The sequence below is a fragment of the Coffea arabica genome, chromosome 5e, assembly GCF_036785885.1.
Source record: "Coffea arabica cultivar ET-39 chromosome 5e, Coffea Arabica ET-39 HiFi, whole genome shotgun sequence".
In the NCBI taxonomy this organism is placed as follows: Eukaryota; Viridiplantae; Streptophyta; class Magnoliopsida; order Gentianales; family Rubiaceae; genus Coffea; species Coffea arabica.
The window spans coordinates 48,090,915-48,151,862 of NC_092318.1; the positions used below are offsets into that span (position 1 = coordinate 48,090,915).

Here is a 60,948-nt window from a genome sequence, read left to right on the forward strand (position 1 = left end):
AGGTGTGGAGATTACTCACAGAACCAAATCTGCTTGTTAGTAAGGTGCTTAAGGCTAGGTACTATTCAAAGGATTAGATCTTCAAGTGTAAGGTACCAACAAATGCTTCGTAGATCTGGAAAGAATTGATAGGGGCGAGGAAGCCAGTGGAAAAAGAACTTAGAAGGAGGATAGGGAATAGGAAGAGCACCAATATATGGGAGAATTGTTGGATTCCAGATGATCATCAAGGTAAAGTGGCTTCAAAAAAACCTCAAGGATGCACTCTACAAAAGGTTGAGGAACTGATACATCAAAGAAGATGGAGGAGACAACTAATATTCAGGATCTTCAACAGTAAGGAGACGGAAAGAATTTTGAGCATCCCCATCAGTTTAGCTAATAGAGAGGATAGCAAATATTGGATCCATGGAACAAATGGTAGTTACTCAGTTGGTTCAGCATACAGGAAATTAACTCAAGAAAAGCTGGAACAGAAGAGGAAAGGAAAGGAGGATGCTAGCACAAGCTGGAGCAATCAAATTCAAAGAAATTGGAAACACTTGTGGAAGCTCAACGTCAAACATAAAGTGAAGATCTTCTTGTGGAAATGTTTGAACCAAGCCCTCCCAATAAGACAACTAATTACCAGCAGGACAAAGCAAAGTGATCCAATATGTAGAGTGTGTGGAGAGGATAGTGAGACAATAGAACATGTATTGCTTAACTGCAGCTACGCCAAACAAGTGTGGAGGTTAGCACCAATCCAGTGGGATGGAATTTTGAACCAACAAGGATGCTTCAGGAGGTGGTGGACCAATGTTGCAGAAGCAAAATCTAGAAGAGAAGGAAATGAACACCTGTCCTTAACTGCCAACATTCTCTGGCAAATCTGGAAAAGCAAAAATGACAGAGAATTCAATGGGAAACAACAACACTCAATGAAAACTATTAAGAAAGCTCAGGAGGGAGTGGTTGGAATTCAAGGATGCTACTGAAAAGTCATCAAGAATGAGTACAGAAGAAACAGGAACTCAGCAGACAATCGCACAGCTATATGAACAAAGTGAGATCTCAATGAGACTGAGGCTAGCAACAAAGACGAAGAAGGACAGTCCCCACCTAGGAATAGGGATCACAGGCTCTGGGGTCAGACAAGAACAAGTTCGTAGTTGGGCATTGCATGACAGAAGCTTAGGAAATCAGCTCAATGATGAACTAGCAGCTGTCAAAATCTTACTAAGTCAAGCTGTTGCACAGGAGTTGGAAAATATTGAGGTGCAGCTGGATAACAAACAAGTTTTTCATCTCATTCGGCATAGCAAAACTCAGGACATGCGATTAATAACGCTGCTGGAGGATATTTATAGTTTGAAATCCTTGTTTCGCATGTGCTCCTTTTGTTTAGTTAGTAAAGATTGTAATCATGTTAGCAATAGGATTAGCACTTATGTGCTAAACATCATTCAAGACGAGGAATTTTGGATTCCTCAATGCCACTGTGCAGTGGTTGTATAGTGTTTATCGAGCTTTTGCTAGATCTTGTAAAGCTTAAGTTAATTTATAAAATCACTTATCGTTTCGGAAAAAAAAGAATAATAAAATGAATTGGTTAACGGGTGCTTGATGGTTACCTAGTTAAAAGAGTTTTAAATGTTAATTTTTTTTAAAAAAGGATTATCAACTCAGCAAACTGTTGAAATGCAGTGGATGCATTAATTGTGACTATGTGTATTATTATAGTAAGATAGATATGATTTAGGTATGTTAACAGTACTGAATGAGTATTCGTTAAAAAAAATTCATAATACAATTGACTACAATTAAGATGATATGGTTGATATTGTTCTATGGAAAGAGGACAGGAGTGTTTACAAAGGAAATTAATATGATATGATTGCTAATTTTTTAGAGGAAGAGGATATAACTATTTGTAAAAGGGATTAATGCTTACTAACTGTTTTACATTCTTCCAAGGCTATGTTTGTAAGACCAAGCAGGATTTGCAATGCATTTTTGTGGGATCAGAATATTGATAATAAGTGGTTTTATTGGACATCATGGGATAATCTTCGTTTTCCTTTGGAAGAGGAAGGTCTAGGATTCCATTCTTTTGAAGATACTTGTCAGGCTTTTTCTTGGAAACTTTGGTGCTAGCTCTGTTTGAATAACTCAGTTTGGTCCGTCTTCATGCATCAAAAATATATCAAGAGGGTGTATCCGTCTCTAGTCAGAGTTCATCGTCCTTCTGCAGCTTGGAGAAGACTAGACGAGATCTATTTATTTGTTGAGGATACTATCAGATGGTGCTTAGGTAAGGGGATTGTGGATTTTTGGCATGATTGTTGGCTACTTTCGGCTCCAATAACTGAAGAGGTAGCAGTGCAGAATCCCCCTCATATGCTGGTTGTGGAATTTTATACGTTGGGTGGATGGATCATATCGAAATTGCAGCAATGGCTTCCAGCCCATTTGGTTCAATATGTCTATCAGCTTTCTCTTTATCCTGACCTAGATGACATGATGGTATGGTTGCCATCGGCTGCAGGGTGTTTCTCGATCAAGTTAGCGTAGGAAGGATTGCGTTCCAGCAGGAATACAACGTTAGTTAACAGGTTACTGTGGTGTAACATTCTGCCTTTAAAGGTCTCCTTTTTTACTTGGCATGTTTTGAGGAACTTATTGCCTCTAGATCTGACTTTGAGAAAGTACGGCATCTCCTTAGTGTCTAGATTTTATTCATCTTTAGAAACTTTGAAGGATCATATTCGTAGCGCCATGCCCTCTATTATTATTTGGTTTCTATAAAAAAAAAATGTGCAATCGGGTGAGATTTGGGGAAGCTAGGTTTAATGTTCAAGTGGTGATTGTTAGTGTTAATCATTTTATTGAACAATTGGGGGCTGTCAGGATTTTCTCTGCAAGTCATTTTACATGGATGATCCATGGGCCGGCTTTGGCTCCTCTCGACATCGTCATCTCTCAGTTATGGTGATGAAATGGTTTCGTCCCCCTTAATTTCACGTCAAACTGAACACAGATGCCATTGTAGCAGTTGGAAGAGGAGCGGGGGGCAGAATTCTACGGGATTATAATGCCGAGCTCATCTTTGCTTTCTATAAAGAATTTGGAGATGTTGATGTATTGACAGCTGAAAGTCTCTCGCTGACATATGGTCTATTGCTTTGCCAGGAAAGGGATTGTGATCATCTATTGGTAGAGATGGACTTTCAAGTCCTGGTTCGCATGGTTTGTTTAGGAGCACTAGCCGAATGGCCATTATGTAATATTCTGTGAAGGATTAGAGGGCTCTTGCAAGAGTTGGTTGCCTCAGTTGTTTATGATTATTGAGAGGCAAATGCTACTGCGGATAAGCTAGCAAGCTTGCAACTCAATGAGGATGTTTTTTACAATTCCCCTCACCAGTTGCTACTTTCAGTTAGGACATCTTTAGTTTTAGATAGGGGTGAATTCCCTTGTATTCGTCGTCAGATTGTAAGGGAATAGGTCTTTTAGTTTCTTTTATGCAAGTTGTTTTGGTGATACTATTATTTTGTTTTTTTTCTCCAATAAAATAGGGATTCACACCCCCTCCCTGGGTTTGGGCATTTTTGCCAAAAAAAAAAGAAGGTTCAAATATGATTTCCCTTTCTTAACACAAAGGGGATTGTTGCTATTGATGACAACCGAGTTCATCTGTTTTACAAGTACGTCTTTCCTCCACAACTTGCTCCAACTCTTTCTTTTATTGGAATACCAAATCGGGTTAGTCTTAATATTGATCTTGTAATTAAGAGAGAAAATGTTGTTACTTAATTAATACTCTAGAGTCAATTTTGATCAGCTAATTTCGAACCGAATATCTCATATTTGAGCTTTGCTCGTTAAGCGATTCGAACAAAGCTCTTGTTCATTCGTTAACTTTCGAACTCCAAACCTGTGTTCGCGTTCCACTCATTAAGCAAAGTTCATGTTCGAGTTCGTGCTCGACTGGTTTAACATAACCGAGCCGTTCGCGAACACACTTGAAAAGCTCGAATTCAGATTATTTTAAGTTTTAAATATGCCATACAAATCATTAATCATCCTAAAAAATAATTAAAGTATTAAGTGACTAAATTCTATAATTCATTAACTACATAACCAACATTAACATAAAAATAATAAATAAAACAAAGCAATTTATCCTCCAAATATAAAAGTCTAGCCATAAAATTAATCCTAAAATTTTTCAAATGACAATTATATTCGTGTTTGCGAACGCTCGTCAAAACTCACGAACTTTCTCTGTTCGTTCAACTATTAATCGAACAAAAAAATTTGTTCGAACTCGATTTATTTAAAATTTGAAACGAGCCTTTCACGAACATGAATAAACTGAAAGGAACCGAGCTACCGAACAGTTCGTTTTGTTTAACAGCTCTAATGACAACTGAGTTCATCCGTTTTAGAAGCACGTCCTTCCTCCACAACTTGCTCCAACTCTTTCTTTTATTGGAATACCAAATCGGGTTAGTCTTAATATTGTTGTTGTAATTAAGAGAGAAAATGTTTTTACTTAATTAATACTCTAGATTCAATTTTGATCAGCTAATTTTGACATTTTTCTTGACAAATGGACAATAAATTTTCTCATGATGGAGCAACAAGCCACGTGGGTAGCTGGCGTTTTATCTGGAAAAGTGACTTTGCCGTTACATAAATAACTAACTAAGAATTTAGGAAGAAACTTGAGTCTCGCTAGACTCTTTTAAGAAAAGTTGCACACCACACAACAAGAGAAGGAAGAACTCCTCCTCTGAAAACCAAAAACTACCTCTATCCTCCTACGGAGCTTCTTTGGAGAGAAAACTCCAAAACTAGTTTTATAGCTCCCTTTCACGTCCCATATCTTCATACATAAAAAACCAGCCAAAATGGAGACATCACCCCACGTCCTCCAAAGAGGTCATCATTTCTCTACACAATCAATTCCATTCCACTCAAAACAAAAGCAATTGTCGGTTTTCTTTTTGACCAAGTGCACACGTTCACCAACAAGAAAGCAAAACCACAAATGTGCAAAGAAAGCACACTTTAGACAATACAACTTATTTGCGGTCCCCACCAACTTTGACATGTTGTCTAGCCAAATTGAATTCCCAAATGCAATTCCATTCTTCTTCGTTGGTTTGCACCAAAATTGTGTAAAGCTTCACAATAATCTTCTCAAGAGGTTTCTGCTCCAATTTCTGAAATTATATCCAAATACCAAATATAAATATATATTGACAATTAAAGCAAATTAAAGCAATATTTGGCAAGGATAAAAAGGAAAATTAACAATAAAATTACTAACAATTAACACCCTATCACTTTAAATCACTAATTTGCAACTATTAAAAGCAAAGAGAAATTTTCTTAGCAGGTTACCTTGGAACCTCAAGAAAATGGTAGCTTAGTATCTTTCCTCCCAAATTGACTCCACTAAAACCTTTGAACTTCCTTAGTTAGCACTTTGTATGGAGAAATCTACAATTTTGATGGTTGGGAATCAAGATTGAAGCAAGGGATTGAAGTGTAAGATGAAGTATTTCCTCTCTTTTCTCCTCTCCAAGAGTCTGCCAAGCAAGGTGGAAAATGAAGAAAAATTTGGTCAAAATTGATGTTTAGTAAAGGTAAGAAAAGTTGGTCAAAGTCCAACTCCAATCGGGTCGCGACACTTGGCATTTTTCAGGGTTTAAACTTATCTTTTTTCTCCCAATGGTTAATCTACCTAGCTAACCTCTAATCATCTCCTAACACCTTATAAAATAATATTCCTTTACAAAATTTCAACTAATTGTCAAAATATTTCGCATTTACCACACTAGCGGGTCCCACGTCCATAATACGCTCCAAACTTAATATGAACTAATTTAAACTAGAAAAAATGATTTAAAAACTCTACTCACTTTTAAAATCTCTGAAAAATCAAAATAATAGGGTATAGTGAATAAAAATGCATGCGAGGAAATAAAATAAAATAATATAAAATAAGAAAAATTTACGGGTCCTCACAGCTTAGGTAAGGGGATTGTGGATTTTTGGTATGATCGTTGGCTACTTTTGGCTCCAATAACTGAAGTAGTAGCAGTGCATAATCCCCCTTATATGCTGGTTGTGGAGTTTTTATACGTCAGGTGGATGGATCATATCGAAATTGCAGCAATGGCTTTCAGCCCATTTGGTTCAACATGTTTCTTAGCTTTCTCTTTATCCTGACCTAGATGACGTGATAGGACGGTTGCCATCGGCTGCTGGGTGTTTCTTGATCAAGTCAGCGTGGGAAGGCTTGCGCTCCAGCAGGAATACAATGTTGGTTAACAGGTTACTTTGGTGTAACATTCTGCCTTTAAAGGTCTCCTTTTTTACTTGGTCTGCTTTGAGGAACTTATTGACTCTAGATCCGAATTTGAGAAAGCGCAGCATCTTCTTAGCATCTAGATGTCATTGCTGCCTGTAGGAGAAGGAGTCGGTGAGTAATTTGCTGCTTCATGGGCCAAGTGCTACAATTGTCTGGGACCATTTTACAAAATGACTTGGTATTCTTGATTTCATGAAGTCCTTACTTTCGGCAATGTGGGTTTCTTGATTTTATTCATCTTCAGAAACTTTGAAGGATCACATTTGTAGTGCCATGCCCTCTATTATTATTTGGTTTATATGAAAAACGAGCAATCGAGCGAGATTTGAGGGAGCTAGGTTTAATGTTCAGGAGGTGATTGCCAGGGTTAATCATTTTATTGAACAACTAGAGAGCTGTAGGATTTTCTTTGCAAGTCATTTTCGTGGGGACATGGATGATCTTTGGGCTGGCTTTGCCTCCTCTCGACGTCGTCATCACTCAGTTATGGTGATGAAATGGTTTCATTCCCCTCAATTTCACGTCAAACTGAACATGGACGCAACTGTAGCAGTTGGAAAAGAAACAGGGGGTGGTATTCTACGGGATTATTACGGCGAGCTCATCTTTGCTTTCTATAAAGAATTTGGAGACGTTGATGTGTTGATAGATGAAAGTCTCTCGCTGATGCATGGCCCGTTGCTTTGCCAGGAAAGGGATTGTAATCATCTATTGGTGGAGGTGGACTCTCAAGCCCAGGTTCGCATGGTTTGTTCAGGAGCGCTAGCCAAATGGCCATTATGTAATGTTTTGAGAAGGATTAGGGGGCTCTTGCAAGAGTTGGTTGCCTCAGTTGTTTATGTTTATCGAGAGGCAAATGCTACTGCGAATAAGCTAGCGGGCTTGCAACTCAATGAAGATGTTTTTTACAATTCCCCTCACCAGCTACCGTTTGGAGTCAGGGCAACTTTAGTTTTAAATAGGTACGAATTCCCTTGTATTTGTCGCCAGATTGTAAGGGAATAGATTCTTTAGTTTCTTTTACGCATGTTGTCTTGTTGACACTCTTATTTTGTTTTTTTTGCTCCAATAAAATAGGAGTTGACACCCCTTCCCGAGTTTGGGGATTTTTGCCAAAAAAAAAAAAAATTTCAAATATGATTTCCATTTCTGAAACACAAAGGGGATTGTTACTATTGATGACAACCAAGTTCATCCATTTTACAAGCACGTCTTTCCTTCACAACTTGCTCCAACTCTTTCTTGTATGGGCAAATTTCACTTTACCCCCTGTGATTTAGTATTTTTCTACATAACCCCCCTATGGTTTCAAAAACTATACATAACTCCCTCACTCTCTTTTCTCTTTTGCTCTGCCTCCCGCCTCCGCTAGTGACCACTGACCAGTCCGCTCTTCCATCTCCATTCTCCAGCTCCATCTCTCCATCTCCATTCTCCTGTGGTGGCTGAGATTTTCTCTCTTATGTCGTCATGAGTGCTGATGATTTTGTCGGCATTTGGTTGAACTTCTTGTGCAGGTTCTTGAATAAGGGTTTATCGGATTTCAATTTGGCACTGGACTTGGGATTCCTTAGAAAAGCCAGAAAATACACATTTTTCAAGCCTAAATTCATTTTCTATGCCACTTACTTGTCCAAGAAAATTGGGTACTGGAGATACATAACCAATTACAGGCATCTTAAGGCCAACCCCGAGTATCAATGTTACCCCATCTTCAAATACTTCGAGAACTGGTGCCAGGATGAGAACCGCCATGGAGATTTCTTCTCTGCATTGATGAAGGCGTAGCCTCAGTTCCTTAATGATTGGAAAGCAAAGTTGTGGGCACGCTTCTTTTGCCTTTTGGTAATAACAATACTCCACCTACTTTGTTATACGTTGATTGTTCTCCACAAAACAACAACTGGGTTCTTGCTCGTCCGGATTGTCTCCTCTCACATCGTTTGAATTACCATTTGTAATTTTCGTGTAGCAAAGTTCCTTTCTGATGATGTATCAAAATCAGGCTTTTTGACTGGTCTTATCCTGGAAGACCCGACCCGGACCCGGGTCCCGTCAGGTGCGGTTCCGGGATAAAGATTAAGAGACCCGTCGGATATTCGGTCCGAGTCCGGAATTAATACAGTATAACGGGTCCGGGTCCGGATATATTAAATCCGGCCTGTTGATAGGCCTAGTCCTAGGAGCTGTTGAGCATGTAACTTACATGTCCGCCTGACAGAATTGCCTTGCAGAAAATTCTTGGACCGCTATTTTCACCTCCCAAAAGAAAATATTGATTTATTAAAAATGAAAAGAAAATCACACAAAAGACTACAATCGAAAAAGAAGGAAAGATAAACATGTTGACTTCATACACATGTCTAACAAAAATAGTCCAAAAAAACTATCCACTACTCCTAGCTAATAATAAACCTCGATAAGGGATCTCAAGCCCGGTACTGGAGTTATCTTATAATCATTGAATCCTGCCTCAGAAAAGAGTTTTGCCCACTCTCTCTCATTTCTTTCTTTCCCTGTGACAAGGACCATCATCAGCATATCAAGGAAAAGTTGAGTTTCAATTGCCTCATGATCATCAGCTCCTTTTTGCTGGTCACTCAGTACCATGTCTATGATTATCACCTTCCCTCCATTTTCCTTGCTAGGAATTGCTTCTTTGCATTTCCTAAGTATTTGTATACATTCCTCATCATTCCAATCGTGCAATATCCACTGTTTAAATTAACATTCATATCACAAAGAATTCAAATCAGTCAGGAACACTATGTTAAAGTTATTAAAGAAAATTGAAATTGATAAGAGGTACAGAAGCCTCCCCCCACCCACAAAAAAGATTTGCTAATGCCCTATTTGTGAATAAACTTCCATGACTGATCCAATGCTTTACTGAAATATAGACATGGTTGTAATGAATCAGAAGCGTGTATAGATGTGTTCAGAATCAGTGCTAAGAATGACTTTAACAACAAAAAGGTGAATATGGATCTGTTGCATCATCTTGGAAATGTGAGCTTACCTTCATTATAACAGCATTTGCAGGAGAAATAGTGATCGACGATTTCCTGCGAGCGCACAGGGTCGATTGCAGTACTAATTAACGTGGAGTATTCTAGGGTCGAACCCACAGGAACAAATCAAATTTCTCCACTTTAATTATTTTCACAAAAGAGTGAACGAGAAGATATTTTATATTATCATGAAAGAACTAACAATTAATTTGATTAAATTGATAAGAAGCGAGGGAACAATAGTTAAGCAAGCCTAGGGTTTAGGTTTTAATCCATAGATTGAATTGATTCTCCAATTACTTTTCTTGTCAAGTTATGAACGTCTCACACAATTGTATTTTAGATTATTTTTCGATACATCTAAAATGTGTTTAATGAAATTCTACGCCTCTCTTGAGACCGTAAACATTCAATTAAGCCCCTTTGGAACCTTGGTAACATAAGTGCGTCATGCAAATCCTAACATACTTTCGTGATTAAGCTAAGCGTGTTTATCTATTTAATACACGGTTGTATATTCCTTCTCAATTCAATACAAACCCTAAGAGCATGTCTATGGTGGCCAATCACAAATACGTAATTAAACCAAGATAGATAAATCATAGCAAAACGCAAGAATTTTAATTGAAAAAATTAATTAATTCTCCTTCAAAAGTTTCAAATCATGCAAAGCAATTCCAAACAAGAGAACAAAAACCGAAAAGTTAATAAGAAAATCAGAAATTCAGTGACAAGATGGCTTTAGTTACCTTCAGCAAGATTGCATTGGCACGGGGTACACTTTGAAACATATCTCCAGCTAAAAATTCCAAGTTCACAGCTCTTTCTTGATTCGCAACGACGTGTGGGAGATCATACACTGTACATTTTATGTTAGGAAAGTTTTGGGCAATGGCCCTAGCAACTTTACCTGTGCCACCGCCAACATCAGCCAAAGTTGTCAAGCCTTCAAACACAGACTTGCATTTGGTCATCAGCACTTCAACAGACAACTGATTATCACTAGCCATGGCCTCATTAAACATTTTTCCAAATCGAACTTCTTGAGCGTTGTAATGCCAGAAATTATTCCCATACGCAGTATCAAATGGAGAGGGATCATCATTCTGGAACCACTCGGTCAAGAAATTCCAGGGCTTCAACAGGGCAGGATCACATGATAGAAAAATGTGTGCCCGTACATTGAATGGCTCATCTTTCAAAAGAAGCCGACCTGCAGAGGTGAGTGCATAGCCTTGAGGGTTTTCAACGAAGAATCCAGAGTTAGCCAAGAATCGCATTAAGCGAAAAATGTGGGCAGATTTAGAAGGATGGATTGGGAGGACAGAAATCAGGTCAGAAAGTGTGATGGGCTTCCCATGATTACTGATCACATCTGGGATTCCCAACTCAACTGCGCATTTTACACATGCAGATTTCTTGAAATGGAACATTGCATTCCACACATGAGTTTGAGCTTCAAGAAACTCACCTAAATTGTCAGCTTTTTCCATCTTTTTGGGAACTTTATTTTCAAATTGAATGGCTGTAATTCAGTTGTAAATAACAAATGGTCTGTTGACTTTTCAACGCCCACCACGGTTGAATTGGTGGCAAAATTTTGCATCCCACATCGACAAAGGCTTGAGGAAAGTCTTCTTTGGATTCCTATAAATAAGGAAGCCTATTGAAGGAATAAGCTCGCACCACTCAAGAGAGTTATATGGGCTATTAGCTTCTTGAGTCATCTACCCCATTTAGTCAAATATTTTAGGCTCTCTTGATTTGAGTTTAGGAATATTTTCTAAACTCTTTTGTAAGTGCCTATTGGCCTAGGAACCACTTTCCTACGGTCTTTTGTATTTCTTCTTCATAGTAGAAATATTGCTCCTCCCTCGCCCGTGGACGTAGGTCAATTTGACCGAACCACGTAAATCTTCTGTGTCTTTTATTTGCTTTGTTATCCGTCTTTATATGGTCGGTTTTACCGCCTAATTATTATATGGCTGGTATCTACCGCCTATCTATTATATGGTCGGTTATACCGCCTGCTTTGTCCTAACTTTAGTTTGTCTATTTCCTGGCCCGGTCCTAACAAACTGGTATCAGAGCTGGTTATTATATTTTGCAAGACAGGTTCATCTGGTGGGGTCCGTCCATCCTGTGGGGCCCACTCATCCTGTGGGGTCCGTTTATCTGTGGGGCCCGCTCATCTTGTGGGGTCCATTCATCCCTCGTGGGGCCCGCTTATCTCGTGGGGTCCGCTCACCCTGTGGGGCCCGCTCACGAGACTTGCATATTTGTTTGGCCAGTTTTTTGAGACAAACTTCACGTTACAGATTTTGTGGCAACAATGACGATAACAAAGACGGTTGTCGAGAAATTCGACAGGAATGTCAACTTCGGAATGTGGCAGCTCAAGATGGAGGCCATTCTTGTTCAAGACGGAGTTGATCTAGCGATTCACGGAATCGAGAACAAACCAGAAGATGTAAAGGATGCGGATTTCGCCGATATGGATAAGAAGGCCAGATCCAGCATAATCTTAAATCTCTCCGATGAGGTATTGCGTGAGGTAGCAACGGAGACTTCGGCCAAGGCTATGTGGGATAAATTGAAAGCCTTGTATATGAAGAAGACAGTCGAGAATCGGCTATATTTGAAGCAGAGTTTGTACATGCTTCGGATGTCTGAAGGTACATCTATACTCTCCCATCTTGATAAATTTGATTCCATTATTATGGATTTGGGGAATATAGATTCGAAAATTGATGATGAAGATCAAGCCCTATTACTTTTGTGTTCCCTTCCCCAGTCTTTTAAGTATTTTCGCGATACTATGATTTATGGAAAGGAAACAATTTCGTATCGGGAAATTAAATCTGCATTAAAATCTAAAGAGCAGATAGATAGGGACATTACTGGGGAAACTAGTGGGAGTCAAGCCGATGGCTTGTTTGTTCGGGGTAGATTTGAAAAGAGAAACACAGAAAATAGAAGTAGATCCAAGTCCAGACATAAAAATGTAGTGTGCAATTATTGTAAAAAGAAGGGCCATGTTATCTCTGATTGCTTTAAATTAAAAAATAAAGAAAAGCAAAAAGGGAAATTTGTTGAGAAAAATACTGAATCTGCTGAAGCTAGTATAGCAGCTGATGAGAATGATGGAACCATTTTCTGTGCAACGAAAAATATTTTTAGGTCTAACAATGAGTGGATTTTAGATTCGGGTTGTTCATATCATATGTGTCCCAATATGGACTGGTTTTCAACATATGAATCAACTGAAGGTGGAGTTGTCTTAATGGGCAACAACGCTGTTTGTAAAGTTGTTGGCAAAGGCACAATCCGGATTAAAATGTACGATGGTATTGTGAGGACGCTCACAGATGTTAGACATGTTCCAGATTTGAAGAAAAATCTCATCTCTTTAGGCACTCTTGAGTCTATTGGGTGCAGGTATTCAGGTGGAGATGGAGTTCTCAAAATCAGTCGAGGAGCCCTTTGTTATGAAGGCACACAGATCTGGTACTTTATATATTTTGCAGGGATCTACTGTTACAGGTGCTGCTGCTGTTTCTACATCAACTTTGTCTGATTCTGATTTTACCAAATTATGGCACATGAGATTGGGGCACATGAGCGAGAAGGGCTTATCTATTTTATGCAAACGAGGTCTTCTTGGTAGTCAAAGTATTGGAAAGATGGGACTCTGTGAACATTGCATTTTTGGAAAGCAGAAGAGAGTTAGCTTCCAGTTGCCGGCAGTTCACAGGACAAAAGGAACTTTGGACTACATTCATTCAGACCTCTGGGGGCCTTCTCGTGCTCCTTCTAAAGGTGGTGCCAGGTACATGTTGACTTTCATTGATGATTATTCAAGGAAAGTTTGGGTATATTTTCTTAAGCATAAAAATGATGTTTTCCTAACTTTCAAGCAATGGAAAGTTTTGATTGAGAAGCAAACAGGAAAACACATTAAGCGGCTCAGGACAGATAATGGCATGGAATTTTGTGGAGGTGAATTTAATGAATTCTGCAAGAATGAAGGAATTGTTCGGCATCACACCGTCAGGATGACGCCTCAACAAAATGGTGTGGCCGAACGTATGAACAGAACTCTTTTGGAGAGAGCAAGATGTATGATCTCCAATGCAGGGTTGACAAACGACTTTTGGGCAGAGGCGATCAATATGGCCTGTTATATTGTCAACCGTTCTCCTTCTGCATCTCTTGATTTCAAAACTCCTGAGGAAGTTTGGTCAGGTACTCCTGCTGATTACTCCAATTTAAAAGTTTTTGGGTGTCCAGCATACATGCACGTGAATGATGGAAAATTGGAGCCTAGGGTTAAAAAGTGCATTTTTCTTGGGTATGCTTCTGGGGTGAAAGGATACAGATTATGGTGTCCTGATCCCAAATCTCCAAAATTTGTGATCAGTAGAGATGTTACTTTTGATGAATTGTCTATGTTATCTTCTAAGAAGGAGTGTTCTAGTCCTTGTACTACTGATAGTACACAGAAGCAGGTGGAGCTTGATATTGGCAGTTCTGGTCCTTCTCAGACCAAATCTTCTATTCAACAAATGCCAGTAGATACACTTGAATCTACTGTTGAAGATAGTTCAGAAGAAGAGGAATATTCCATAGCCAGAGATAGACAAAGGAGAGACATTCGACCACCACAAAGATATGCAAATTTAGTTGCATATGCTTTGTCTATTGCAGAAGAAACTGATGCAGTTGGTGAGCCTTCCACCTATTCAGAAGCAGTTTCTTGTGATGATTCTGCAAAGTGGTTGATTGCGATGAATGAAGAAATTGAATCTCTTCATCGTAATGAAACTTGGGTTCTTGTAAAGCCGTCGTCAGCTAAGAAAATTGTTGGTTGCAAATGGGTCTTCAAGAAGAAGGAAGGTATTCCAGGGGTTGAAAATGCAAGGTATAAAGCACGATTAGTTGCAAAGGGCTATAGTCAGGTACAAGGTGTTGATTTTAATGACGTGTTTTCACCTGTTGTTAAACATAGCTCTATTCGTGTTTTACTTGCTTTAGTTGCCATGTATGATTTGGAGTTAGAGCAGCTTGATGTTAAGACAGCTTTCTTACATGGCGAACTTGAAGAACAAATTTATATGAGACAACCCCAGGGTTTTGAAATTGAAGGTAAGGAAGACCATGTTTGCTTATTGAAGAAATCCTTATATGGATTGAAGCAGTCTCCAAGACAATGGTATAAAAGGTTTGATTCCTTTATGTTGGGTCATGGTTATTTGAGGAGCATGTATGATAGTTGTGTTTACTTCCGGAAGTTAAATGATGGTTCTTTCATTTATTTACTGCTTTATGTTGATGACATGCTCATTGCTGCCAAGAATTTGTCAGAAATTCACACTTTGAAACTGCAGTTAAATAGTGAATTTGAAATGAAAGATTTGGGAGCAGCTAAGAAAATTCTTGGCATGGATATCAAAAGAGATCGAGGAGTAGGGAAGTTGTTCTTGACCCAGAAAAATTATCTTGAGAAAGTTTTGGAGCGTTTTGGCATGAAAGATGCTAAACCAGTATCTACTCCTCTTGCTAGCCATTTTCGGCTATCTGCTGCTCAATCACCAAAATCAGATGAAGAGGAAGATTATATGGCACGGGTTCCTTATTCCAGTGCAGTCGGCAGTGTTATGTATGCAATGGTTTGTACTCGTCCAGATATTGCACAAGCAGTCAGTGTTGTTAGCAAATATATGTCTTGCCCTGGTAAAGTACATTGGCAAGCTGTGAAGTGGATTCTCAGATACTTGCGAGGTACTTCAAATGCATGTTTGGAGTTTGGAAGAAATAATAACACTTTGGTTGGTTTTGTAGACTCAGACTACGCTGGGGATCTTGACAGGAGAAGATCACTTTCAGGCTATGTATTTTGCATTGGCGGTTGTGCTGTTAGTTGGAAAGCTACTTTACAACCTGTCGTAGCCTTGTCTACTACTGAAGCAGAATATATGGCTGTGACCGAGGCAATCAAAGAAGCCTTGTGGTTGAAGAATTTATTTAGCGAGCTAAGTCTATATCAAGGTGTTACTGATATTCACTGTGATAGTCAAAGTGCCATACACTTGACTAAAGATCAGATGTATCATGAGAGGACGAAACATATTGATGTGAAGTATCATTTCATTCGGGATATCATTGCTGAAGGAAAGGTCCTTATTCAGAAAATCAATACCAAGGACAATCCAGCTGACATGTTTACGAAACCTCTTCCAGTTTACAAGTTCAAGCAGTGCTTGGACTTGATTGGTGTTCGTTATTGGTGATTTAAGCCCATTGGGGCTTATGTGAAGAAGGTGGAGCAGTTTTTGGGTGGAATCCAAAATTATGCCAAGGTGGAGATTTGTTGACTTTTCAACGCCCACCACGGTTGAATTGGTGGCAAAATTTTGCATCCCACATCGACAAAGGCTTGAGGAAAGTCTTCTTTGGATTCCTATAAATAAGGAAGCCTATTGAAGGAATAAGCTCGCACCACTCAAGAGAGTTATATGGGCTATTAGCTTCTTGAGTCATCTAGCCCATTTAGTCAAATATTTTAGGCTCTCTTGATTTGAGTTTAGGAATATTTTCTAAACTCTTTTGTAAGTGCCTATTGGCCTAGGAACCACTTTCCTACGGTCTTTTGTATTTCTTCTTCATAGTAGAAATATTGCTCCTCCCTCGCCCGTGGACGTAGGTCAATTTGACCGAACCACGTAAATCTTCTGTGTCTTTTATTTGCTTTGTTATCCGTCTTTATATGGTCGGTTTTACCGCCTAATTATTATATGGCTGGTATCTACCGCCTATCTATTATATGGTCGGTTATACCGCCTACTTTGTCCTAACTTTAGTTTGTCTATTTCCTGGCCCGGTCCTAACATGGTCAAGCAGGACTCCATTTAGCAGGACTCCATTTATATGCTAGTAAGTAGATTTCTCTTGTGCCTCCAGGCTTTCAAAGTATCTATATAGGTTTGGCGGATCTAGAGGTGCCAAACTGCCAAAATTCACCAAACCAAATAAATACGCCCAAGTAATTTGATTAAAATATCTAATTGCTGACGCAATTACAATTACTAATTCGCAACTGAGAAAATTCAGAACGAATGAACCATGGGCAAGACTAAGAGTAAATTGAAGCAACCACCATTGATGGTGACATAAAATTTGAAACAAATGGTTATGGGGGCTTGACTAGCTCTTTGAGGATCGACCGGGTAGCATTTGTTTTGCAGTGTTCTTCCACGTTACAAGCATTTACCGAAAAGGTAATCCGAAAGAAAGATATCATCTTCCTTGTTAGCTACAATGGTCTGGAAATTTATTAGGAAATCTGATAGGGTATTAATTGTTAGTAATTTTATCATTAATTTTCCTCTTTATCCATGCCAAATATTGTTTTAATTGTCAATATATATTTATATTTGGTATTTGGATATAATTTCAGAAAGTGGAGCAGAAAAGTGCTAAAAGGGGACCTTCTTGAGAAGATTTCTCCACACGTGAAAGTTTCTAAAAGCTTTCCACAATCAGCCCAAATTGTGCAAACCAACGGAATTGCTGATGAAGAGTTGCCTTCCTATTATTAAGTCCTGGCAAGTCCACTAGCAATAAGAAATCAAAAGGAGAGAATTCTGCGGGGACCACGTAACATTGATTTAGAAAATGTGTTCTTATTGTGGGAGATATACTCATTAGTCAAGATGGACTTTGATGATGAATCCAATTTGATTCCTACGTCACTAGTTCTCTTAGGAAACTAGTGCTAAAGATAAAAGGAGGAAAAGGCACTAGAGGAGGGCTGGCAGAAGACATTAGATTAGTTTTCTCTCTACGGAGAGGAAGAGAGGTAGTATCAGGTTTTCAGAGGAGTTCTTCCTTTCCTTGTTTGTAGTGTGCAACTTTGGTTCAAAGAGTCTACGGAGACTCAAGTTTCTTCCTAAATTCTTAGTTAGTTATTTATGTATTTGATTCCATTTAAATTGCGTGGGAATTTTCTTATGAGGCGTGGCTAATTTTCTCCTCTAGTCAAGGATCAACGCGAAGACGCAGTCCCAAATATCTGTGAGATCTAATTAATTTTACGTGTTCCTTAATTTATTAATATTTGCATGTTTTCTATTTTAATTTCCATGGGATTATTTTGTTAATTGGATATCAAGGGCCCGATGTGCAATTTGACTTATTAATCTCTTGTCAAATTAATCAATTAAATCCGTAATTGTTTAGTTGGTTAATATTAGTGACAACTAGTATTTTCACATACTAGGAGGACATGCAATCTGATTTAAATAACCCTCGTAGCGTGTTATTAATTTGGGTTAGGTTTTTCTAGTTTTTAATGCAATTAGGAAATTAATTCCTACGGTCGTACCTAGGAGTATTTCCTGGTTATGGGTAATCAACGGTCGTACCTTGGTTATCAATAAATTAAGGAAAAGCTGGTCATTAGAGTTTATCGGTGACTATAACTAGCCTATTAATTAAATTAAGTGAACCTTCTTTGCATCAATTATCAGATGAATGGACTGTGTCTGCGTAGTTGTATCCTTGGCTAGAATTTATTTATCATTTATTTAATTGTTATTTACAATTGTATTAATTAATTATTTATTTTTGGTTAAATTATTTAATTATTTTTAGTTAAATTGTTTAATTATTTTTAGTTTATTTCTGATAAAAATCCCCCGTGTCCCGAACTTGAAAGGAATCAAATTTTTCCCAGTCCCTGTGGATTCGACCCTACTCACTACTATACACAGAAAATTTATTTTTTCTCGAGTAGGTATTTATTATTGCACAGGCTCGACACCTGTCAATTTTTGGCGCCGTTGCCGGGGACTGGCGTTAATCATTTGTTTCTTTTTAAGTTCATTTTTTTTTCTGGTATTTTTCTAATTTATGCCTCGCTCTTCTCGGACAGGCGAATTAATTTTCGACCCTGAAGTAGAGAAGACCGCGGGTAGAACGAGGAAAGAAACCAGGCGGCTCAGGGAGGAGTAATACGATATTGCACCTCAGGAACTTGATCCAGAGGTTGAGCCGACAAATTTGTCTGGTGACAATTCAAGTGATTCAGACCAAGAGGAAGTCACTATGGCAAATGCACGAACACTAAGGGAGTTGGCTGCTCCTGATTTAAATCAGCAGCCCTTGTGCATTACTTTTCCCAATTTAAATGATGACACTCCCTTTGAACTAAAATCTGGTCTAATTCATCTCTTGCCATCTTTTCATGGTCTACCAGGTGAGGAGCCCTACAAGCACTTGCAAGAGTTTGACGTCGTTTGCAACAGTATGAAACCTCCGGGAATTACTGAAGAGCAAATAAAGATGAGGGCCTTCCCCTTCTCTTTGAAGGACTCCGCGAAAGACTGGCTCTACTACCTACCGCCTGGTAGTATCACCACGTGGGACCAATTGAAGAAAAAATTCTTGGACAAGTACTTTCCGGCATCTCGAGCTGCAAGCCTAAGGAAGGAGATATGTGGCATCAAACAACACCCAGGCGAGTCACTCTATGAGTACTGGGAGAGGTTTAAAAAACTGTGCACCAAATGCCCTCAACATCAGATAAGTGAGCAACTGCTCATCCAATATTTCTATGAGGGATTACTTTTCAGGGACAGAAGCATAATCGATGCTGCAAGTGGAGGAGCGTTGGTGAACAAAACTCCTCGAGGAGCCTGGGAGTTGATTGAAGGGATGGCTGAGAACTCACAGCAGTTTGGTTCAAGAGAAGATATCCCGACGCGTAGGGTGAATGAGGTGGAAACATCCTCTATTCAACAGCAACTCTCCGAATTGACATCTTTTGTGCGACAACTAGCTGTGGGGAATACATCGCAAGCCAAAGTGTGCGGGGTATGCACTGTCGTGGGTCATCCTACGGAAATGTGTCCATTGGTTCAAGAAGAAACTGCAGAACAGGTGAACATGGCTGGCCACGCGCCCGCGCCAAGAAAGCAGTACGACCCGTACTCAAACACCTACAATCCTGGTTGGAGGGATCACCCCAACCTTAGTTATGGAGGAAATAGGCAGTCTAACTTTGTGCCAAATAGACAGCAAGGACACCAACAGCAGTACCATCCTCGCCCACCACCACCACCACCCCTTTCAAACTCAAGTCCGTCCATGGAAGAGATGATGAAGCAATTACTTGCTAATCAACAAAAGACGGATTCAGACTTGCAAAGCATGAGGAATCAACTGGGACAGGTGCAATCATTGCAAAATCAAATGAATCAAATGGCTATAACAATCAACCGGTTGGAGTCCCAAGTTCAAGGAAAGTTGCCATCTCAACCTGAGGCAAATCCAAAGAATGTAAGCGCAATGACCTTAAGGAGTGGTAAGGAAGTTCAAGGACCCGAACCGGTGATTTCTAAAGACAAGGACGAGGAACGGATTGAGAAAGAATTGGAAGAGGAGGGCACAGACAACAAAAATGCAAAGGTACTCTCGAACCCAATTCCTACAACTAAAACTAATTCACCTCCCTTTCCTAGCAGGTTAGAGAAACCAAAGAAGCAAGACAAGGAAAAAGAGGTCTTGGAGATCTTTCGCAAGGTGGAGATCAACATACCCCTGCTGGATGCGATTAAACAAGTACCCAGGTACGCAAAATTTTTGAGGGACTTGTGTGCCAACCGCAAGCGGTTGAAGGGGGATGAACGAGTTATAGTTGGGGAGAATGTTTCAGCAATTCTACAAAGGAAACTTCCACCAAAATGCGGAGATCCAGGTATGTTTACTATTCCTTGTAGGATAGGTAATACTTTGATTGGAAAGGCCATGTTAGACCTAGGAGCCTCGATTAATGTCATGCCAAAGTCCATTTATGCTTCATTGAACTTAGGCCCTTTGAAAGAGACTGGGATAATAATCCAATTAGCTGACAGGACCAATGCATACCCTGACGGGTTGATTGAAGATGTTTTGGTAAAAATTAATGAATTGATTTTTCCAGCTGATTTTTATGTGCTCGACATGGAGGATGAACACTCCCGTGATCCGTCACCTTTGTTGTTAGGTAGACCCTTTTTGAGCACAGCCCGAACCAAAATTGATGTTAATAAGGGTACTTTGTCTATGGAATTTGATGGTGAGATTGTTCACTTTAACATCTTTGAGACCATGAAATATCCATCCGATTCAAATATTGGCTCTGTTTTCTCGATAAATGTTATTGACCCTGCTATACAGGAGGTTTTTTAAATTGAAGGCAGGGATGAACTAGAGGTCGTCCTGACCAGGCACTTTGAGTCCGAAACAACCTCTAGGGTAGAATTGAGTGAAGAACTTAAATGCGTGATTGGATCGTTGCAAACGTTACCAACCACGAAGACAAGGTATGATCTTGCACCGATTTTCATACCCGAGCCTCATCAAAGGTTACTTCCATCTGTGGTGCAGGCACCTGTCTTGGAACTAAAACCACTGCCGAAACACCTAAAGTATGTATACTTAGGTGAAGGGGAGACACTTCCAGTGATCATCTCCGCGGGTTTATCAAAGGTTCAAGAAGAGAAACTACTTCGAGTTCTTAGGGAACATAAGCAGGCGATAGGATGGACCATCGCCGACATCAAGGGAATTAGCCCCGCGGTGTGTATGCACCGAATTCGACTCGAGGAGAATGCTAAACCTGTACGGCAAGCTCAACGGAGATTAAATCCTCTCATGATGGAGGTCGTAAAGAAAGAGATTTTAAAACTGCTGGACGTTGGAATTATATTTGCAATATCAGATAGCCCGTGGGTAAGTCCAGTACAGGTGGTCCCGAAGAAGGCAGGGGTGACAGTGGAATCAAACCAAGAGGGTGAGCTCGTACCAATTCGAAAGCCCACCGGATGGCGACAGTGTATCGATTACCGAAAGCTAAATGCCGTCACGAAAAAGGACCATTTCCCCCTCCCTTTCATTGACCAGATGGTGGAGCGATTAGCATGTCGAGCTTACTATTGTTTCTTGGATGGATTTTCAGGTTATTTTCAAATTGCTATCGCACCCGAGGACCAAGAGAAGACTACTTTCACCTGCCCATTTGGAACATTTGCATACCGAAGGATGCCATTTGGATTGTGTAATGCACCTGCTACCTTTCAAAGATGCATGGTAAGTATCTTTTCAGAATATGTTGAGAAAATTATTGAGGTTTTCATGGACGATTTCAGTGTATATGGTGAAAGTTTTGAAAACTGTCTAGATAATCTGAAATTGATCTTAGTAAGGTGTATAGAAACTAATCTCGTGCTTAATTGGGAAAAATGTCATTTTATGGTTGAACACGGGATACTTTTGGGTCATGTAGTATCATCTACAGGTATTGAGGTTGATAAGGCAAAAATAGATGTTATATCTACTTTACCTTACCCCGCGAGTGTGCGGGAAGTTCGTTCCTTCTTGGGTCACGCAGGTTTCTATAGAAGGTTCATCAAGGATTTCTCGAAAATTGGAGCACCCTTGTTCCAACTTTTGCAAAAAGATGTATCCTTCGAATTTGATGAAACATGTAAGGGGGCATTTAATAAGTTAAAGGAGTTATTGATCACCTCACCTATTATCCAACCCCCTGACTGGAACCTCCCATTCGAGATCATGTGCGACGCCAGTGACTATGCAGTTGGTGCGGTATTGGGTCAAAGAGTAGGAAAAGCAGCTCATGCTATTTACTATGCATCTCGAGCCTTGAACGGAGCTCAATTGAACTATTCAACCATCGAAAAGGAGCTTTTAGCAGTTGTTTTCTCCTTAGAAAAATTTCGGTCTTATTTACTTGGTGCTAAAATTATTATTTTTTCTGATCATGCAGCTTTGCGGTATCTGTTGACCAAAAAAGAGGCAAAACCGCGATTGATACGGTGGATATTGTTGCTACAAGAGTTCAACCTGGAGATCCGAGATAAGAAAGGGGCGGAGAATCTGGTAGCAGATCACTTGAGTCGAGTACAAGTCACCGAAGATGACATCCCATTGAGAGAAGCATTCCCCGAGGAGCATTTATTTTCTATTAATTCATCTTTGCCTTGGTATGCAGATATTGTTAATTTTCTAGTCACTGACAAATTTCCTACAGGATGGCCTAAGGCAAAGAGAGACAAGTTGAGGAGCGATGCAAAGTTCTACATTTGGGATGATCCTTACCTCTGGAAGCGGGGTGCCGATCAAATCATCCGTAGATGTGTAAGTGAAGTTGAATTTCAATCTATTATAGCCTATTGTCACTCTTTTGCGTGTGGAGGTCATTTTGGACCGAAGAGAACAGCTCGTAAGGTGCTAGAGAGTGGATTCTATTGGCCAACTCTATTCAAGGATGCCTACTCATTTTGTAAGTCATGTGATAAGTGTCAAAGAGTGGGTAATATCTCTCGTAGGGATCAAATGACTCAAACCCCAATGATTTTTGTTGAAATTTTTGACGTTTGGGGCATTGATTTTATGGGTCCTTTTCCTTCTTCCTTTGGTTTTTTTTATATATTGCTTGCTGTAGATTATGTTTCGAAGTGGGTAGAAGCAAAGGCCACCCGCACTAATGATTCCAAAGTGGTTGCAGAATTCGTTAAGTCTAATATTTTTGTTCGTTTTGGGATGCCGCGAGCAATTGTAAGTGATCGGGGTACTCATTTCTGCAACAAAACGATCGCTGCAATTTTTAGGAGGTACGGTGTCTTGCACAAAATCTCCACTTCTTACCATCCTCAGACAAACGGTCAGGCGGAGGCATCGAACCGAGAGATCAAGTCAATTTTGGAGAAGATGGTTCGACCCGATAGGAAGGATTGGAGTATAAGACTTGAAGATGCCTTGTGGGCATATAGAACGGCGTACAAGACGCCAATCGGCATGTCCCCTTACCGTTTGGTATTTGGGAAGCCATTCCACCTCCCTGTCGAGTTCGAGCATAGAGCATTTTGGGCGGTCAAGCAATGCAACATGGATATCGAAGAGGGCGGAATTCAAAGGAAACTGCAGTTACAAGAATTGGAGGAGATTCGCAATGAAGCCTACGAGAATGCTGTGATTTATAAGGAGAAAAACAAGATTTTTCATGACCAGCAGGTCTCTAGGAAGACGTTTGAATGTGGACAAAAAGTTCTACTGTATCACTCCAAATTGAAGTTATTTCCAGGTAAGCTACGTTCTCGTTGGATTGGTCCCTTTGTGGTAACTAATGTCTTTGATTATGGTGCAGTGGAGATCCAGAGTCTAAGGACAGAGAAGAAATTTGTGGTGAATGGACATCGTCTTAAGCCGTATTATGAAGGGGTTCCAGTTGAGCGGGTAGAGATGGTGCATTTGGAGGACCCAATTTGCTTAGTTTAAGCAAATTACGGGTTATGTCTAGCCAAAGACACTAAAGAAAGGCGCTAGTTTGGGAGGCAACCCGAATATTAGTCTTGTTATTTTTAGTTGTCTTGTTATTTCTAGTTGTTCTTCTTTTGCATTGGGTCATTTACTCGTTGGGTAGTATCTGTATTAATATTTCCTTCACTGCAATCAGGAAGTGAAATCTTGGCGTGCCCGCGCGGTGTTTGAGTTTTCTGAGACCAGAGGACGAAAACCAATCTTGGCGTGCCCGCGCGGTGTTTGAGTTTTCTGAGACCAGAGGACGAAAACCAATCTTGGTGTGCCCGCGCGGTGTTTGAGTTTTCTGAGACCAGAGGACGAAGACTAATCTTGGCGTGCCCACGCGGTGTTGGACGACCCAAACCATGTTTTTGCAATAAAAAAAAAAAAAAAAAAAACCAACTTTTATTATTATTATTATTATTATTATTACTATTCCTATTCTTATGAGTATTATTATTATTATTCTTATTATTCCTATCTTTAACAGAAAAAGAAAAGATTATTTTCTTTCTCCAAAAAAATATAAAAAAATTAAATATAAAAAAAAAAAATTTAAAAAAAAAAAAAAAAATTTTCCTCTTCTCTTTTCTTTTTCTTCTTTCTTTCTTTCTTTTCTTCTTTCTTTCTTTCTTTCTTTCTTTTTCTTTCTTCTTCGGCTGCGAACCTCACCCCACCGCCGCCCACCCCAGCTCTAACCGCCGCCCACCCCAGCTCTTCTCGCCGCTGCCTCGGCTCTCCTCGCCAAGGGTAACCACCAGCTCATCTGACCTCCTTCACCCTTGCCATAGCCACCGCCTCCAAGATCCGCCTGAAGCCCCGAAAGCCGCGCACCACCAGATCCAGCTGCCGCAAACTCTTCTCTCTCACAGCCACCACCTTCATCGCACCACTGGCTTCGTATGCACGCGCCTGCTTCAATCTTTTTTTTATTTTTTATTTTCTTATTTTATTATTGCAGTATGTTTTTATTATTTTTAGTACAGTACGTTTTTGAAAATTTTGCGTGTTTGGACTACCTGACATTTCTATTCCTCCTTAGTTGGGTACTTCTGTGTTACTTTGCTTGTTTCTTTTTACTTTGCTTGATTTTTATTTATTTAGTAGATTGACTTGTGGTTAGTCGTGTGATTTTTAGAATTGAATGTCCAATCGTTAATCATTATATATATATATATTTTAGGTCGAATTGTGTTTAATCTGCTGTACTTTGTGTCTAACTGTGGGTAATTTGCTACAGTTGTTTGTTCAATTGGGAGGTGCCTTTAACACTTAAATTTACTTATTGAAGTAGATTGCCTTCAATTGCCTTAAATGAGAGCCTTTTGTCTGTTTGCATTTCAATTACTACATTGATTGGGGTGATTTTGAGGTACATTATTATTACATTTGGATAAGTTTGGAACCACGAGTGTTTATTGATTGCATTTGTTATAAGTGTTGAGATATCTGTATAACTTGTGAGTGAATGAAGTGTGCATTTTGTTCATTGAATTGATTTTTCATTTGTTAGTGCTTTGAATTTCTTGTTTCCATTATTCGTTAGCAACTGTTGTCTATTGTGGTTTGGAGTGCAATTTGGAAAGAATGGTGAAACCACGATCCCGACCCTTTGACCTCCGCTCCGCCTCCTCCAACTACGAGTGCTAATAGCTGGCACAAGATTCAGGGGAGTTTCGTTGTCCTTCTTCTTATTTTTACTGTTTCATTATCACATTGAGGGCAATGTGTGATTTAAGTGTGGGGGGGATTTGGATTTAGTTTTGATTGGTGTTTCTTTAATTTGCTGCCTTTCTTACTAGTGTTTTGATGAATAAATATGGCAATTCATTCGTTTATTGCTGGTTGTGATTTATCTTATGAATTTTGTTTAAGTGGCAAGTAAAAGTATGTTATCTTGGTGAATACCATGAGTTTTATGACTTGGTGCAAATTGTGGTTAAATTGTTTAGGCAATATAAATATTTTACTAGCAATTGTTGTGTGAATTGGGCAATTTTTAATCTTAGTTCTCCATATTAGGAGATGATGTGGGTCATGATCTTTAATTATATGGTATTCTGATGCCTTAATTGTGGTTAATAATGACTCTACTCCGCTAGTGCCGTCACCCAGTAACCGGGAGTCTTCACCACAAGTGTCGACTCTCGCGTCAAAAAGTGGCGATATTTATGAGTAGTTAGTCCTGAAGCTGTGAAAAGTTGAGTAACTGGGCTCTTTCATCTAAAAATGTCAGAGTTCACGTCAAAAGACTTGAATAGCTTGGGACTGAGCATTTATTCATTTAAAAAAAAAGAAAAAGAAAAGAAAAGAAAATAATAAGTAAGCTTATGATCATGTTGGCCTGCCGATCCTTGTTCTTCAATGTTGAGATTTTGATTTTCAGTTGACCCAATTGCTAACTTTTGCTAGTTTAATATTTTAATTTCTTAGACGAGTTAGCCATGAATTGGACGAGTCTATGATTTCAGGAGCTAACCGGGAGAAATATGTTTTGACACTTAGCCACTAAAACTTGATTTTGGGATAAGCGTAGCTTGGCAGTAAATGAAATGAGAGTTAGCCATTGTTGAGTTCAGTGTTCCCATACTTGAGGACAAGCATGATTTAAGTGTGGGGGGAATTGATAGGGTATTAATTGTTAGTAATTTTATCATTAATTTTCCTCTTTATCCGTGCCAAATATTGTTTTAATTGTCAATATATATTTATATTTGGTATTTGGATATAATTTCAGAAAGTGGAGCAGAAAAGTGCTAAAAGGGGACCTTCTTGAGAAGATTTCTCCACACGTGAAAGTTTCTAAAAGCTTTCCACAATCAGCCCAAATTGTGCAAACCAACGGAATTGCTGATGAAGAGTTGCCTTCCTATTATTAAGTCCTGGCAAGTCCACTAGCAATAAGAAATCAAAAGGAGAGAATTCTGCGGGGACCACGTAACATTGATTTAGAAAATGTGTTCTTATTGTGGGAGATATACTCATTAGTCAAGATGGACTTTGATAATGAAAGGAGCTTTTCCAATTTGATTCCTACGTCACTAGTTCTCTTAGGAAACTAGTGCTAAAGATAAAAGGAGGAAAAGGCACTAGAGGAGGGCTGGCAGAAGACATTAGATTAGTTTTCTCTCTACGGAGAGGAAGAGAGGTAGTATCAGGTTTTCAGAGGAGTTCTTCCTTTCCTTGTTTGTAGTGTGCAACTTTGGTTCAAAGAGTCTACGGAGACTCAAGTTTCTTCCTAAATTCTTAGTTAGTTATTTATGTATTTGATTCCATTTAAATTGCGTGGGAATTTTCTTATGAGGCGTGGCTAATTTTCTCCTCTAGTCAAGGATCAACGCGAAGACGCAGTCCCAAATATCTGTGAGATCTAATTAATTTTACGTGTTCCTTAATTTATTAATATTTGCATGTTTTCTATTTTAATTTCCATGGGATTATTTTGTTAATTGGATATCAAGGGCCCGATGTGCAATTTGACTTATTAATCTCTTGTCAAATTAATCAATTAAATCCGTAATTGTTTAGTTGGTTAATATTAGTGACAACTAGTATTTTCACATACTAGGAGGACATGCAATCTGATTTAAATAACCCTCGTAGCGTGTTATTAATTTGGGTTAGGCTTTTCTAGTTTTTAATGCAATTAGGAAATTAATTCCTACGGTCGTACCTAGGAGTATTTCCTGGTTAGGGGTAATCAACGGTCGTACCTTGGTTATCAATAAATTAAGGAAAAGCTGGTCATTAGAGTTTATCGGTGACTATAACTAGCCTATTAATTAAATTAAGTGAACCTTCTTTGCATCAATTATCAGATGAATGGACTGTGTCTGCGTAGTTGTATCCTTGGCTAGAATTTATTTATCATTTATTTAATTGTTATTTACAATTGTATTAATTAATTATTTATTTTTGGTTAAATTATTTAATTATTTTTAGTTAAATTGTTTAATTATTTTTAGTTTATTTCTGATAAAAATCCCCCGTGTCCCGAACTTGAAAGGAATCAAATTTTTCCCAGTCCCTGTGGATTCGACCCTACTCACTACTATACACAGAAAATTTATTTTTTCTCGAGTAGGTATTTATTATTGCACAGGCTCGACACCTGTCAAAATCTCATATTAGTGTCGGGGTGCTTTTTAATCTTGTATGGGCTCACAAAAGATCGATTCTTTAATTTTGACTCGTCAAGGAAATTTTGTTTAATGTGGCCTCTCACATAAAATAGCAGAGGGCTTTTTCTCTTGAAAAATTGTTGTTGCAACTATTAACTTAAGTTTTACAGTTTGGCGTAAAAATAAATTATTGATTAATTTGGGCCCAAATGCATTAAATTTGAATTTTTTGAGTTGGGCAAATAGGCATGCAGGTTTTGCAATCTGGGACGTGGAGACCCTAAGAGTGGTTTTAGGCAAGAAAGTGTGGCATGGATCTTCAGAAATTAATTCATTTACAGAAGGAACTCTCTTTTTCTTTATTTCTTTTTTTTTTATTCTTCACTAATTCAATGCTTAGCGAAGCCCTATTTCATTCATCTTCAGTTTCCATGTACAATACGCTAAGTGCAACTGAGTACAGGCGACATGTAAGCACATTTGACGATTGGCAACAAGGAATAAAGGTTACGAGCAAGCCAAGAGTTTCAATTCTGGTCATGGTCATGATCATGTATATCTATCTATGAAATAAAAACTAAATTTAGAAATCTTCAACTTTGGCCCGTGAATTTAGAAAACTACTCGTACATCATCAAGTCTCGTGGTGTACTAAAAGCAAAATATATAAATGTAGTGAGAATAATCCAACAAGAAACGATTGTCCATCTCTTTTTAAAGTAAAAATTCACCTTGAATATATGGTAAGAGTTTGACATGAGCTCCTACACGTGATGTTTGCATATTGGATGAAGGGAAGCTGCAGAATTGGTTAGGTGATACTAGTGCGAGTGATGTTTGCTTGAGCTCTAAAAGCTTTCCTTTGTAGAAAATTAAGAGGATGTTTGAATTGCATTTTGAGGAAGAGATTTTGGGAAAGAAATTGCGGTTATAATTTTTGGATGTAATGTTCATGAAATAAAAATATGTTTGGAAAATGTATTAAGCGAATATTCGATAAAAATGCAAAGTGTCATTGGACTTGTTTTCGAGAGAAGATACTGTGTCAGACGAAGGGTCAATTCCAATTTGCACCAATAATACCTTTTTATCTTGAAGACCAATATGCTTGTGATGTCGCCTTCAAGGAGGGATCAGGTAAGAGTTCTCGGATAATCATTGGTCAAAGCAATTCAATAAGCAATAGTACTCGAGTATATTTCGTGATTTAATTCACACAGAAAATTGAACAAACAATCTGTTAATTGTATTCCTGAATCGTCTTCTATCTCTCTCTCTTTTTTCTTTTTCTTTTTTTTTTTCAATTAGTGAGTCGTCTTCTATTCTGATTGCATGATACTTAGTTTAGCTGATTGGTGTAGACCGAGCAGAGATTGTGCAAATTTTGGCACTTATCGAATCTTTGGTGCATGTAACGCTGTGTTTCATTACCACAATTAAGCACCAGAAAAAACACTTGCAGGAAGTAATCTTTGTTATTTGTATACATAAAGCATATGCATTGAATTCAAGGGCAGAGATTATTCTGGGAAACAAACAAAGTGCAGTCTCTTACCAACATGGTTATAGCAAGATCAACAGATTATAAAATATTCCAGCAAACAAACACAAATGCAGAGGTTCACTACCTCAGTGAGATACATCAAGACGCATAAATATAGCAAGGTCAACAGATTTTTATGGTATTAATGTTCCTTTATTAGGGATTAACCTCAATGAGACCCCTTGTACCGAACACTGGAAAGACTTTATAGCCGCTGAAGCCAGCATCCCAAAAGAGTATAAAGAACCAACATCTGCATGTAAAAACAAATCTGGGCTTCAACAGACTCATGATTTTCTAACTGGCTCTCCATCACCATGTCTATGATAATCACTTTTCCCCCTTTGTCTCTTCCTGGAATGGCCTTTTTGCAGTTCTTGAGTATGTTCACACAGTCTTCATCGCTCCAGTCATGGAGAATCCACCCCACCGTTACATATAAAATCACACATTAAAATAAAAGTGCGGATAGAATTTTTGAAGCTCAAAATTTAGCCTTGGGTGGATTACTATAAACTGCATTTGAAGAACTCGTGCATTTATCTTTGACTTTTCATGAGAACAGATGTGGATATGATTTCTTTACTGTTTTAATAATGATAAATGACCCAAAATTTCTGAATTCTTACATAATTACGCATTTTAGCCAAAATGCAATAGGACTAAATAATAATCACCGTGCAAAAGGACATATTCAACATTAACAACGCCAGCAATTTAACTTTTTTAATTCTTGGAAATCTTTTCCCTTTTAGTGTGCAATCCAAAACACTTGCTTATCAACTATTTTAAGGCTTAATCCTAGACAAAAACAAGTACTCATCATTGTTCAATAGTACATACATATGTTCGCAATCTCGGAAACATGGACGTGATTAGTAATCTAACATTTTGAAATATTTTTGAGATTTTTTTTTCCTTTTACATTTAGTGTGAAATTCCAAAATACTTATTTACTTTGCTTAATTTGGATTATTAGAAAATTTGGCAATGCGAAGTGGCTTAATCATAGCCGTAAGAAAGTAATAGTTGTTGAAGATGCATACCAAAAAAGGAAGGAAAAAAATGCGATCTCAGTTGCTCGTAATTTCGTGATTAGGGTACTGAAAAAACATTCGAGAGCCCCTTCTTTTGGTCTCAATTTGTTCGCTGCTGACTGAGTACAACATCAAGGTTATTTATTAAGTTGAAAAGGCTGAACTGGGCATCAAATCCTCAGTTACAGACATTCGGTCACAATCCAATCGCCTACGTAAAAGATTATTCCATGTTAAATTCACTACTCCCGTCACGTGACAGTTCTTTAATTTTACGTGTGAGTTGAGTTTGGAGAATCTACATTGGGATGCGTGACTAAGGATTTAAAGCTGGCTGGACCAATTAAACAGCCCAACACTACCTGTTGAAAAGGTCTTTGGTTTTTAACTTTACAAGCCCAAAACAGACGAGTCGGAACTTGTTCAAATGTTTTTAATTGTCACTAATCAGCAAAAAAAAAAAGATGAAAGACTTATATTAAGTGCAGGCAAATGCCGTTCGTCTCTGTGCTCACCTGCTATAAAACTGGAAACCATTTTTGCCGTTGGTCTCTGTACTATTGCAGGAATGGAAAGAGCGGAGAATCTTACTGAGCTTCTTGCAGCTCAAAATCATGTACGCAACCAAATGCTCAACTTCAGAAAGTCTGCATCTCTAAAATGTGCAATTGAACTGGGAATCCCTGAAGCCATCAATCAACATGGGAAGCCTATCACACTTTCTGAGCTGGTTTCTGCCCTTCCGGATAACCCTTCAAAAGCTAGCCACATCTATCGCCTGATGCGATTCTTATCAAAGGCCGGCTTCTTTGTTCTACAAGATCAAGGCTATGCGCTCACAGCTGCAGGCCGTCTTCTTTTAAAAGACGATCCTTTCAATTTAAGGGCACTTATCTTTTTTATGAGCGACCCAGTTTTACTGAAGCCCTGGAATTCCTTGACTGAGTGGTTCAGGAATGATGATCCCGCTCCATTTGATACAGCGCATGGGAAAAACTTCTGGGCTTATGCTGCTGAAGAGCCTAATTTTGCAAACCGCTTCAATGAAGCCATGGCCAATGATTCTACTTTCATCGTTCAGGTGATGATGACCCGGTGCAAGTTTGTGTTTGACGGCTTGACATCTTTAGTGGATGTTGGGGGCGGCACAGGGACGATTGCTAGGGCCATTGCCCAAAATTTCCCCAACTTGGAATGTGTTGTGTGTGATCTCCCACACGTGATTGCCGGCCAAGAGGGAACTGAGAACGTGGACTTTGTCGCAGGAGATATGCTAGAGAAGGTACCTACTGCTGATGCAATCTTGCTCAAGGTAATTAAGGATACTTTCGATGAAATCCGTTTTTTCCTTATCCACTCGAATAATTAAGAAACAATTGAGACAATGTTGATATATAAGTCTACAACGATTTCAATAAACAGAAATATAAACAATTAAACGTCCAGCTTTAACAGTTGATTTGCAAGATCGCTAACATAGGCGCCTGTTGTATGAAAGAATAACAGTAATAATCATATGCAAAATATTTGCTTGAGAGGCTGTTTGCTAAAGAAACTGGAGTTCTTGGCTCTCATTAATTGATGCGTGAGGCAGTGATGGAGTGTGATAAGCTTAATTTTGTGATTTTACTGGAAAACAGGGGATTCTCCATGACTGGAGTGATGAAGATTGTGTGAAGATTCTCAAGAACTGCAAAGAGGCTATTCCAGGGAGAAACAAAGGGGGAAGAGTCATTATTATCGACATGATTTTGGAAAGCCAGATTAAAGACGACGAGTCAGTTGAAACACAAGTTGGTATGGACATGCTGATGTTGATGTGTCACGCTGCTAAAGAAAGAACTGAGAAAGAATGGGCAAAGCTTTTCCGAGATGCTGGTTTCAGTGACTACAAAATACTTCCAATGTTCGGTGTGCGCTGTCTCATTGAGGTTTATCATTAGACTAAAAGTTCAGTTCAAAATTCTCATTGAGATTTATCCTTAGACTAAAAGTTCAGTTCAAGATTGGTACTGCTACAATAATTGAGGTTTCAGTTTTATCCTCAGCCTTTGTCTCCCACTGTTGGAATTTGCTTTGCTCTGCTTGTAATCGCCACTTTGGCAATAGAACTATTCTGTTTTCTGTGTGTCTTGCAATTTGTGGAGTGTGATCTAGATCACATCATTTTTCTCCTGTAGGGATATGTAGTGGCAATAGATTCACGCATTGAAAAAACTTTCCTGCCATTGTAAAGCCAGCAATGATGTTATAGTACAAAGAAAGATGTGATGGCAGTTATGCCGTTGTGCTAGTACTTTATTTTTAAGGCATTTAATGTGGGATAGCCAATAAGTACACATTTCTTACAAAAATCAGGTTGGCATAGAAACATGGGGAATTTGTTAATGCCCATTTAATTGAAGTTTGGCTCACCCATTTAATTGAAAATTGGCTCACGCACTGGTTTGTTTGAATAAATTATTGGGCTGAATTTGTTTCTTTTTGTGGATTTCATGTAAACTAATGATTCAAGCACACTCGATGTTTGTGCAACTAATAAAATTACAACATATTTAAAAATATTTTTCTTTAAATTTGGATAATTGAGAGGCAGAAAGTTGGATAATTGGTTGGGGTGATTTAAAAATTGGAGGAAATGAAGAAGGTAAAGAGAAAAGAAATATGGCTAATATTTTGTTTTACATTTTAGTATCTTTATCATATAAGTTCGGACTGAAATGTTAATACTTTCAATTTAATGTGTAATTTTGAAAAGGATAAATATGGAAAAATTGTGGATAAACATTTTGTTTTACATTTAGCATTTTTCTCCTGCTTTGTGGTAGGGGGATAAGAGGATGGTAACAAAATGTGTTTAGGGAATGTCTCAAAATTTTTTTTTTTTAAAAAAAAATCAAATAACTCTTGTCCAAACAATCCTTTAACTCCTTTGTTCCCTAAGTTACTTGAAATGAACTTGCAGAGGTTCACTATCACTGGCTAATTCACCATCAGCCTGAATGCATGATCTATGAAGAATTCGCTTTGGGCAGGCCTCAAATTTCAATAGGGAGAAAACTGAAATCCACTGCCACCCAAAAAAAAAGTTAAAAAATGAATGAATCTTACTAAACCAAAGTCAAAAAATCCTTCGAATCTTACTAAATTTGGATTTAAATACCAAATTTTATATATGTGGCATGTATCTAGACTCGCTAATGCATACACTGTCAATATATAATATATTTACCCTTGCCATTAAAATCCTTTCCTACACTGTCAGTGTATGCACTGATAGGGTTGGATGGATACCGCATCATTTAAATTTGAATTTAAATATCAAATTTTGTATATGTAGCATATATCTAGACCTGCTGGTATATATATAGTCAGTGTATAAAAGATTTATCCTTTTTTATATGGTATATAAAATTCCTTTGTTTGGATTTTTTTTTTTGTGATTATTATTATTTTGGTAGACATGTTTTTTTATATCAGTATGCAATTCCAACTACTCAAGCAACTTGCAGGTCGAGTATTGCTATGAAAATGGCGAAATAGCTTTCAAGGATGGAGCTCTAATTGCTGCTGATGCCATTCTCCATGCTACCGGGTATCAACCTACACATGGTTTTTCTTTTTTCCTTTTAATCTGGTGACCACCAGTAATTAAAGCCCACATTTCATTTGCCGAATCCTAATAATAGGTGGAGACCCTTCTAAGTTTTAAGTGGCAGTAGCCTAGAGCTGGACAGTGACATACAATAATATGGGGGTTTACAATCTGGTATGGACTGGAAATATACAATTGTACATTTCAAGAATAATAAAATGATTTCCTTAACGGGTGCTTGATGGTTACCTAGTTAAAAGAGTTTTAAGTGTTATAATTAAAAAAAAAAAAACTATTATCAACTCGGCAAAATGTCGAAATGCAGTGGATGCATTAATTGTGACCATGCGTATTATTATAGTAAGATAGACGTGATTTAGGTATGTTAAGAGTACCGAATGAGTATTCGTTAAAAAAATTCTAATAAATTTGACTACAATTAAGATGACATGGTTGATATTGTTCTATGGAAAGAGGACAGGAGTGTTTACAAAGGGGATTAATATGATATGATTGCTAATTTTTTAAGGGGAGAGGATATAACTACAAGTAAAAGGGATTAATGCTTACTAACTGTTTTACATCCTCCCAAGGCAGTGTTTGTAAGGCCAGGCAGCATTTGTAATGCATTTTTGTAGGATCAGAATGTTGATAATAAGCGGGTTCATTGGACATCTTGGGATAATCTTTGTTTTTCTTTGAAAGAGGAAAGTTTGGGATTCCGTTCTTTTGAAGATACTTATCAGGCTTTTTCTTGCAAACTTTTGTGGCGGCTCCATTTGAATAACTCGGTTTGGTCTGCCTTCATGCGTCCAAAATATATCAAGGGGGTGCATTCGTCTCTAGTCAAAGTTCATCGTCCTTCTGCGGCTTGGAGAAGACTCGATGAGATCCATTTATTTGTTGAGGAGAATATCAGATGGTGCTTAGGTAAGGGGATTGTGGATTTTTGGTATGTTCGTTGGCTAATTTCGGCTCCAATAACTGAAGTGGTAGCAGTGCATAATCCCCCTTATATGCTGGTTGTGGAGTTTTTATACGTCGGGTGGATGGATCATATCGAAATTGCAGTAATGGCTTTCAGCCCATTTGGTTCAACATGTCTCTTAGCTTTTTCTTTATCCTGACCTAGATGACGTGATGGGATGGTTGCCATCGGCTGCAGCGTGTTTGTCGATCAAGTCAGCGTGGGAAGGTTTGCGCTCCAGCAGGAATGCAACGTTGGTTAAAAGGTTACTTTGGTGTAACATTCTGCCTTTAAAGGTCTCCCTTTTTACTTGGTGTGCTTTGAGGAACTTATTGCCTCTAGATCTGACTTTGAGAAAGCGCGGCATCTCCTTAGTGTCTAGATGTGATTGCTGCCTACAGGAGGAGGAGTCGGTGAGTAATTTGCTGCTTCACGGGCCAAGTGCTACAATTGTCTAGGACCATTTTACAAGATGATTTGGTATTCTTGATGTCATGAAGTCCTTACTTTCGGCGATGTGGGTTTCTTGATTTTATTCATCTTCAAAAACTTTGAAGGATCACATTCATAGTGCCATGCCCTCTATTATTATTTGGTTTATATGAAAAATGCGCGATCGGGCAAGATTTGAGGGAGCTAGGTTTAATGTTCAAGAGGTGATTGTCAAGATTAATCATTTTATTGAACCGTTGGGAGCCGTAGGATTTCCTTTGCAAGTCATTTTCGTGGGGACATGGATGATCTTTGGGCTGGCTTTGCCTCCTCTCGACTTCGTCATCCCTCAGTTATGGTGATGAAATGGTTTCGTCCCCTCAATTTCACGTCAAACTGAACACGGACGCCAGTGTTGCAGTTGGAAAAGAAGTAGGGGGCGGTATTCTACTGGATCATTACGGTGACCTCATCTTTGCTTTCTATAAAGAATTTGGAGATGTTGATGTGTTGGCAGCTGAAAGTTTCTCGCTGATGCATGGCCTGTTGCTTTCCCAGGAAAGGGATTGTAATCATCTATTGGTGGAGGTGGACTCTAGAGTCCTGGTTCACATGATTTGTTCAGGAGCGCTAGCCAAATGGCCATTATGTAATGTTCTACGATGGGTTAGGGGGCTCTCCCAGGAGTTGGCTGCCTCAGTTGTTTATGTTTATCGAGAGGCAAATGCTACTGCAGATAAGCTAGCGGCCTTGCAACTCAATGAAAATGTTTTTTACAATTCCCCTTACCAGTTACCATTTTGAGTCAGGGCATCTTTAGTTTTAGATAGGGACGAATGCCTTCGTATTCGTCGTCAGATTGTAAGGGAATAGATTTCTTAGTTTCTTTGACGCATGCTATCTTGTTGACACTCTTATTTTGTTTTTTTTTTTCTCCAATAAAAATAGGAGTTGGCACCTTCTCCCCGGGTTTGGGGATTTTTGCCAAAAAAAAAAGAAGGTTCAAATATGATTTTCATTTTTGAAACACAAAGGGGATTGTTACTATTGATGACAACCAAGTTCGTCCGTCTTACAAGCACGTCTTTCCTCCACAACTTGCTCCAATTCTTTCTTTTATTGGAATATCGAACCGGGTTAGTCTTAATATTGTTCTTGTAATTAAGAGAGAAAATGATTTTACTTAATTAATACTTTAGAGTCAATTTTGATCAGCTAATTTTGACATTTTTGTTTTTGACAAATTGACAATAATTTTTCTCATGATGGAGCTACAAGCCAGGTGGGTAGCTGGCGTTTCATCTGGAAAAGTGAATTTGCCGTCCATAGACAAGATGCTGGCCGATGTTGAAAAGCATTACCAGTTTCTGGATGAAATCGGAATGCACAAGAGCCAAACGCATAGTCTCCTCCTGCGCCATGGAAAATAATGGGTTCAGCTCTTCCTGATTGGGTAGCGTTATTATATAAGAAAAATATTTTAAAAATAGTTTTGCAACAGCTAGGCTGAATTTATCTTGTAAATGCACACTCCACTTGTACTGAGATACTATACTAACATTTAACATTGCAAAATTTATTTATTTTTTAAATCCCTCAAAAATAGGATTCTCCAAGTAGTATTATATTCTGAATTAATTTACATGAGGACATGGTTACTCGTCTATTTTGAATTATTTGCAACACTTTTGAGGATATAATAGGATGTTATTTTCATTAACAATGAAATCATTTTTTGATATAAAAGCTTAAAGTACCTTTAGAAATTTATATATCCACGCAGATAAAACTTAGGGAAAAATGCAAAAATCCCAAATGAATACGTTATTGCAGTTTACCCCCAAAACTATGTTTGTAGGTACTTTGCCCCCTTTCATGATATTATTAGACAAATCTACCCCTTTTTTATCTTAAGCATTGTTATTTTTCCTTTTTCCCCATCATTTTTTTTTTAGATTCTTCCTTTTTTTTCTTTAAACATTGTTTAAATCAGTGTACTAGATTAGTCAAAGCTTGTTTATTTCTTAATTTTATATGTCAATATTTTATAAAAGAATTCTATGGAATGCAAAATTTTTTTTCCAAATGTTGAAGTCAATGTCATTTAAGAAATTAAACTATTCAAATATATAATAACAAAATAGAGATATTGATTAATCCATTATTAGTAGTATCAATAACAAATAAAAAATGAACTACTGTTGTTGTTTCTTCTTATCTTTTTATTTCACTACAAATAACAATTGTTAACTTTTCTTTTTTATGTGATATATAATATGTTACTTTTGTTATAAGTAGTTGAGTAACTGTGAACTCTTAATTGATTTATAGGTACTTAAATTGTTTAATTACTAGATTAATACACTTTACGATATAAGTTACATAGATTTTGTAATAACAAAGAGTTTATGATAAATTATTAAGAATGAATTTAACAAATAAACAAATAAAAAAAGTGGTTTTAAAATATTAAAAATTTTGATGTAAGTCTTTTTGCACTAGAGGGAAACATTGGCTAGTTCCACGAGAGAAAGGGAAAAAGAAGAAAATGAAAGGGAAAAAAGGGAGAAAAGGAAAAAATGAAAAAGCGAATAGAGAAAATAGAAAAAAAAAGTAAGATAGTAGGGGTAGTGTTGTCCAAACATATCATTCAAGGGGGCAAAATTTCTATTATTATAGTTTATGGGGTAAACTGCAATTGGGTATATAGTTTGTGGGGAGTTTTTTGGCATTTAACCCTAAAATTTAATAATCAAATTGTACTACTAGAACTACTCGTGTCATTCTTTTGAACAATAATAGAGATAAATTGAATCTCTGTTTAACTGTGCTTTTCATTTTTGTTACATTTCACACAGTAGAGTGGTAACATAATCAGAGGTTAAGATTTTAGGAGAGAAGAGAGGAAGTGGTGAAGAGAGGACAATATTAGGAAACTTGTGCATTTAAGAAGGTACCCTCGTATATCTTGAGAACTTTGGGGGGGGGGGGGGTGTTGAACTCTAATATTTACATACAATATTATCAAGTTTTTAAGGGATGTTTCAAATGATGTCTTATCTTGTATCTGGCTTCCCATTACACTGTCTATAATGATCACCTTCCCCCCATTGTCTTTCTCTGGAATGGCATTTTTGCAGTTCTTGAGAATTTTCAAACGGTCTTCATCACTCCAGTCATGAAGGATCCGCTGTTTAATTGCCGATATAATCACAAATTATTATGAGAGATTCAATATAAGTTTCAAATCGTGCAAATCATTCCAAATGAGAGCAAAAAACAGAAAACTTAATAAGAAAATCATAAATTTTTTCTGCTATTAAAAAAAAATCAGAAATTCAGTGACAAGGTGGCTTTAGTTACCTTCAGCAAGATTGCATTAGCACGGGGTACACTTTGAAACATATCTCCAGCTAAAAATTCCAAGTTCTCAGCTCCTCCTTGATTAGCAACGACGTGTGGGAGATCATACACAGTACATTTTATGTTAGGAAAGTTTTGGGCAATGGCCCTAGCAACTTTGCCTGTGCCACCCCCAACATCAGCCAAAGTTGTCAAGCCTTCAAACACAGACTTGCATTTGGTCATCAGCACTTCTACAGACAAATGATTATCACTAGCCATGGCCTCATTGAACATTTTTCCAAATCGAACTTCTTGAGCGTTGTAATGCCAGAAATTATTCCCATATGCAGTATCAATTGGAGAGGGATCATCATTCTGGAACCACTCGGTCAAGAAATTCCAGGGCTTCACTAACAATCTGTTAATTGTATTCCTGATCTTCTTCTATCTTTTTTTTTTTTTAATTCGTGAGTCGTCTTCTATTCTGATTGCATGATACTTAGTTTAGCTGATTGGTGAGGACCGAGCAGAGATTGTGCAAATTTTGCTACTTATCAAATCTTTGGTGCATGTAACACTGTGTTTCATTATCAACAATGAACAGAGCACAAATGCGTTCTCAGTTGCTCGTAATTTCTTGCTTAGAGTACTAAAAAAACATTTGAGAGCCCTTTTTTTTGGCTTATTTTGTTCGTTGTTGACTTAGTACAACATCAAGGTTATTAAGTTGAAAAGGCATCAAATCCTCAGTTACAGACATTCGGTCACAATCCAATTGCGGATGTAAAAAATCATTCCATGTTAAATTCACTAATTCCGTCACGTGACAGTTCTTTTAATTTTATATGTGAGTTGAGTTACAAGAATTTACGTTGTTGCAATGCGTCTTGCAATGTGTCATTTGAGCAACGGAATTGGGATGCGCGACCAAGGATTTGAAGCCGGCTGGACCAATTAAACAGCCCACACCACCTGTTGACAAGGCCTTTGGTTTTTTAACTTTACAAGCCCAAAAGAGACGAGTCGGAACTCGTTCGAATGTTTTTAATTCACACTAATCAGCAAAAAAATAAATAAAAAAATGAAAGACTTATATTAAGTGCAGGCAAATGCCGTCGGTCTCTGTGCTCACCTGCTATAAAAACTGGAAACCATTTTTGCCCAACTTGTAAAGCAATAATCAAGCAGCCTAAATCATTGATTCGAAAAGTTGCAGGAATGGAAAGAGTGGAGAATCTTACTGAGCTTCTTGCAGCTCAAAATCATGTAGGCAACCAAATACTCAACTTCAGAAAGTCTGCATCTCTAAAATGTGCAATTGAACTGGGAATCCCGGATGCCATCAATCAACATGGGAAGCCTATCACACTTTCTGAGCTGGTTTCTGCCCTTCCAATTAACCCTTCGAAGGCTAACCACATCTATCGCTTGATGCGATTCTTATCAAATGCCGGCTTCTTTGTTCTACAAGATCAAGGCTATGCCCTCACAGCTGCAGGCCGTCTTCTTTTAAAAGAGGAGCCTTTCAATTTAAGGGCATTTATCTTTTATACGGGCGATCCTGTTTTAGTGAAGCCCTGGAATTCCTTGACTGAGTGGTTCAGGAATGATGATCCCTCTCCATTTCATACGGCGCACGGGAAAAACTTCTGGGCTTATGCTGCTGAAGAGCCTAATTTTGCAAACCTCTTCAACGAAGCCATGGCCAATGATTCTACTTTAACCGTTCAGGTGATGATGACCCAATGCAAGTTTGTGTTTGACGGCTTGACATCTTTAGTGGATGTTGGGGGTGGCACAGGGGCAGTTGCTAGGGCCATTGCCCAAAATTTCCCCAACTTGGAGTGTGTTGTGTGTGATCTCCCACACGTGATTGCCGACCAAGAGGGAACTGAGAACTTGGACTTTGTTGCGGGAGATATGCTAGAGAAGGTACCTGCTGCTGATGCAATCTTGCTCAAGGTAATTAAGGATATTTTCTATGAAATCCGTTGTTGATATACAAGTCTACAACGATTTCAATGAACTAAAATATAAACAATTGAACGTCCAGCTTTAATAATCATATGCAAAATTTTTGCTTGAGAGGCTAGAATATTTGCTATAGAAACTGGAGTTCTTGGCGCTCATTAATCGATGCGTGAGGCAGTGATGGAGTGTGATAATCTTAATTTAGGACGCCAACACAGCTAATTATGTATTCTAAATTTTGTGATTTTACTGGAAAACAGTGGATTCTCCATGACTGGAGTGATGATGATTGTGTGAAGATTCTCAAGAACTGCAAAGAGGCTATTCCAGGGAGAGACAAAGGGGGGAAAGTCATTATTATCGACATGATTTTGGAAAGCCACATGAAAGACGACGAGTCAGTTGAAACACAATTTGTTGTGGACATGCAGATGTTGATGTGTTTCGGTGCTAAAGAAAGAACTGAGAAAGAATGGGCAAAGCTTTTCCAAGATGCTGGTTTCAGTGACTACAAAGTACTTCCAGTGTTGGGTGTGCGCTGTCTCATTGAGGTTTATCCTTAGACTAAAAGTTCAGTTCAAAATTGTCTCATTGAGGTTTATCCTTAGACTAAAAGTTCAGTTCAAGATTGGTACTGCTACAATAATTGAGGTTTCAGTTTTACCCTCAGCCTTTGTCTCCCTCTGCTAGAACTTGCTTTGTTCCGCTTGTAATCGCCATTTTGGCAATACAACTATTCTGTTTTCTGTATATCTTGCAATTTGTGGAGTGTGATCTAGATCACATCATTTTTCTCCTGTAGGGACATGTAGTGGCAATAGATTCACGCATTGAAAAAACTTTCCTGCTATGGTGCTATTTTCCTAGTAAAGCCAGCAATAATGTTATAGTACTTTCAACTAGTACAAAGAAAGATGTGATGGCAGTTATGCCTACTTTGTACACTAATTATAAAAAAGCAGTTATGCAGTTGTGATAGTACTTTATTTTCGAGGCATTTAATGTGGGATGGCCAGTAAGTACACATTTTTTACAAAAATAAGAGGTTGGTATAGAAACATGAGGAATTTATTAATGCCCATTTAATTGAAGTTTGGCTCACTCATTGTTATTGAAGATTGGCTCACGCACTGGTTTGTTTGAATAAATTATTGGGCCTTGATTTGTTTCCTTCGTGGATTTCATGTTTTTGAGGCTTATTTTACATAAACTAATGATTCGCGCAGACTCGATGTTTGTGCAACTAATAAAATTACAACATTTGTAAAAATATTTTTCTTTAAATTTGGATAATTAAAAGGCAGAAAGTTGGATTGGGTGGGGTGATTTAAAAATTGGAAGAAATGAAGAAGGTATAGAGAAAAGAAATATGGCTAATATTTTTTTTTACATTTTAGTATCTTTATCATAGAAGTTTAGACTAAAACGTTAATACTTTCGATTTAATATGTAATTTTGAAAAGGATAAATATGGAAAAATTGTGGATAAACATTTTGTTTTACATTTTAGCATTTTCTCCTGTTTTATGGTAGTGGGGTAAGAGGATAGTAACAAAATGTGTTTAGGGAATGTCTCAAAATTAAAAAAAAAATCAAATAACTCTTGTCCAAACAATTTTTTAACTCCTTTGTTCCCTTAAGTTACTTGAAATGAACTTGCAGAGGTTCACTATCACCGGCAAATTCACTATCAGCCTGAATGTATGATCTATGAAGAATTCGCTTTGGGCGGGCCTCAAACCTCAACAGGAAGAAAACTGAAATCCACTGCCAGCTAAACAAAAAAAGTTAAAAAATGTATGAATCTTACTAAACCAAAGTTAAAAAATCCTTTAAATCTTACTAAATTTGAATTTAAATATCAAAATTTGTATATATGGCATGTATCTAGACCCGCTAGTGTATATACTATTAATGTATAAAAGATTTACCTTTGCCATTAAAAGCCTTTCCTACATTGTTAGTATATACATTGACGGGGTTGGATGAATTCCATATGTTGGGATATCAAGTGTGAATCAATATCCCATATCGAAAAGAGATGAGTAGAATGAGGAACATATAAGTGGAAATGATCCATAGACCCAATGCCTTAAGGTTTTGGGTTGGATGTGGTGTCAAACCCATGGTTGTGGTTCCCATTCTAGCTCATGGTTAAATTCTCTCCAAGTTTGGCTCTCTCAAAGCCCAACAAGTAGTATTAGAGCCGATGGTTCGGCTGGGCAGTGACTCCAGGGTAAAAAGCCAGTGGGAGTGGTAAGACGTGGCTTGGATAAGAGCGGGGAAAAAAAAAATCATGCAGACCTGCAGTGAGGCAAGGGCATGTGGGCTCTTGAGCAAGAATCGTACACTCCAGATTGAAGTGGGCTTGATGGAGTGGATGGGCTAGGGAGAGAGGTTCGATGTAGAAGAAATTCACAATTGAGGGGGAGATTGTTGGGATATCAAGTGTGAATCAATATCCCACATCGGAAAGAGATGAGTAGAATGAGGAACATATAAGTGGAAATGATCCATAGACCCAATGCCTTAAGGTTTTGGGTTGGATGTGGTGTCAAACCCATGGTTGTGGTTCCCATTCTAGCTCATGGTTAAATTCTCCCCAAGTTTGGCTCTCTCAGAGCCCAACACCATATCATCTAAATTTGAATTTAGATATCAAATTTTGTATATGTAGCATACATCTAGACCTGCTAGTATATACACTATCAGTATATAAAAGATTTACCCTTTTTTATATGGTATATAAAATTCCTTTGATTGGATTCTTTTTTTATGATTATTATTATTTTGGTAGACATGTTTTTTTATATCAGTATGCAATTCCAACTACTCAAGCAACTTGCAGGTCAAGTATTGCTATGAAAATTGTGAGAACCCGTAAATTGCATTTTCTAGGTTTTCGCATTTTTCATGACTTGTTTTCTGCACTTTCTGTATCTGGAAAATTTTCTAGATAATTTTTATGAGTAAATATAGTTTTTAGATGATTTTTCTAGTATCGAATAGATTTTGAGAAATTAAGAGCGTATACCGGACGTGGGACCCACTAGTGTGAGAAGTTCGGAAAAATTCAGCCAATTAGGTTAAGTTTCGGATATTGGTTGAAATTTATCGGGTGTTAAGAGATAAGTAGAGGTTGAGATGTGATTGATGTGAGAGGGACTTAAAGGATAGAGATGTTTTAAAGGAAGTGACAAGTGTCACCTTAAGAGTGGTTGTAACTTATGACAACTATTCACCTTTTGACTTATTTGACCAATTCATTAAATATCTCAAAATTACCACAAAAATCACCATTTCTTACCTCCATTGTGGCCGGCCACCTTGAGCAAGGAAGAAAGAAAAACTCTTCAAAGTTTGGCATCCATCTAATGCAAATCATCCAAAGCAATCACTTAGACTTGTTTCTACTCCATAAAATCTCTTCTTTAGGTGTTAGTAAGTGGTTTGGTGAAGTGTTTTGGGAAGCTAAGGTGACAAACAACTCTTCCTCTCTTGTTTACTAGGTGAGTGGTGATTGAACTTTCTCCTTCACTTAATGAAGCTTAATTAGTACCTAGTGGTAGTTAAAGTGATGAATTTTGTGGTTTACTTCTTGGTTTTGGATGAATTGATGAAGTTTTCAATTTATTGATGAATTTTCTGGTTTAATATGAATGTGATGTTGTGGCTATCCTTGATGATGAGAACTGATGTTTAATGCATTTATTCATTTAAAAAAAAAGAAAAAGAAAAGAAAAGAAAATAATAAGTAAGCTTATGATCATGTTGGCCTGCCGATCCTTGTTCTTCAATGTTGAGATTTTGATTTTCAGTTGACCCAATTGCTAACTTTTGCTAGTTTAATATTTTAATTTCTTAGACGAGTTAGCCATGAATTGGACGAGTCTATGATTTCAGGAGCTAACCGGGAGAAATATGTTTTGACACTTAGCCACTAAAACTTGATTTTGGGATAAGCGTAGCTTGGCAGTAAATGAAATGAGAGTTAGCCATTGTTGAGTTCAGTGTTCCCATACTTGAGGACAAGCATGATTTAAGTGTGGGGGGAATTGATAGGGTATTAATTGTTAGTAATTTTATCATTAATTTTCCTCTTTATCCGTGCCAAATATTGTTTTAATTGTCAATATATATTTATATTTGGTATTTGGATATAATTTCAGAAAGTGGAGCAGAAAAGTGCTAAAAGGGGACCTTCTTGAGAAGATTTCTCCACACGTGAAAGTTTCTAAAAGCTTTCCACAATCAGCCCAAATTGTGCAAACCAACGGAATTGCTGATGAAGAGTTGCCTTCCTATTATTAAGTCCTGGCAAGTCCACTAGCAATAAGAAATCAAAAGGAGAGAATTCTGCGGGGACCACGTAACATTGATTTAGAAAATGTGTTCTTATTGTGGGAGATATACTCATTAGTCAAGATGGACTTTGATAATGAAAGGAGCTTTTCCAATTTGATTCCTACGTCACTAGTTCTCTTAGGAAACTAGTGCTAAAGATAAAAGGAGGAAAAGGCACTAGAGGAGGGCTGGCAGAAGACATTAGATTAGTTTTCTCTCTACGGAGAGGAAGAGAGGTAGTATCAGGTTTTCAGAGGAGTTCTTCCTTTCCTTGTTTGTAGTGTGCAACTTTGGTTCAAAGAGTCTACGGAGACTCAAGTTTCTTCCTAAATTCTTAGTTAGTTATTTATGTATTTGATTCCATTTAAATTGCGTGGGAATTTTCTTATGAGGCGTGGCTAATTTTCTCCTCTAGTCAAGGATCAACGCGAAGACGCAGTCCCAAATATCTGTGAGATCTAATTAATTTTACGTGTTCCTTAATTTATTAATATTTGCATGTTTTCTATTTTAATTTCCATGGGATTATTTTGTTAATTGGATATCAAGGGCCCGATGTGCAATTTGACTTATTAATCTCTTGTCAAATTAATCAATTAAATCCGTAATTGTTTAGTTGGTTAATATTAGTGACAACTAGTATTTTCACATACTAGGAGGACATGCAATCTGATTTAAATAACCCTCGTAGCGTGTTATTAATTTGGGTTAGGCTTTTCTAGTTTTTAATGCAATTAGGAAATTAATTCCTACGGTCGTACCTAGGAGTATTTCCTGGTTAGGGGTAATCAACGGTCGTACCTTGGTTATCAATAAATTAAGGAAAAGCTGGTCATTAGAGTTTATCGGTGACTATAACTAGCCTATTAATTAAATTAAGTGAACCTTCTTTGCATCAATTATCAGATGAATGGACTGTGTCTGCGTAGTTGTATCCTTGGCTAGAATTTATTTATCATTTATTTAATTGTTATTTACAATTGTATTAATTAATTATTTATTTTTGGTTAAATTATTTAATTATTTTTAGTTAAATTGTTTAATTATTTTTAGTTTATTTCTGATAAAAATCCCCCGTGTCCCGAACTTGAAAGGAATCAAATTTTTCCCAGTCCCTGTGGATTCGACCCTACTCACTACTATACACAGAAAATTTATTTTTTCTCGAGTAGGTATTTATTATTGCACAGGCTCGACACCTGTCAAAATCTCATATTAGTGTCGGGGTGCTTTTTAATCTTGTATGGGCTCACAAAAGATCGATTCTTTAATTTTGACTCGTCAAGGAAATTTTGTTTAATGTGGCCTCTCACATAAAATAGCAGAGGGCTTTTTCTCTTGAAAAATTGTTGTTGCAACTATTAACTTAAGTTTTACAGTTTGGCGTAAAAATAAATTATTGATTAATTTGGGCCCAAATGCATTAAATTTGAATTTTTTGAGTTGGGCAAATAGGCATGCAGGTTTTGCAATCTGGGACGTGGAGACCCTAAGAGTGGTTTTAGGCAAGAAAGTGTGGCATGGATCTTCAGAAATTAATTCATTTACAGAAGGAACTCTCTTTTTCTTTATTTCTTTTTTTTTTATTCTTCACTAATTCAATGCTTAGCGAAGCCCTATTTCATTCATCTTCAGTTTCCATGTACAATACGCTAAGTGCAACTGAGTACAGGCGACATGTAAGCACATTTGACGATTGGCAACAAGGAATAAAGGTTACGAGCAAGCCAAGAGTTTCAATTCTGGTCATGGTCATGATCATGTATATCTATCTATGAAATAAAAACTAAATTTAGAAATCTTCAACTTTGGCCCGTGAATTTAGAAAACTACTCGTACATCATCAAGTCTCGTGGTGTACTAAAAGCAAAATATATAAATGTAGTGAGAATAATCCAACAAGAAACGATTGTCCATCTCTTTTTAAAGTAAAAATTCACCTTGAATATATGGTAAGAGTTTGACATGAGCTCCTACACGTGATGTTTGCATATTGGATGAAGGGAAGCTGCAGAATTGGTTAGGTGATACTAGTGCGAGTGATGTTTGCTTGAGCTCTAAAAGCTTTCCTTTGTAGAAAATTAAGAGGATGTTTGAATTGCATTTTGAGGAAGAGATTTTGGGAAAGAAATTGCGGTTATAATTTTTGGATGTAATGTTCATGAAATAAAAATATGTTTGGAAAATGTATTAAGCGAATATTCGATAAAAATGCAAAGTGTCATTGGACTTGTTTTCGAGAGAAGATACTGTGTCAGACGAAGGGTCAATTCCAATTTGCACCAATAATACCTTTTTATCTTGAAGACCAATATGCTTGTGATGTCGCCTTCAAGGAGGGATCAGGTAAGAGTTCTCGGATAATCATTGGTCAAAGCAATTCAATAAGCAATAGTACTCGAGTATATTTCGTGATTTAATTCACACAGAAAATTGAACAAACAATCTGTTAATTGTATTCCTGAATCGTCTTCTATCTCTCTCTCTTTTTTCTTTTTCTTTTTTTTTTTCAATTAGTGAGTCGTCTTCTATTCTGATTGCATGATACTTAGTTTAGCTGATTGGTGTAGACCGAGCAGAGATTGTGCAAATTTTGGCACTTATCGAATCTTTGGTGCATGTAACGCTGTGTTTCATTACCACAATTAAGCACCAGAAAAAACACTTGCAGGAAGTAATCTTTGTTATTTGTATACATAAAGCATATGCATTGAATTCAAGGGCAGAGATTATTCTGGGAAACAAACAAAGTGCAGTCTCTTACCAACATGGTTATAGCAAGATCAACAGATTATAAAATATTCCAGCAAACAAACACAAATGCAGAGGTTCACTACCTCAGTGAGATACATCAAGACGCATAAATATAGCAAGGTCAACAGATTTTTATGGTATTAATGTTCCTTTATTAGGGATTAACCTCAATGAGACCCCTTGTACCGAACACTGGAAAGACTTTATAGCCGCTGAAGCCAGCATCCCAAAAGAGTATAAAGAACCAACATCTGCATGTAAAAACAAATCTGGGCTTCAACAGACTCATGATTTTCTAACTGGCTCTCCATCACCATGTCTATGATAATCACTTTTCCCCCTTTGTCTCTTCCTGGAATGGCCTTTTTGCAGTTCTTGAGTATGTTCACACAGTCTTCATCGCTCCAGTCATGGAGAATCCACCCCACCGTTACATATAAAATCACACATTAAAATAAAAGTGCGGATAGAATTTTTGAAGCTCAAAATTTAGCCTTGGGTGGATTACTATAAACTGCATTTGAAGAACTCGTGCATTTATCTTTGACTTTTCATGAGAACAGATGTGGATATGATTTCTTTACTGTTTTAATAATGATAAATGACCCAAAATTTCTGAATTCTTACATAATTACGCATTTTAGCCAAAATGCAATAGGACTAAATAATAATCACCGTGCAAAAGGACATATTCAACATTAACAACGCCAGCAATTTAACTTTTTTAATTCTTGGAAATCTTTTCCCTTTTAGTGTGCAATCCAAAACACTTGCTTATCAACTATTTTAAGGCTTAATCCTAGACAAAAACAAGTACTCATCATTGTTCAATAGTACATACATATGTTCGCAATCTCGGAAACATGGACGTGATTAGTAATCTAACATTTTGAAATATTTTTGAGATTTTTTTTTCCTTTTACATTTAGTGTGAAATTCCAAAATACTTATTTACTTTGCTTAATTTGGATTATTAGAAAATTTGGCAATGCGAAGTGGCTTAATCATAGCCGTAAGAAAGTAATAGTTGTTGAAGATGCATACCAAAAAAGGAAGGAAAAAAATGCGATCTCAGTTGCTCGTAATTTCGTGATTAGGGTACTGAAAAAACATTCGAGAGCCCCTTCTTTTGGTCTCAATTTGTTCGCTGCTGACTGAGTACAACATCAAGGTTATTTATTAAGTTGAAAAGGCTGAACTGGGCATCAAATCCTCAGTTACAGACATTCGGTCACAATCCAATCGCCTACGTAAAAGATTATTCCATGTTAAATTCACTACTCCCGTCACGTGACAGTTCTTTAATTTTACGTGTGAGTTGAGTTTGGAGAATCTACATTGGGATGCGTGACTAAGGATTTAAAGCTGGCTGGACCAATTAAACAGCCCAACACTACCTGTTGAAAAGGTCTTTGGTTTTTAACTTTACAAGCCCAAAACAGACGAGTCGGAACTTGTTCAAATGTTTTTAATTGTCACTAATCAGCAAAAAAAAAAAGATGAAAGACTTATATTAAGTGCAGGCAAATGCCGTTCGTCTCTGTGCTCACCTGCTATAAAACTGGAAACCATTTTTGCCGTTGGTCTCTGTACTATTGCAGGAATGGAAAGAGCGGAGAATCTTACTGAGCTTCTTGCAGCTCAAAATCATGTACGCAACCAAATGCTCAACTTCAGAAAGTCTGCATCTCTAAAATGTGCAATTGAACTGGGAATCCCTGAAGCCATCAATCAACATGGGAAGCCTATCACACTTTCTGAGCTGGTTTCTGCCCTTCCGGATAACCCTTCAAAAGCTAGCCACATCTATCGCCTGATGCGATTCTTATCAAAGGCCGGCTTCTTTGTTCTACAAGATCAAGGCTATGCGCTCACAGCTGCAGGCCGTCTTCTTTTAAAAGACGATCCTTTCAATTTAAGGGCACTTATCTTTTTTATGAGCGACCCAGTTTTACTGAAGCCCTGGAATTCCTTGACTGAGTGGTTCAGGAATGATGATCCCGCTCCATTTGATACAGCGCATGGGAAAAACTTCTGGGCTTATGCTGCTGAAGAGCCTAATTTTGCAAACCGCTTCAATGAAGCCATGGCCAATGATTCTACTTTCATCGTTCAGGTGATGATGACCCGGTGCAAGTTTGTGTTTGACGGCTTGACATCTTTAGTGGATGTTGGGGGCGGCACAGGGACGATTGCTAGGGCCATTGCCCAAAATTTCCCCAACTTGGAATGTGTTGTGTGTGATCTCCCACACGTGATTGCCGGCCAAGAGGGAACTGAGAACGTGGACTTTGTCGCAGGAGATATGCTAGAGAAGGTACCTACTGCTGATGCAATCTTGCTCAAGGTAATTAAGGATACTTTCGATGAAATCCGTTTTTTCCTTATCCACTCGAATAATTAAGAAACAATTGAGACAATGTTGATATATAAGTCTACAACGATTTCAATAAACAGAAATATAAACAATTAAACGTCCAGCTTTAACAGTTGATTTGCAAGATCGCTAACATAGGCGCCTGTTGTATGAAAGAATAACAGTAATAATCATATGCAAAATATTTGCTTGAGAGGCTGTTTGCTAAAGAAACTGGAGTTCTTGGCTCTCATTAATTGATGCGTGAGGCAGTGATGGAGTGTGATAAGCTTAATTTTGTGATTTTACTGGAAAACAGGGGATTCTCCATGACTGGAGTGATGAAGATTGTGTGAAGATTCTCAAGAACTGCAAAGAGGCTATTCCAGGGAGAAACAAAGGGGGAAGAGTCATTATTATCGACATGATTTTGGAAAGCCAGATTAAAGACGACGAGTCAGTTGAAACACAAGTTGGTATGGACATGCTGATGTTGATGTGTCACGCTGCTAAAGAAAGAACTGAGAAAGAATGGGCAAAGCTTTTCCGAGATGCTGGTTTCAGTGACTACAAAATACTTCCAATGTTCGGTGTGCGCTGTCTCATTGAGGTTTATCATTAGACTAAAAGTTCAGTTCAAAATTCTCATTGAGATTTATCCTTAGACTAAAAGTTCAGTTCAAGATTGGTACTGCTACAATAATTGAGGTTTCAGTTTTATCCTCAGCCTTTGTCTCCCACTGTTGGAATTTGCTTTGCTCTGCTTGTAATCGCCACTTTGGCAATAGAACTATTCTGTTTTCTGTGTGTCTTGCAATTTGTGGAGTGTGATCTAGATCACATCATTTTTCTCCTGTAGGGATATGTAGTGGCAATAGATTCACGCATTGAAAAAACTTTCCTGCCATTGTAAAGCCAGCAATGATGTTATAGTACAAAGAAAGATGTGATGGCAGTTATGCCGTTGTGCTAGTACTTTATTTTTAAGGCATTTAATGTGGGATAGCCAATAAGTACACATTTCTTACAAAAATCAGGTTGGCATAGAAACATGGGGAATTTGTTAATGCCCATTTAATTGAAGTTTGGCTCACCCATTTAATTGAAAATTGGCTCACGCACTGGTTTGTTTGAATAAATTATTGGGCTGAATTTGTTTCTTTTTGTGGATTTCATGTAAACTAATGATTCAAGCACACTCGATGTTTGTGCAACTAATAAAATTACAACATATTTAAAAATATTTTTCTTTAAATTTGGATAATTGAGAGGCAGAAAGTTGGATAATTGGTTGGGGTGATTTAAAAATTGGAGGAAATGAAGAAGGTAAAGAGAAAAGAAATATGGCTAATATTTTGTTTTACATTTTAGTATCTTTATCATATAAGTTCGGACTGAAATGTTAATACTTTCAATTTAATGTGTAATTTTGAAAAGGATAAATATGGAAAAATTGTGGATAAACATTTTGTTTTACATTTAGCATTTTTCTCCTGCTTTGTGGTAGGGGGATAAGAGGATGGTAACAAAATGTGTTTAGGGAATGTCTCAAAATTTTTTTTTTTTAAAAAAAAATCAAATAACTCTTGTCCAAACAATCCTTTAACTCCTTTGTTCCCTAAGTTACTTGAAATGAACTTGCAGAGGTTCACTATCACTGGCTAATTCACCATCAGCCTGAATGCATGATCTATGAAGAATTCGCTTTGGGCAGGCCTCAAATTTCAATAGGGAGAAAACTGAAATCCACTGCCACCCAAAAAAAAAGTTAAAAAATGAATGAATCTTACTAAACCAAAGTCAAAAAATCCTTCGAATCTTACTAAATTTGGATTTAAATACCAAATTTTATATATGTGGCATGTATCTAGACTCGCTAATGCATACACTGTCAATATATAATATATTTACCCTTGCCATTAAAATCCTTTCCTACACTGTCAGTGTATGCACTGATAGGGTTGGATGGATACCGCATCATTTAAATTTGAATTTAAATATCAAATTTTGTATATGTAGCATATATCTAGACCTGCTGGTATATATATAGTCAGTGTATAAAAGATTTATCCTTTTTTATATGGTATATAAAATTCCTTTGTTTGGATTTTTTTTTTTGTGATTATTATTATTTTGGTAGACATGTTTTTTTATATCAGTATGCAATTCCAACTACTCAAGCAACTTGCAGGTCGAGTATTGCTATGAAAATGGCGAAATAGCTTTCAAGGATGGAGCTCTAATTGCTGCTGATGCCATTCTCCATGCTACCGGGTATCAACCTACACATGGTTTTTCTTTTTTCCTTTTAATCTGGTGACCACCAGTAATTAAAGCCCACATTTCATTTGCCGAATCCTAATAATAGGTGGAGACCCTTCTAAGTTTTAAGTGGCAGTAGCCTAGAGCTGGACAGTGACATACAATAATATGGGGGTTTACAATCTGGTATGGACTGGAAATATACAATTGTACATTTCAAGAATAATAAAATGATTTCCTTAACGGGTGCTTGATGGTTACCTAGTTAAAAGAGTTTTAAGTGTTATAATTAAAAAAAAAAAAACTATTATCAACTCGGCAAAATGTCGAAATGCAGTGGATGCATTAATTGTGACCATGCGTATTATTATAGTAAGATAGACGTGATTTAGGTATGTTAAGAGTACCGAATGAGTATTCGTTAAAAAAATTCTAATAAATTTGACTACAATTAAGATGACATGGTTGATATTGTTCTATGGAAAGAGGACAGGAGTGTTTACAAAGGGGATTAATATGATATGATTGCTAATTTTTTAAGGGGAGAGGATATAACTACAAGTAAAAGGGATTAATGCTTACTAACTGTTTTACATCCTCCCAAGGCAGTGTTTGTAAGGCCAGGCAGCATTTGTAATGCATTTTTGTAGGATCAGAATGTTGATAATAAGCGGGTTCATTGGACATCTTGGGATAATCTTTGTTTTTCTTTGAAAGAGGAAAGTTTGGGATTCCGTTCTTTTGAAGATACTTATCAGGCTTTTTCTTGCAAACTTTTGTGGCGGCTCCATTTGAATAACTCGGTTTGGTCTGCCTTCATGCGTCCAAAATATATCAAGGGGGTGCATTCGTCTCTAGTCAAAGTTCATCGTCCTTCTGCGGCTTGGAGAAGACTCGATGAGATCCATTTATTTGTTGAGGAGAATATCAGATGGTGCTTAGGTAAGGGGATTGTGGATTTTTGGTATGTTCGTTGGCTAATTTCGGCTCCAATAACTGAAGTGGTAGCAGTGCATAATCCCCCTTATATGCTGGTTGTGGAGTTTTTATACGTCGGGTGGATGGATCATATCGAAATTGCAGTAATGGCTTTCAGCCCATTTGGTTCAACATGTCTCTTAGCTTTTTCTTTATCCTGACCTAGATGACGTGATGGGATGGTTGCCATCGGCTGCAGCGTGTTTGTCGATCAAGTCAGCGTGGGAAGGTTTGCGCTCCAGCAGGAATGCAACGTTGGTTAAAAGGTTACTTTGGTGTAACATTCTGCCTTTAAAGGTCTCCCTTTTTACTTGGTGTGCTTTGAGGAACTTATTGCCTCTAGATCTGACTTTGAGAAAGCGCGGCATCTCCTTAGTGTCTAGATGTGATTGCTGCCTACAGGAGGAGGAGTCGGTGAGTAATTTGCTGCTTCACGGGCCAAGTGCTACAATTGTCTAGGACCATTTTACAAGATGATTTGGTATTCTTGATGTCATGAAGTCCTTACTTTCGGCGATGTGGGTTTCTTGATTTTATTCATCTTCAAAAACTTTGAAGGATCACATTCATAGTGCCATGCCCTCTATTATTATTTGGTTTATATGAAAAATGCGCGATCGGGCAAGATTTGAGGGAGCTAGGTTTAATGTTCAAGAGGTGATTGTCAAGATTAATCATTTTATTGAACCGTTGGGAGCCGTAGGATTTCCTTTGCAAGTCATTTTCGTGGGGACATGGATGATCTTTGGGCTGGCTTTGCCTCCTCTCGACTTCGTCATCCCTCAGTTATGGTGATGAAATGGTTTCGTCCCCTCAATTTCACGTCAAACTGAACACGGACGCCAGTGTTGCAGTTGGAAAAGAAGTAGGGGGCGGTATTCTACTGGATCATTACGGTGACCTCATCTTTGCTTTCTATAAAGAATTTGGAGATGTTGATGTGTTGGCAGCTGAAAGTTTCTCGCTGATGCATGGCCTGTTGCTTTCCCAGGAAAGGGATTGTAATCATCTATTGGTGGAGGTGGACTCTAGAGTCCTGGTTCACATGATTTGTTCAGGAGCGCTAGCCAAATGGCCATTATGTAATGTTCTACGATGGGTTAGGGGGCTCTCCCAGGAGTTGGCTGCCTCAGTTGTTTATGTTTATCGAGAGGCAAATGCTACTGCAGATAAGCTAGCGGCCTTGCAACTCAATGAAAATGTTTTTTACAATTCCCCTTACCAGTTACCATTTTGAGTCAGGGCATCTTTAGTTTTAGATAGGGACGAATGCCTTCGTATTCGTCGTCAGATTGTAAGGGAATAGATTTCTTAGTTTCTTTGACGCATGCTATCTTGTTGACACTCTTATTTTGTTTTTTTTTTTCTCCAATAAAAATAGGAGTTGGCACCTTCTCCCCGGGTTTGGGGATTTTTGCCAAAAAAAAAAGAAGGTTCAAATATGATTTTCATTTTTGAAACACAAAGGGGATTGTTACTATTGATGACAACCAAGTTCGTCCGTCTTACAAGCACGTCTTTCCTCCACAACTTGCTCCAATTCTTTCTTTTATTGGAATATCGAACCGGGTTAGTCTTAATATTGTTCTTGTAATTAAGAGAGAAAATGATTTTACTTAATTAATACTTTAGAGTCAATTTTGATCAGCTAATTTTGACATTTTTGTTTTTGACAAATTGACAATAATTTTTCTCATGATGGAGCTACAAGCCAGGTGGGTAGCTGGCGTTTCATCTGGAAAAGTGAATTTGCCGTCCATAGACAAGATGCTGGCCGATGTTGAAAAGCATTACCAGTTTCTGGATGAAATCGGAATGCACAAGAGCCAAACGCATAGTCTCCTCCTGCGCCATGGAAAATAATGGGTTCAGCTCTTCCTGATTGGGTAGCGTTATTATATAAGAAAAATATTTTAAAAATAGTTTTGCAACAGCTAGGCTGAATTTATCTTGTAAATGCACACTCCACTTGTACTGAGATACTATACTAACATTTAACATTGCAAAATTTATTTATTTTTTAAATCCCTCAAAAATAGGATTCTCCAAGTAGTATTATATTCTGAATTAATTTACATGAGGACATGGTTACTCGTCTATTTTGAATTATTTGCAACACTTTTGAGGATATAATAGGATGTTATTTTCATTAACAATGAAATCATTTTTTGATATAAAAGCTTAAAGTACCTTTAGAAATTTATATATCCACGCAGATAAAACTTAGGGAAAAATGCAAAAATCCCAAATGAATACGTTATTGCAGTTTACCCCCAAAACTATGTTTGTAGGTACTTTGCCCCCTTTCATGATATTATTAGACAAATCTACCCCTTTTTTATCTTAAGCATTGTTATTTTTCCTTTTTCCCCATCATTTTTTTTTTAGATTCTTCCTTTTTTTTCTTTAAACATTGTTTAAATCAGTGTACTAGATTAGTCAAAGCTTGTTTATTTCTTAATTTTATATGTCAATATTTTATAAAAGAATTCTATGGAATGCAAAATTTTTTTTCCAAATGTTGAAGTCAATGTCATTTAAGAAATTAAACTATTCAAATATATAATAACAAAATAGAGATATTGATTAATCCATTATTAGTAGTATCAATAACAAATAAAAAATGAACTACTGTTGTTGTTTCTTCTTATCTTTTTATTTCACTACAAATAACAATTGTTAACTTTTCTTTTTTATGTGATATATAATATGTTACTTTTGTTATAAGTAGTTGAGTAACTGTGAACTCTTAATTGATTTATAGGTACTTAAATTGTTTAATTACTAGATTAATACACTTTACGATATAAGTTACATAGATTTTGTAATAACAAAGAGTTTATGATAAATTATTAAGAATGAATTTAACAAATAAACAAATAAAAAAAGTGGTTTTAAAATATTAAAAATTTTGATGTAAGTCTTTTTGCACTAGAGGGAAACATTGGCTAGTTCCACGAGAGAAAGGGAAAAAGAAGAAAATGAAAGGGAAAAAAGGGAGAAAAGGAAAAAATGAAAAAGCGAATAGAGAAAATAGAAAAAAAAAGTAAGATAGTAGGGGTAGTGTTGTCCAAACATATCATTCAAGGGGGCAAAATTTCTATTATTATAGTTTATGGGGTAAACTGCAATTGGGTATATAGTTTGTGGGGAGTTTTTTGGCATTTAACCCTAAAATTTAATAATCAAATTGTACTACTAGAACTACTCGTGTCATTCTTTTGAACAATAATAGAGATAAATTGAATCTCTGTTTAACTGTGCTTTTCATTTTTGTTACATTTCACACAGTAGAGTGGTAACATAATCAGAGGTTAAGATTTTAGGAGAGAAGAGAGGAAGTGGTGAAGAGAGGACAATATTAGGAAACTTGTGCATTTAAGAAGGTACCCTCGTATATCTTGAGAACTTTGGGGGGGGGGGGGGTGTTGAACTCTAATATTTACATACAATATTATCAAGTTTTTAAGGGATGTTTCAAATGATGTCTTATCTTGTATCTGGCTTCCCATTACACTGTCTATAATGATCACCTTCCCCCCATTGTCTTTCTCTGGAATGGCATTTTTGCAGTTCTTGAGAATTTTCAAACGGTCTTCATCACTCCAGTCATGAAGGATCCGCTGTTTAATTGCCGATATAATCACAAATTATTATGAGAGATTCAATATAAGTTTCAAATCGTGCAAATCATTCCAAATGAGAGCAAAAAACAGAAAACTTAATAAGAAAATCATAAATTTTTTCTGCTATTAAAAAAAAATCAGAAATTCAGTGACAAGGTGGCTTTAGTTACCTTCAGCAAGATTGCATTAGCACGGGGTACACTTTGAAACATATCTCCAGCTAAAAATTCCAAGTTCTCAGCTCCTCCTTGATTAGCAACGACGTGTGGGAGATCATACACAGTACATTTTATGTTAGGAAAGTTTTGGGCAATGGCCCTAGCAACTTTGCCTGTGCCACCCCCAACATCAGCCAAAGTTGTCAAGCCTTCAAACACAGACTTGCATTTGGTCATCAGCACTTCTACAGACAAATGATTATCACTAGCCATGGCCTCATTGAACATTTTTCCAAATCGAACTTCTTGAGCGTTGTAATGCCAGAAATTATTCCCATATGCAGTATCAATTGGAGAGGGATCATCATTCTGGAACCACTCGGTCAAGAAATTCCAGGGCTTCACTAACAATCTGTTAATTGTATTCCTGATCTTCTTCTATCTTTTTTTTTTTTTAATTCGTGAGTCGTCTTCTATTCTGATTGCATGATACTTAGTTTAGCTGATTGGTGAGGACCGAGCAGAGATTGTGCAAATTTTGCTACTTATCAAATCTTTGGTGCATGTAACACTGTGTTTCATTATCAACAATGAACAGAGCACAAATGCGTTCTCAGTTGCTCGTAATTTCTTGCTTAGAGTACTAAAAAAACATTTGAGAGCCCTTTTTTTTGGCTTATTTTGTTCGTTGTTGACTTAGTACAACATCAAGGTTATTAAGTTGAAAAGGCATCAAATCCTCAGTTACAGACATTCGGTCACAATCCAATTGCGGATGTAAAAAATCATTCCATGTTAAATTCACTAATTCCGTCACGTGACAGTTCTTTTAATTTTATATGTGAGTTGAGTTACAAGAATTTACGTTGTTGCAATGCGTCTTGCAATGTGTCATTTGAGCAACGGAATTGGGATGCGCGACCAAGGATTTGAAGCCGGCTGGACCAATTAAACAGCCCACACCACCTGTTGACAAGGCCTTTGGTTTTTTAACTTTACAAGCCCAAAAGAGACGAGTCGGAACTCGTTCGAATGTTTTTAATTCACACTAATCAGCAAAAAAATAAATAAAAAAATGAAAGACTTATATTAAGTGCAGGCAAATGCCGTCGGTCTCTGTGCTCACCTGCTATAAAAACTGGAAACCATTTTTGCCCAACTTGTAAAGCAATAATCAAGCAGCCTAAATCATTGATTCGAAAAGTTGCAGGAATGGAAAGAGTGGAGAATCTTACTGAGCTTCTTGCAGCTCAAAATCATGTAGGCAACCAAATACTCAACTTCAGAAAGTCTGCATCTCTAAAATGTGCAATTGAACTGGGAATCCCGGATGCCATCAATCAACATGGGAAGCCTATCACACTTTCTGAGCTGGTTTCTGCCCTTCCAATTAACCCTTCGAAGGCTAACCACATCTATCGCTTGATGCGATTCTTATCAAATGCCGGCTTCTTTGTTCTACAAGATCAAGGCTATGCCCTCACAGCTGCAGGCCGTCTTCTTTTAAAAGAGGAGCCTTTCAATTTAAGGGCATTTATCTTTTATACGGGCGATCCTGTTTTAGTGAAGCCCTGGAATTCCTTGACTGAGTGGTTCAGGAATGATGATCCCTCTCCATTTCATACGGCGCACGGGAAAAACTTCTGGGCTTATGCTGCTGAAGAGCCTAATTTTGCAAACCTCTTCAACGAAGCCATGGCCAATGATTCTACTTTAACCGTTCAGGTGATGATGACCCAATGCAAGTTTGTGTTTGACGGCTTGACATCTTTAGTGGATGTTGGGGGTGGCACAGGGGCAGTTGCTAGGGCCATTGCCCAAAATTTCCCCAACTTGGAGTGTGTTGTGTGTGATCTCCCACACGTGATTGCCGACCAAGAGGGAACTGAGAACTTGGACTTTGTTGCGGGAGATATGCTAGAGAAGGTACCTGCTGCTGATGCAATCTTGCTCAAGGTAATTAAGGATATTTTCTATGAAATCCGTTGTTGATATACAAGTCTACAACGATTTCAATGAACTAAAATATAAACAATTGAACGTCCAGCTTTAATAATCATATGCAAAATTTTTGCTTGAGAGGCTAGAATATTTGCTATAGAAACTGGAGTTCTTGGCGCTCATTAATCGATGCGTGAGGCAGTGATGGAGTGTGATAATCTTAATTTAGGACGCCAACACAGCTAATTATGTATTCTAAATTTTGTGATTTTACTGGAAAACAGTGGATTCTCCATGACTGGAGTGATGATGATTGTGTGAAGATTCTCAAGAACTGCAAAGAGGCTATTCCAGGGAGAGACAAAGGGGGGAAAGTCATTATTATCGACATGATTTTGGAAAGCCACATGAAAGACGACGAGTCAGTTGAAACACAATTTGTTGTGGACATGCAGATGTTGATGTGTTTCGGTGCTAAAGAAAGAACTGAGAAAGAATGGGCAAAGCTTTTCCAAGATGCTGGTTTCAGTGACTACAAAGTACTTCCAGTGTTGGGTGTGCGCTGTCTCATTGAGGTTTATCCTTAGACTAAAAGTTCAGTTCAAAATTGTCTCATTGAGGTTTATCCTTAGACTAAAAGTTCAGTTCAAGATTGGTACTGCTACAATAATTGAGGTTTCAGTTTTACCCTCAGCCTTTGTCTCCCTCTGCTAGAACTTGCTTTGTTCCGCTTGTAATCGCCATTTTGGCAATACAACTATTCTGTTTTCTGTATATCTTGCAATTTGTGGAGTGTGATCTAGATCACATCATTTTTCTCCTGTAGGGACATGTAGTGGCAATAGATTCACGCATTGAAAAAACTTTCCTGCTATGGTGCTATTTTCCTAGTAAAGCCAGCAATAATGTTATAGTACTTTCAACTAGTACAAAGAAAGATGTGATGGCAGTTATGCCTACTTTGTACACTAATTATAAAAAAGCAGTTATGCAGTTGTGATAGTACTTTATTTTCGAGGCATTTAATGTGGGATGGCCAGTAAGTACACATTTTTTACAAAAATAAGAGGTTGGTATAGAAACATGAGGAATTTATTAATGCCCATTTAATTGAAGTTTGGCTCACTCATTGTTATTGAAGATTGGCTCACGCACTGGTTTGTTTGAATAAATTATTGGGCCTTGATTTGTTTCCTTCGTGGATTTCATGTTTTTGAGGCTTATTTTACATAAACTAATGATTCGCGCAGACTCGATGTTTGTGCAACTAATAAAATTACAACATTTGTAAAAATATTTTTCTTTAAATTTGGATAATTAAAAGGCAGAAAGTTGGATTGGGTGGGGTGATTTAAAAATTGGAAGAAATGAAGAAGGTATAGAGAAAAGAAATATGGCTAATATTTTTTTTTACATTTTAGTATCTTTATCATAGAAGTTTAGACTAAAACGTTAATACTTTCGATTTAATATGTAATTTTGAAAAGGATAAATATGGAAAAATTGTGGATAAACATTTTGTTTTACATTTTAGCATTTTCTCCTGTTTTATGGTAGTGGGGTAAGAGGATAGTAACAAAATGTGTTTAGGGAATGTCTCAAAATTAAAAAAAAAATCAAATAACTCTTGTCCAAACAATTTTTTAACTCCTTTGTTCCCTTAAGTTACTTGAAATGAACTTGCAGAGGTTCACTATCACCGGCAAATTCACTATCAGCCTGAATGTATGATCTATGAAGAATTCGCTTTGGGCGGGCCTCAAACCTCAACAGGAAGAAAAC

The 60,948-nt window shown here is 37.5% G+C and overlaps 6 protein-coding genes and 1 non-coding gene across 7 annotated transcripts; 5 read left to right on the top strand and 2 right to left on the bottom strand.

Annotated features, from left to right (window-relative positions):
• Window positions 1–8,767: 8,767 nt before the first annotated feature.
• On the bottom strand, window positions 8,768–12,528 carry LOC140007084 (trans-resveratrol di-O-methyltransferase-like). Its single transcript, XM_072049793.1, has 4 exons — window positions 12,481–12,528; window positions 11,647–11,809; window positions 10,125–10,846; window positions 8,768–9,079 (listed from the first exon to the last, which is right to left on the bottom strand). Exons 1-4 carry the CDS (start codon window positions 12,526–12,528, stop codon window positions 8,768–8,770), a joined length of 1,245 nt encoding a protein of 414 aa, XP_071905894.1.
• A 5,952-nt stretch (window positions 12,529–18,480) lies between these two features.
• On the top strand, window positions 18,481–23,712 carry LOC113687588 (uncharacterized). Its single transcript, XM_027205167.2, has 5 exons — window positions 18,481–20,131; window positions 20,612–22,330; window positions 22,427–22,717; window positions 22,880–23,518; window positions 23,582–23,712. Exons 1-5 carry the CDS (start codon window positions 18,481–18,483, stop codon window positions 23,710–23,712), a joined length of 4,431 nt encoding a protein of 1,476 aa, XP_027060968.2.
• On the bottom strand, window positions 18,853–18,959 carry LOC140007121 (small nucleolar RNA R71). Its single transcript, XR_011814678.1, has one exon. It is a non-coding gene; the product is annotated as a small nucleolar RNA R71 (small nucleolar RNA).
• A 7,241-nt stretch (window positions 23,713–30,953) lies between the features above and the next one.
• Window positions 30,954–32,687, top strand: LOC140006316 (tabersonine 16-O-methyltransferase-like). Its single transcript, XM_072048144.1, has 2 exons — window positions 30,954–31,749; window positions 32,078–32,687. Exons 1-2 carry the CDS (start codon window positions 31,006–31,008, stop codon window positions 32,378–32,380), a joined length of 1,047 nt encoding a protein of 348 aa, XP_071904245.1. The 5' UTR covers window positions 30,954–31,005; the 3' UTR covers window positions 32,381–32,687.
• Window positions 32,688–39,883: 7,196 nt separating this feature from the next.
• Window positions 39,884–41,497, top strand: LOC140006634 (strychnine O-methyltransferase-like). Its single transcript, XM_072048874.1, has 2 exons — window positions 39,884–40,738; window positions 41,008–41,497. The coding sequence occupies exons 1-2, from the start codon at window positions 39,995–39,997 to the stop codon at window positions 41,308–41,310; spliced, it is 1,047 nt and encodes a 348-aa protein (XP_071904975.1). The 5' UTR covers window positions 39,884–39,994; the 3' UTR covers window positions 41,311–41,497.
• A 7,899-nt stretch (window positions 41,498–49,396) lies between these two features.
• LOC140006635 (tabersonine 16-O-methyltransferase-like) lies at window positions 49,397–51,130 on the top strand. The gene is made up of 2 exons (XM_072048875.1): window positions 49,397–50,192; window positions 50,521–51,130. Exons 1-2 carry the CDS (start codon window positions 49,449–49,451, stop codon window positions 50,821–50,823), a joined length of 1,047 nt encoding a protein of 348 aa, XP_071904976.1. The 5' UTR covers window positions 49,397–49,448; the 3' UTR covers window positions 50,824–51,130.
• Window positions 51,131–58,331: 7,201 nt separating this feature from the next.
• On the top strand, window positions 58,332–59,940 carry LOC113688402 (strychnine O-methyltransferase). The gene is made up of 2 exons (XM_027206209.2): window positions 58,332–59,181; window positions 59,451–59,940. The coding sequence occupies exons 1-2, from the start codon at window positions 58,438–58,440 to the stop codon at window positions 59,751–59,753; spliced, it is 1,047 nt and encodes a 348-aa protein (XP_027062010.1). The 5' UTR covers window positions 58,332–58,437; the 3' UTR covers window positions 59,754–59,940.
• Window positions 59,941–60,948: the final 1,008 nt, after the last annotated feature.

Excerpts from the sequence above, each read along its gene's own strand:
- LOC140007084 (XM_072049793.1), bottom strand. The coding sequence starts at position 12,528 with ATGGTTCCATCATTCTCATCAGCTGCTATACTAGCTTCAGCAGATTCA. Across the intron at positions 11,810-12,480 it reads TACTAGCTTCAGCAGATTCA|ATCAACTCCGTCTTGAACAA; the intron begins GTATTTTTCTCA and ends GTGAATCGCTAG. Across the intron at positions 10,847-11,646 it reads CTGGCCAAACAAATATGCAA|GTGAGTTTCTTGAAGCTCAA; the intron begins GTCTCGTGAGCG and ends CTGACAATTTAG.
- LOC113687588 (XM_027205167.2), top strand. The coding sequence starts at position 18,481 with ATGGCAAATGCACGAACACTAAGGGAGTTGGCTGCTCCTGATTTAAAT. Across the intron at positions 20,132-20,611 it reads ACCAAAATGCGGAGATCCAG|GCAGGGATGAACTAGAGGTC; the intron begins GTATGTTTACTA and ends TTTAAATTGAAG. Across the intron at positions 22,331-22,426 it reads TCTGGTAGCAGATCACTTGA|ATATTGTTAATTTTCTAGTC; the intron begins GTCGAGTACAAG and ends CTTGGTATGCAG.
- LOC140006316 (XM_072048144.1), top strand. The coding sequence starts at position 31,006 with ATGGAAAGAGCGGAGAATCTTACTGAGCTTCTTGCAGCTCAAAATCAT. Across the intron at positions 31,750-32,077 it reads CTGATGCAATCTTGCTCAAG|GGGATTCTCCATGACTGGAG; the intron begins GTAATTAAGGAT and ends ACTGGAAAACAG.
- LOC140006634 (XM_072048874.1), top strand. The coding sequence starts at position 39,995 with ATGGAAAGAGTGGAGAATCTTACTGAGCTTCTTGCAGCTCAAAATCAT. Across the intron at positions 40,739-41,007 it reads CTGATGCAATCTTGCTCAAG|TGGATTCTCCATGACTGGAG; the intron begins GTAATTAAGGAT and ends ACTGGAAAACAG.
- LOC140006635 (XM_072048875.1), top strand. The coding sequence starts at position 49,449 with ATGGAAAGAGCGGAGAATCTTACTGAGCTTCTTGCAGCTCAAAATCAT. Across the intron at positions 50,193-50,520 it reads CTGATGCAATCTTGCTCAAG|GGGATTCTCCATGACTGGAG; the intron begins GTAATTAAGGAT and ends ACTGGAAAACAG.
- LOC113688402 (XM_027206209.2), top strand. The coding sequence starts at position 58,438 with ATGGAAAGAGTGGAGAATCTTACTGAGCTTCTTGCAGCTCAAAATCAT. Across the intron at positions 59,182-59,450 it reads CTGATGCAATCTTGCTCAAG|TGGATTCTCCATGACTGGAG; the intron begins GTAATTAAGGAT and ends ACTGGAAAACAG.